Source organism: Wolffia australiana, chromosome 3 (genome assembly GCF_029677425.1).
Source record: "Wolffia australiana isolate 7733 chromosome 3, ASM2967742v1".
Lineage (NCBI taxonomy): Eukaryota > Viridiplantae > Streptophyta > Magnoliopsida > Alismatales > Araceae > Wolffia > Wolffia australiana.
Genome location: NC_135837.1, coordinates 15,427,850 through 15,499,415, shown reverse-complemented (window position 1 = coordinate 15,499,415; position 71,566 = coordinate 15,427,850). Strand labels below are relative to the sequence as shown.

Genomic DNA, 71,566 nt, shown 5'->3' with positions numbered 1-71,566 from the left:
TGCGGCTCCTTTGTGCTCTCCTCCTATGACCTTTACTCATAGCTCCAGCATCATCATCACCCATCGAGTCGACATCTGCTCTCCGGTGCCTCTCCGCCACACCCACTTCAACCGCCGTCGACTGTCGATTAATTCTGCACCACGAGCCCGCCAACGAGGTATGCCGCCCTCTCCCATGGCTCGTTTACTTATCTCTTGTAGTATAATTTCGAGTTGAGTCCACTGCGCTCGGGCTAGGTAGGTGAGAGAGGAATAATTGAGAGAACTACGATGAATCGAGTGTTTTACTGGTATGGCCGAGACCGTCTGTTATGTGCGAGCCCTAAAGATTGATTCCGTTTAGCCGTAGACGCTTACGTTACTCTGACGAGGTTCGAGAGGCCTCCATCGCCTTCATCTAGTGACCCGTCCAAGATCGGAGCTCGGTGCCTACCTCGAGTTGGAGCCTGCATGTATGACACATAGGGCACTCATTCATTGCATCGTAGTCACATCGACCCATTAGGGTTTCATCCGTTGGACGATGACACCGTGGAAGTTCGATACCACTACCTATTATTGGTATCGAACCATCATACTCGCTGTCGACCGGACGACGTCCTAGACAACGTCCGACATTACCCAGTATCTGTCCTTAGTGTTTCCACACTAATAGCCATAAGATCAGCTATACTCATTGTATAAGTAAGATCAGTTAGTATTATTCTATGTGGATAATTTATTGTCTATCTCGACTATCCATAAAATAGGAATATTTAGACTACAAGTTTAAAGACTAGTAATCAATGTATGATGATCTCATCATAATTCACTAGGTCATTGCGCGTATTCATTGACTTCATTATAGTCATCACACTGAAATAATAATGAACATAATATTGTATTAAAAGAACTTAAATAAACATGGTGGTGTGATTGGCTTGATGACCACATAATATTCTTTAGTATCCGCGTAATCCGCCGTACGTCAAATCTCCTCCTTCTTGTTAACAAGCTCCATTCAACCTCTATCGCCATCGTTGCGTTGTTCCAATCGCATTGGGAATAGAAAGGAGCCATGGGGAGAGGGAAAAATAAGGGGAAGGCCCCTAAAAAATTATGTCATGGGTGAATTTTTTTAACGCCTTCCCCTATTTATACTAAGTGGGTATTTTTCATAAAATCCCCCAAATTTAAGTATATCTTCCCACATCCAAAAACCATTTGCGTGTGACCATCTAGGCCCATGTACAATTCAAGTTAACGACTCGAGCAGCTCAATAACCTTTATCGTCTTTCTAAATTAATTAAGTATATCATCATATAGATTAATAAATGTCAGATTGATTTAACCTAATTGATAGGTTGAGTCTTCAACACATGGGGTGCCAAGCTAAACCTCATGATCTGTAAGATACAAAGGAGTGTGTATCAACTCTTTCATGAAATCTGGTCCTCATCAGTTACCATGTACATATAGTCCCTCATCCACTTGATGCTCATAGGATGACTTAGGGTATGTTCAGCTGTCAAACCTTTATTAGTCATCTGAGTTGGTACTAATGCATTTGAAAATCATTGGAGAATTGATGCTGGACGTCATCTCAGGACATCGTCTTGTCGACATCGAGTATGATGGCTCGGTGCCTATAAACGATGATGGTATCGAATGTTGATGGTGTTGTCGTCTGACGGGTAACCCTAATGGGTTGATGTAACTATGATGCACAAAATGAATGCCCTACATGTCGTACGTGCAGGCTCTGACTCAAAGGAGGCACCGAGCTCCAAGCTTGGATGGAGTTGTCGGGTAACGGTGACGGTGGCCTTTCGAATATTGTCGGAGCAAAGAAGGCATCTACAGCCAAACAGAACCAATCCGTAGGGCTCGCACGTAACGCAAAGTCTCGTCCATACTAGTAAGATGCTCACTTGCTTCGTAGTTTTCTCTCAATACCTCTCTCACCTTCCTAGCCCGAGCGTGGTGGAGTCAAGACGAAGGAATACTACAAACAATAATTAAACAAGCAATGGGAGAGGATGACGTACCTCGTTGGCGTGGCTCGTGTGCAGGTTCTTCGTCAATGGCGGCAGCTGGTGCGGGTTGCGGTGGAGAGGAGCCGATAGCGTAGTTTGGGGGGGTGGAGAGAGGACCGTGGGGGGAAGATTGCCGTCTCGCCTGAATACACAGGCTCGTCGGCACCTAACCCGCAGCTGGGCAATGAAGGTTGCCCGGTTATGGGGATGTCGTTGAATGGAAGCCGAATGGAGAATGCAGCAATCTCAATCACGACCGAGTACAAGGGTAGTGAATAGGGGACTCCACCACATCTACACCCTCAACTCTCACTGTTGTCGACACTTGAGCGGACTCCGAATGATGTTACCGAAGCTCAGCTGAGAGATCGCAAGAGAACCATCAGCCCGATCGGGCAATCGGTCGATAGCATTGATCGGGCACCTGCAAATCCTGTTTCACGGTCATTCAAGAATCTGCAACGTGCAGATTAGCATGCGCAATGCTGAGGATCCTCAAGGAATCGCTTGGAGGGGAGCGCTGGAGCTGGTTGGAGACTCCAAGCACCATAAGAGTGGCACCCAAGTCTAGATTCACCGGTGATGGATTTTCGTCACCTAATTCATGCGTGATCGGGCAGCCTAGGGTTGCTTCATCAAGGAGCTTGCACAATTCTCCAAGGGGCGGGCTTTGCCTTTTGCCTGTAGAGCCAATTCACTGGGCGTGGTTGCTGAGCGGCGGCGTCTCGTCCACGTCTACCGAACGTACAAATATCCCGCTCATACAATCGGGAAAATCTTCAAGCGAGGACGGGTGACGTCATCACCTAAGCATCCCCGAGTAGTTCTTCACAATCTTCTTCTCCCTGATTCCCCTTTCCCCTTCTATGATGAGACCAGATATCAACTAAGAAACTCCTCAAAATAACTTACCTGGTCTGAGGAGGCTAGCCCCCCCCCCCCTCTTCCCTCATAACGGGGAAGAGGTCAATGGGCCATTCCCCCCCTCAGTGGGTCAGCTGAAAACATAAAGAGGGTCCATTAGGGGGCCCTTATAAACTGCGCCCCCCATTACACATAGAAGGGGAGGGGGATTTAAAATAAAATAATATAGGAAAAGGGGGAAAAGGAAGGCCCCTTTTCCATGACGATAAAATGCATACACGGGACGCATCGCAATGCGACAAAAACAAGACGACAGCAAAGAAGACACGAGACACGACTAGGAAAAATGAAAAAAAATCAAAACAGGATAATCGAGCATCTCTTCGCCCCGCTTTCGATGATGGTGGTCGGCGGCACGGACGACGTCGTTGGTGATCCTTGATGGCGTGGGCCATCAAGAAATCTTCTCCAATATTTCATTACCTTCGCTAAGGACTTCACCACATCATCGTCCATGAGTTGTCTCCTCTTATACTGAGGGCATATAATCCCATCATGACCACTTAGTAATTTTAGTGAACTTCTTGATGCACTCGAACTAAGACCATTTTGAATCCCATGATTTGGGACTCGTAGGTCATAGTTAAAGTACAACTGTCCGTCCACAAGACGTTTATGATGTCTCAAGTCTATTGACCACTTACACAATCATGACATGAATCAACCTAATTGACAAGTTGGTATAATACCATTCATTGATTTTTCGGATCAATTCAATGAACTCTTTGCACTAAAGAGCACCCAATATATATCCTTAGTGTCTCCACTCTAATGGATACAAGACCGGCCATACTCATCATATGATTCAAGCTAGATAGCACTATTGTCTCTGGATACTTCTATATCATTCTCGAGAATCCTTATAATAGAAATATTTAGAATGCATGCTTAAAGACTAGTGATCTCTATATTACAATCTCATCATAATTCAAAATTTTTGATCATCTATACATGGACTCCATTATAAGCATTACACATGCAATAAAATAAATATGTTCAATTAATGAACATGGAATGAGATATGGATATATTTCCATAAATATATGTATGACTGGCTTGCCCGTCACATATATTTCCATAAATTCTATGTCCTTTAAATTTGTATGGATGTTACAAATAATTATGAACTTTAGACCAAGGTCTCCATTAAGATACATTATAGGGATTATTATTATTCTTGCAACATCTTCAACCATGGATCAAAGGGTAGGATTCTGAAACCTTTGAATTTCTATTGATGTAATAAATAACTTTGTTCAATTAAATTAAAAAAATTAGCCAAAATCTCCAAATGATGACTTTCAAACCAAGGTCACTGATGCATAAATTCTAGGGCACAGTCTTATTCTCCTTGTGAGTTCTTGAATCCTAAATCAAATGGTATGATTCTAGAGCCTATGTTTTATGTGGATGTTAGAAATAGTTATGATAAATTAAACATCAAAAAATAATCTCCATACTATGATCTTCAGACCAACATTGTTGACAGCATTAATAATAGTGCACACTCTTGGTCTCTTTCTAACTTCTTCAAAACTGCACCAAAAATACGATCCTAAAACCTAGGAATTGGAATGATGTTAGCATAAACTTGGTATTCAAAAACTTCTATAGAAATCAAGAAAGTTTCTGCAGAAAGCCAAACCTGGTGTTTCCTCTTTTATGTGTTTTTTCTCCAAGAGAGTGGGGAAAAATCACATAGCAAAGAGAATGAAGTGACTCTATCACACTATTTATCCAGGATACAACTCTATTTATCCAGGATAGGAAGTTGCAAAGTAAACTATTTTAAGGGGAAGCAAACCCCGTTGCTCGCTCGCGGCCATGTCTCTATGAGACGACATTCATTCTTTATTTATTGCAAGAAGGTTCTGCAATAACTTCTACAACTTGTAGTACTGAAGTTTTAATATGAAATTAGGGTTGATAATGCCATTATGGGATTTTAAAGCAAAAGGGACAAGTCGGTAATTTTCTCAAAGCCTGTGATCAAACATATTAATATGAAAGAGAAAATTTAGACAGAAAAACTCCTCCAATTTCAAATTGGCATAATATTAACCTTTTCATTCACTTTGTAAGTTATAAAATGTAATATCAATGATTACATTTCCTTGATGAATTGAACTTCAAAATTTTAAAAAAATATAAGATATCTGAAAAAAATATGATTTAAAATATCATAAAATGTTAAGTTTATTCATCTATATGTAAGCTCTTACAAAATAAACTATTTATTCTGTTATAAATATCTAAGGTAGGTGGAGAAGTCCATCTTGAAGATTATGGGTCATTGGAAAAATGATGTCTAATTAACACAAATAGTTACCAGCAGCACAGGAACTGGTTATCAACATGTATTAAAATGTACAAACCTAACATGACAATATGTCATATTGACCAGATAGTCAAACATAGTGTCTTTATGTACACGAAGGTAGTCATCCAATGCATGTGTGAGTTGAATATCTTGAACCATAGGAAGTAAGTCATCTTCATAGGAATAATTCATGCTATCAATAAACATATCTGAACTAATAGAAACCCATGGACTAAGGGTTGGCTTTTAATTATACACTTCGAATATCCGTCAAAATACATAAGCATTTTACTAAAATGTACTAATACCTAATCTTGAAGGTGATTATGAACACATGAGGTTTATGTGCTTAGTCAAGTAGTGTATAAGGATAACCTTACACCTAGTTCTAGTTTGATAGCGCGACACAGCCCGAGCCCCCAGGTGTCTTCGGAGACATCGCCATCGTCATCGACTTCACCACCAGTTCGCGTTCAGTCCATCCGGCAAGCCAAGGCGATGGCGCGCACGCTCGGATTCAAATATCCCGGGTAATGGGCACGCTATCATCGTTTTCCTTTGTCATTTTCATCCGAATTACTATCCACGTTTCTTGTGTTTTCCACCGCTGGTATTATCTCTCGTTTCTCCTTTTTCTTTTATCTCTTTCCCCTATCAATTATCCGTTGTAGTGAAGGGAAATCCAACCTATAAGGATTTTCCCCTCCACCCCACTAATGGGCCTAGAACCCCCCCTTTTCTCCCCTTTTTGTTTGCTTGTTAGGGGCCCATCCACGTTCCCCCCTATAAATGGGAAAGGGTGGGTGCCCTAAGGGACACCCTTGACTTGCATTTTTTTATCTAAGTAAATGGTTGAAGTTGAAGGGTGGCGATCCAAGAGGGAAGAAGGAAGAAGGAAGAGGAAGGAGAAGAAGGGAGGGAGAAGAGCGAAGGAAGGAGGAAGATTGGAAGGCAAGGGGGAAGAGAGGATCGCCCGTTCCCCCCCCCCCTCGCTGGTTCATCCAACCCCGCCATCGTTGTCCTCCGCCGCTGGCGCCACATCCTGCCGCCGCCGGTGCAACCGGCACCACGCCCTGCTACCGCCAGCTCAACCTGCGCCACGTCCTACCGCCGCCGGTGCCACCGGTGCCGTGACATCCACCGTCAGTGCACGCCGCGCCGCGGCGCCAGGAGCCGGTGCAACCGGCACCACGGCGCCCACCGCTAGTGTCCACGGTGCCGAGGCGCCCGCCGCCAGCATGCAGTGCTGCGCCGCCCGCCGCCGGTGTAGATCGTGCCGCGACGTTAGCCGTCTCTCTCTCTCTCTCTCTCTCTCTCTCTCTCTCTCTCGCCCACGTCACTGGTGTCTTGCCCTGCAGCCGCTGGTGCAAGCCCGCGCTTCGGCATCCTGCCTCTGCCCTACTTCGGTTGTGGAGACCTTGCTCAGAGCTCCTGACCGCCGCGCACCTGACCGAGCCTCCTCCTGCACACTAGATGCCCCGACTCCGCGAGCCGCGTCCACCCTGGCTTTCTGCGCGCGGCTGGTTGAAAGGATTCTCCCACCCCTCCGTGTTCCGGCTGTCCTCGTCCCCGACATTGCTGCACCAGGCCGAAGGCACGAAGTAGAGACATGACAGTCTGTAGACATTGACGAGGTACATCTACTCTGCCACCCGTCTCTTATTTCCTTCAGTGCACTTTCGTATTGCCTCCTCCACACTCGGGTTAGACGTAGGAGAGAGGGACTGGTTGAGCAAACAACACGAGAATACAAGATCGTCTTACCCATTTGGTACGAGTCGGGCTTGCCCATCCCGTGAGACCAAAAACCGGCGGAGTTGCTCCATTCGGCGCCACTGGGCAACTCCGTTGAGAGGCTCGAATGAGGCTCGAGAGGTCTAACCTACCACCACTGGGCAACTCCGTTGATTCCCCGGGAGTCGGAGTTCACCGTTAGTCGGCATTTGCAAGTATCATGGTATGTGCATCTTGCATCTCATTGTAATTTTACACCGCTAAGATTCACTGTCGGACGACGCCGCGCCGTAGTCTGATACCTCCATCTTTCATCAGCACCGAACCATCACATTCAGTGTCGATCGGACGACGTCCCGACGACGACATCATACTTATCTCAAGATGTTCACATGGTATATGTGTAGTGCTTAGGTCATGGACAATTACATCCGCCTGTGCTCAAAACATTGCCTTTTTGAGGCTTGCATGGTCACAAAAACCACCACTTGGAGTCCTAAATCTCTGCATGGACAGTGCATCTAAGGTGAACCTAGAATTAGTGGGAGGTGGTGATGTCTTAAATGACCATACAAGGAGAATCATATTGCTTTATCGTATTTCTATGACAACCAGACTAAGCATGTAACACAGGTGATTGTGATAAACTAAAACTTAGTCCTCTATGAGGACTGCAACCTTTATGATATCTTCCTAAATTTTGACTCATACTTATGGCTTATAAGATCTGTGCAAGTTCATGTTTTTAATAATGCCCAAAAAGTGTGTGGGAAGAAATCACAGCAAAAACTTTGTAAGGGGAACCCAATGGCCCGCTCAATCACTAGTCATATGATTAGTTCTCAAACTTGCGCCATTGGTTCATTGTGTGATTATCTGCTTATGGAAGCTTGTGGTTGTTATCATCTCAAGCAACTCAACATACTGGCCATCCAGGTGCAATGCAAACTAGACACCAGAGGTCTACTCATGTGATGAATCTCATGGGCTTTAAGTGAATGGCTCATGCCAGTGTCATCTAGAGAGAGCAGTGTAGATGATATTCCTCGCTTAACCCCTCACTGTTGGACCTAGGGAACAAGGATCTCTCCATTGACATGTATGAGGCCATCTTCATCATGTTGATTCTCTTTAATGTGTTCCCTTTGTCATAGATATGGATGAGAGGGCCTGAGTCTATTTTGGGTATTTAGGCTCGTACCATACACAATAATATGTCAAACCTGGGTTTCTTCATAAATAAAATATACTTGATGGATATATCAATGTTTGAAGTAGGAGAAATCCGGATCATTTATTTGGTTACATACTCTCTCTTTCTTTATTTCTTCATCAGCGCCACTATGTGCATGCATGCAATATCACCTAATACTTCTGTCGTCATGTATGTATGGGTTTGACCAATTCCCTATACTTGTTTAGTAATATTTTCAGTCATAATACTTGTGTAATATCGTTGATTATTGAATCTCTGTTACATTTATAAATGTAATCACGATTTTTTTAGCAAATAGTAGGGATAATTACTCAATTTAATCTATTGACATTTGAGTTCTCACCCAATACTTCACACATTTAATATTAGCATGAAACATTTGCACTTACTCCATGGTTGGAGCCAGCCTTTCATAGATGTATTGCGATCTGCTAACATGTGAGTTATGCGGTTAATACCATGAAATTTACATGTGTTACACTTTAAAATATTAAATATTGGTGTTATCAAGCCTAAAATGATTAAATATAATTTTAAAGGGATATTTTGATTGTTATTCTTAGAATTTGTTTTAACATATATTCTAGAAGAACTTATTTTTCCGAGTCATAATATAGTTAATGAATTTTTTGATATTATATTTTGGAATATATTAATTTTCCAAAACAAAATCTACATTTAATATATTTTAATAACTTTTAATTTATGAAATCAAAGTTATTCAATATTTTAAGGCTTAAATTCCCCTCCAGACATGTGTTGCCATCCAATTTGATTCAATGGTGACCAATCACAATTTTCAGCTATGATTAACCCCGCCAATCATTGTGAAAAGTGCATTATGTCATCACAAATTGTGATGCAATAACAAGCAATGATTAGGGAAGGACACAATCTGACAGAAGTTTGGTCAGACCGGACTGTACTGGGCGATCAGTCAGCCTTTCTACAGGTGACCAAAAGACTTGGTCCAGTTCTGATTCACATATCAAACCAGACAGAAGACTGAATGTCTATAAAATATATTAAAATAATATTATACATAGTGAGAGAGGAATGGTTTGCATGTGGCACATTACTCCTCTCCCCCCTCATCAATCCATCTTATGCAATACCGATACCACTACCGTTACCCAGTTTAGTAAGGCCTCAGTCTTCCTCTCTTTCTCCCTCTATCTTCCTCTCACTCACTGATGATCTATCTCCCTTTTTGTCTCTTTGTTCTCTCTCTATTTCTCCCTCCTTGCTCTCTCTCCCTGTCTATAATGATCCATCTCCCTTTCCCCCTCCTCTCTCTCTCTCTGTCAATCTATGTCTAATTCTCCATCCATCTTACTACCTTTCTCTCTCTCTGTTGATCTATCTCTCCTTCTCCATCTGTCTTCCTCTCTCTTACTCTGAAGATCTATCTCTCATTCTCCATCCGTGTCTCTCTCTCTCTCTCTCTTTCTCTAACGATCTATCCCTCACTCTTCCTCACTCTTCCTCTTTCTTTATCTCTTTGACTATTATTAAGGTTTCATCACTCTTTTAATTCTTCTCACAGTCACACTTTCTCTCTCTTCCTCTTTCACTCGCTTCCACTGCCACTCTCTACCTCTCTCTCCCTCTCTCCATTTCTCACCCTCTCCCTATGTTATTCATTTCTCTCTCTTATCTCTCTCTCTCTCACACAGTCTCACCCTTGCACTGTCTTTCTCTCCCTCTCTTACTCTCTCACACTCTCTGATGGGAAATGCTTAGCCGCCTTCCCTCTCTCTCCTCTCTCTATTCTTTGACTTTTCTTCTATCTCTCTCTTCTTTTTCTTTTCTCTCCCTCCTCCCTGAGCCCCCTTCTTTCACTTTTCTTCTCCCTCTCTCACGTTCTTTTCTCTCTCTCTCCTCACTCAACTCTTTTCTTTGACTTTTCTTCTCCACTTCTTCTCTTTCTTTCTATCTGTTCTCTCACCCTCTTAACTGCCCACTATTGCTGACTATTCCACCATTCTCTTCCCTCTCTAATTTTCTTTCTCTCTCTCTTTTCTGCAACTTCCGAATAGACTTTTCTCAAACCTCTCTCCCTCACCTTTCCCCACAGCTTCCTCTATGTGAACCACCATTCTCTCTACCACTTTCTCTTAAAAAACTACCATTTCAAAATTGACAGTTTATTTTCTTTGTAACTGCATGTTTATTTTTCTTTAAAAGGGCCATGAGCCAGCTTTTATGAACACTTTTGCTTTAGAATCATTGTGAAGTTTTTTGTGAGAAAAGAGTGATTCCTTGGTGATTTTCTGGCGATAATGGCAACGGAATGACTACAATGTCTTCTCTTCTTCAACATCGTCAACTCCTCTTGGGTTCCTCCTTTCCCTTCCTCCATACTTTGTCATCTCCATCATTTCCCTATCATCTTATCCCCAATCATCCCCATCATTGAACCACCACTTCATCTCACCTCATCATCCCCATCTAGTTCTCATTGCCTCCCTTCTTCTTAACTTCATTAATTCCCACTCCTTGTCCCATCCAATTTGTAAATCATTCTCCACACTTCATCTCCACCCCTTTCACATTACACATCAACATCCTCTCGAGCCAATCAAATCTCATGCTTCCTTTTATCCGCTTTTCCACACATTCCCCTCTCTCTATGCGCACCCGCTCATGGAGCTTCAGATCAACATCAATCAAGGCCATTCAACATCAGAACATCCAAGCTGTTGGCTCCCATCACAAAGATACCTTGTGTCACCTTAACCTTGAGACAATTGTGGTCCGTGATAATGGTTAATTTGCTCTGAGTGATTTTTTACTTTAAAGTTATTGTGTGCTAAACTTTGGTCGTCCATCTCAAATATCCTATTCCCATTAAGTTAGGAATATCATAAGTATACCAAATTGTCTTTGTTAAATCCTTGCTCCATTGACTTAGTCCCCCTTATATAGGATTAAACCGAATTTGGATCACCCTCAAGAAACATATATATAATATATGTATATATATATATATCTGTGTTAATCCATCAATTTCATGAAGTCCATCACTCTCCCTCTCTCCCGCTCTCGCTCTCTCATCTCAACCTCATACTCTCCCTCTCTCACTCTCACCGTCTCACCCTCATACTCTCCCTCTCTCACTCTCTCAGTTTCATCCTCACACTCTCCTTCTCTCCCTATGTAACTCACTCCCTCTCCCTCTGTCAATCACACCACTCTCTCTCACTCTCTCACTTTCCCGTTATCACGCACTCTACTCTCTCCCTCTCTCACTATCGCCCTCTTTCACTCAGTCTTCTCTCTTTCACTTTCACTCTCTCTTTATGTCACTCACTTCCACTCTCCTGCTCTCTTTCTCACTCTCTCATTCATTCTCCCTCTCATATTCCCTCACTTTCACTCTCTCCTTCCCACATCTCTGACTCTTCTCATTTACTTTCTTACACTCTGGTTCTCTGATTTCTTCCCATTCTCTCTCTTTCTCATTATCTCCTTCTATCACTCTCCCTTTCTCACACTGATCCTTCCCCTATCCCACTCTCTCACTCTATTATCAGTTCCCTCTCTCATTCTTTCCAACTCAAACTCTCTCACTCTTTCACCCTCTCCCTCTCTTATTCTCATACTATGTTCCCCTCTCATTCTTTGATTCCTTCTCACACTCACACTTTCTTCCTTTCACTCGCTTATTCTTTCTCATTTTTTACTTTTTTTGAAGTTTGTTTGGATTTTCTGCATTGCTTTTTATGTTTTAAATCAAGAAGAATATGATTTCTTCTTTTAGGTATGCAATATCAAACACTATTTGGTACGAGAGGCAACATTCAGATGAAGTCTAGTTAGATGCAGTGCGAGGACCAAGTGGAGCGATGACAAAGTAGGAGAAATGGAGGCTACTTTCTGTGCAATACCTATAAATGGGAATGATGGCGCGGCACCGCCCGAGACCGTCGAGCCGTCACACGAGGAGCCAGCACCGTCATTGAGCCCGCCACCGACACGTGTCCAGCCGACACGACGAGCCACTGCATCGACGCGTGATCCCGGGTTTCGATACTCGGCATGACGATGCGCCACCTCTATCGCCGGAGCATTCGGCCTATCCGCGTTTTATTTCCTATATTCGTTTTCTTTCATTTCATTTTGCCTTTGTAAGGAGGGGAGGAACCCATATGAGGATTCCTTCCCCTCCCAACACTTTAGCGGGCCTTAACAGGCCTAGCTTATTTCTCTTTTTTTCCTTTTGTTGTTATGGGGGCCCATCTTCATCCATCCTATATAAGGAGGGGTGGGCACCCAAGACACTTTACTCTTGATTTTCATTTTGAAAGTTATATCCCGTGGGAGTCCAAGAGTCACGACCGTGAGTGGAGAGGAAGAAGAAGAAAGAGGAAGAAGAAGAAGAAGAAGAAGAAGAAGAGGGAGAGGAGAAGAGAGAAGAGGAAGAGAAGAGGAAGGGAAAGCTCCACCAGTCGCCTCCGCCCGCCGACCTGCCGGTCTTTCCGCTGTTCACGTCGTCGTCTTGGACGCCGGAACGCCTCGCCGGCGCTCCCACTCGCCGGAGCGCCGCCGCCACCGCCGCTTGGCGCCGGGACGCCATCGCCGCTGTCCCTGCACGTCGGGACGCCGCCGTTGCCACCTCCGACGCCGTATCCCTGCTTCCCGCGCACTTGGACAACGCCCACGCGACCTCAGCTCGCCTGAGCATTCCCGCCGCCGTCTCAGCCGCGGGAACCACCCTGCCGCCGCTCCTGATTGCCTGAGCGCCGCCGACCCATTTCTGGACGTCAGGACGCCTCCACTGCCACTCCTGCCTGCCTGAGCGCCCCCGTCTTTGCCTCTGGGCCAGGACGTCTCCGCCTGTCTACCTGTCGCCGAATCTATTCGCCGCTGCAGATCGTCCTGCCCGAACAGCTTCCCCGCTGCCCGCCGGTTTTCTCGCCCGTCACAGCCCGGCTACGCACGCCGCCGAGGTCGTCGCCTTCGACCGCTGGCAGCAGTTGCTGGTTCTCCGCTCTCGACGGGCACCGAGCTCGCCGCGCGTAGCGCTCACGCGCGCCGCGACACCCGCGCCTAGCGCGCGCCTGGCCGGCTGCGAGCGCGCCTCTCCGCGCTTCGTGCTCGCCTGCACGCAGCGCTCTGCTCGGCCGCGAGTGTGCCCGTTACGCGCCGGGCTCGCCCGCACGTCGCCCTCGTATGCCCACCTCGGATCAACTACTCAGCGCTGTGCACGTGACCGACCCTGCCCACCAGTGATATCCACACTCGCCAACTCCGCTCCCTCACCCGTCCGGCGTCGGCGTCACCGCTCTCCGTATATTTCTGAATATTCTCTCCGACTCGAGATATCTGTCGCCAGCGCGACGAAGGTACTCCTCTGCCCGACCTGTATTCCGTCTCTTACGTCCTTCAGTATACTTTCGATTTGCCTCCTCCGCGCTCGGGTTAGATAGGTGAGAGCGAGACAGGTTGAGAAAACGACGAACTATTATTGAGAGTCTTATCTGCCGGTACGAGTCGGGTTCTCCCGACGCGTGTGAGCATTACAGCGGGGTTTCCCCGTTCGGCGACGTACTCGCCCTCGACCCTCTCGGGCGCGGCTCAGGAGGTCCGTCTAACCCCACTCAAAGCGAACCCGTCAATTCTCTGGAACGGCATCCACCATTCCGTCGACGCACGCATGTACAACACGTAGGATCTCACAACTTCACGTCATCATTCATACCTGTCCACTAGCATCAGTCAGACGACATTGATCGACGTAGTCCGACAAGACCTCGAAACGATACCGGGCCCCTACCCTTGGTGACGACCGCACGACGTCTTGACGACGTCCGGCATCAGGGAACTTCGCATTTTCTAATTTGAACTTCACATATTTTTCAGATTCAATTAAAATATTTCCTAAGATTGACACTGATTTTTTGACATTGACTTTAACATCAACTCGCCAACCTGACACGATAGAGACCAAAACCAAATCAAACTTCAGCTTGAGTTTCAGATTTTTTCTGGAATGGGACATTGATCACATTGTATCCTTCCCAACCTGTGAATAGTGGACACATAGAAAAAAGATGTGATTCAAATTTCAGTGATTGCATGTGTGAAGACCAAAGAAATATTTATTATCTTTTTGCATTTTGCAAAGTTAAAAAAAAGTGGTATGGTAGTGTGGCATCATGTGATTAGCAAAAAAGGAAAAAAAAGGAGCGATGTGGCTTCACGTCACATAATGGTTGCAACCTTTTTTATATATTGGTGAAAAAAACATGCGTTAATGTGATGGAGGAACATGCCATCAAATGTGCCCCGACTCGTCATCAACCTCGTCGCGAAGCCCGAGCCGATGTGAAGAACCCGAGCTTTCACTTCCAGATTTGAAAACCACGTCCATGCCGTGGTGTTTTCTCGTGTTTGTGCTGCTTTATTATCTTATGGAGGCCCCTCACGGTTTTACGGGGTCTGTTTTACGAGGTTATTTTATTTTCTCGTGTTTGTACCGCCTTCCCCCCTTGGAGTTTGTGTCATTTTTTTACAATGTTTTGTCTCACATTTGTGTATTGTGTTCTTCCCCCCCTAAAGGGGGGGGGAAGCCCACTAGCCTGCTTCCCCCCCTAAAGAAGGCCCATTCGGGCACCATTGACCCCCACCCCGCCCCCTCTCTCTCTTCTCACTATAAAGGGGAGGGGGAGACTATCGTTTTGAGACAGAGTTGTTTTATCATTTTGAAAGAAGTATCGTTCTGTTACTTTGACTTTTTTTTTGGGTTCCTGCCTTCGCACTCCTTCCTCCCCTGTTCCCACTTCTCTTCCTGCATCCTCCTCTCTCCACCATTTCATTCGCCTTCCCTCACCCTCGCCCCAGGCCGTCGGGAAAATCTCGTCTGAAGTTCAGCCGGCATCGGTGTTAACCTACACCACTCTTGTCCCTCGCCTACCTCCTATCCGTAAGAATTCGCTGTCGGACTCATTGACCCAGAGTGGACTCACGACGCCAAAGACCAAGTGATAGACTGATCCGGGAAGAATCTGACCCACCATTGGCGTCCTGAGTTCGGCTGGGAATTCTCCCGGCCACGGTGGCTCCTCGGCACAACAGGAGTTAGCTTCATCTTATTTTCTTTCCTATTCATGGTTCTCCTACGATGGTTGCACCGCCCCCTCATCAGAGTTAGGCCTGAACAAGGTCCTAACTCTGCCTCCCGCCCACGCGGAAGCCCTGCCACCTCTCGGGCTTGCAGCCTCGCCTAACCAGGTTTATCTCACCCTCCCCTTTTTGTCAAATGCAGTAGAATTGCTTCGGTCAGTACTTGGGTTTGACTGCTTCTCTGCCGTGAGAGACCCTTGATGATTGATTATATAGGAATAGTCACCGTCTTGTGATAGGATATTCCTTGACGGTAACGGAATAGTTAGCTAACAGCGACGATACGGACGCCACGAAACGGTGACTCGTCTCCCATTCCCATCGGTCTTCGAGCTGGTCCCTCGGATCATTGGGAGTCTGGACACGGCTCGACATTCCCCGGTGTCGTCCCTTGCCCCTCATCCTGGGTCAGTGGTCACTGCGTGTTACATCACAGTGTGTGACGCGACGACCGAGCACGTCGTGTTACATCACAGTGTGTCACCAAACAGAAAGAAACTGGTGTTAATGTGGCAGTGTGGCAAATGAAAGATTTGATTCTACTTTCTCATTCTAGGTTTATTTCCATACTTTCTCTCTGAAGATATGAAATTTTATTTGTGCACAGTTCAACTCCCAATCATTACTATAAGTCCATAAACATTCATAGAATAATAAATCATTCCCTTTCCAATTTACGTTCTATTAATTCCCAATTATTGTGAATCTTTCAAATTTTGGCAAAGTTCAGAAATCCTCTCTCTTTAACAGCCGATTTTCCTAGCTCCACATGCCCAAGACTGCTTCGCGCCCAATGTCATATACAGCTCCACCTAACATTGGTGTGGACATATTATTGAATTAAAATAAAATTTAAATAAAGTGGATTAAAAATGTATTTCTGGTGTTCCCCAAAAGAAATTCTAGACAATCATTTCAAATTCTCTGAGTCCTAAAAATAATTTATCAAAATATCTTCATTGTTCTTCATTTTAGTTGTATTTTTTAATTGAAATTTTATCCAAATTTTTTAGCCACCTCTCTATTGAGATACCTATTCTAACATTTTTTTTTATAAATCAGTAAATTAAAATTTACAAATATTTTAATATATGCCTAAATACACTAAAACCAATTTTTATGTCTATCAAACACATCGAACCTCATCCTTTGCATTTCAAACATCAGTATAAGAAATCCTTGTAGATCTTATCATCATACCATGGGGAGAGAGTGTTCAAAGGAAAGGGACGAATGATGAATCGATAAAATATTTCTTTTGTGGGTGAATTATTTTTGGTTTTCTCCCATTTTTACTTAATTATATTTCTTCAAAAATACCTAAACACTAACTATATATTTTGAAGCACAATAAACCTTTTGTGTGTGATCTTGTTGGTTCATCTAATGGTCTAGTTAATAACTATGCAAGTCCAATAACCTTTTATTGTCTTACATTTAGTAAAGTAATATATTTAAAAATGTGGACAAATTTACCTTGGATTGATTGGACCCAATTGATTAATCAGGGTACCAACATGTTGGTGCTAATATGAACTTCAAACATTAAAAGGTACAAAATATTATGTCAGTTCTTTCATGAAATCAAAAACATCGTTAGTTAGTGTGCATGTATGGTCCCTCATCTGGGCACTACTCCACACAGACTTTAAGGTATCCATAAATATAAAATGATACTTAGTCATTATAGTTAATATTGACGCATAGGGATTTCTTCGAGAAAAATTGTCCACATATGTTCACAACTGCTTCAAGATATTTACGTGCATCATCTCCCTTGAGTCAATCTCTTTGTAAAATCAAGGTGGATTATCCCATATTGACAACAGAACTATCTTCTTCAAACTTGATGACACATATTTTTAGTAGGTTAATTTGACCATTTTCACAAGTTTATTTGCATTAAATTAATTATATATGTGTGTTTTACCAAGCATAAAACTTTTGACTTGTCAAAAGTTGTAGCATCGATGATATGTCATGGACACATGGCGCCATGTGTACACGTAGCACCGATATGTCATTTAACTATTGGAGGAACAGAGAGGATGATGACATGGTGTGTGCTGAGAAACTTCCATGTCACACATCCTATTTAAATATTATTATTATTATTATAAATACTGTTATTCCTCCTTTTTTTCATTCTTCACAATGCAACGGGTGGTGCAATGAGATCTGTTCAATGCAAATTACGAGGATAAATTTGAACCAATTATGACATGGTGGCGCTAATGAGGACAAAGAGAGAAATATTTGGATTAAATCAGGAACTAGGAATTGTCCAACTTCCAGCCTTGATATCTGACGATCCAAAACTCCAATTGAGCTGAAAGTTTAAGGGTAGCATCATATTTATAGTGGGATATAAATTGAGATCTCGACTTTTGGAAAAAATATATTTAAGCTCGCTTCCTCCTAGAGACGCAGATTGAAATAAAGTGAAGTTTTGAAGGTCCATCAAGTGTGTTGTTGGTGTTCTGAGTGCTTGGAGAGGATCAACCAAGAAGAGGGGAGGCTCATCTGCATCAAGAAGATGTCTTGATCTTGGCAGAATATAAGGATCTTAGGTTAGCCTCTTTCCTTACACAGATCATTCTTCAACACATTTAGGTAGAACATCTATTATTCTTTTCCATCATCCATATCCATTAACAATCATCATTCATCCCTATCTTTTGTTATCTACCATCACCTCACACATAACCACTGGCATGATCTCATCACGTGTCCCTGATGAATCAAATAGTACGTGCTTAATGACATATTTGAGTTAACTGTTTAATGACTATAAGTATTTAAATTTATCATTTAAATATCATGTAGCACTTAATTTATGAAATTGGCCTAAATTAGTAATTGAGTATTTATATGTATTTTTGTAGACTAACCCCACTTGACTCATAGAGTCAAGTGAATTGAATCTCACTTCTCTATTAGAGTTTTTGACATTTTCAGACTTAGGTCTCATTTGAGGGTTATTGGGCTAAGGTAAAGAGGTTCAAGAAGGCCCAACCGCGTTCAAAGCTCCAGGAGTGGGCCAAAGTTGCAGCTTGCATGACTTTAATGAGCCCCTAATGAGCCTTTAATCTCATTAAGGCCACATCTTAAAAAAAAAGCAAGCCAAGTGAGCAACCATATGGGGGGCAATCAGAGGACTGAAACCTGATTGAATGACACCTCTTCACCAGGATTGAGGAAGAAGAAAAGATCTGGACCATCCAACACCTTGGGAGATCCAAGGGTCATCATTTCCTTCTCTTCCTTGTGTAAACCCCTCACAATCCAATGTAATCCTCACTCTTGTTTCAGTCTAAATCTAAGATTTAGTAGCGTGTGTGGAATTGTTCTTGAGTCCTCTTATCTTTAGTGAGAGTTGGGTAGAGCGGGGCTGTTCTAGAGCAAGAGCTACTGGAGAAGTGGAAGAGTCTTGATTCCCTTGGGCCTTGGCTGGTGTGACAAAGATGTTCGATCACTGTTTCTTCCCCTCATCCCTATATGTTCTCCTTTGTCTGTAGGTTAGTCTTGGAGAAGCTAGCATTATCTAGGAGGTTCCATTGCCTCCAACATCCAAACAGTTATATTTATTGTATTATAAATTTAAAATAATTCAAAAAATCCTTAAAAAATCCCAAAAATATACTTTATCTAATATTTCCTTTTAGGATTAATTTTAATATGGATAAAATTTATTGATTATAATTTTAGTAAATATAGTGCTCTGTTTATAGGTAATAAATTACAAGTATAAAACAAACCAAAAAATATTTTAAACTGAAAATTTACCAACTATTACTTTGCTCTCTAAGGATCGACCCTTACTCTCCCTAGGCTAGTAAGGTTTATAAATAATGTTGTTTTAATTCAGATTACCTAAAAAACTATAATTAGTGGTTATTTTATCACTAATACACCCCAAAATCTGAGTTATCAGTTCCCTCTCGATTTCTTTATGAAAACATCCTGTCTTTTATCTATAATACTATCCCAACTCCCACAACGTCTCACCCTATCACTTCTACTCTGTCTCGCCAACAGATCCTCCTATATTATAAAAACCCTAATTTAGTATACCCTACTTATTAAACTCAAAATCAGATACTTCTAATTGTTAATTCTCATCTCGTCTCACCGACACCGCTCCACATCTTCATCCTATTCTCTAGTTTCCACTTGCTTGGTCATGATCATTTACTCATATGATACTTGTCCCATCTTCTTAAATTACTGGTATCCCTATATTTGATCGCTATCTCTTACACTCTATGTATTCCTTCTCAACTTCTTGAATGTACCTTATAGAGGGATCTATTTCCCTAAGATCTGTTTTCTGTGGAGATCACCCTTGCTCATCTATAGCTACTCAAATTTTTTTATGAGTAAAGGTTTATAAATATTATAAATTAAAATAAAATTCAGAACAATGTAATTTTACCCCTATTTTTGAGTTTACCAGACTTGCTTCTACATTAAAACTAAGATATTTTGGAATATTGTGATCAGGGAATATTACCTCCTAGTCATAATACAATCATCAATCCATAAGGTAAGGTGTCTTTGGGGCCTCAAGTCCATTTGCAAAATTAGGACATGAATCAACCTGATCCTCCACACTCATTATTTGAGTGGGATTAGATAGTCTATTATTTCCTTATATTTAATTATTATTCTTTATTATTATTATTATTTTATATAGAATATTTAGAACACTCTCTTAGATACTCATTTTATGTGGATATCATCATAATTCATTTCGACATTGGATTAATCCAAATGATTCATTATTTATACCAAATCAAAATAATAGTTAACAATTTTTTTATTCTATGAAAATAAATGTGATACGAATGTGGTTGGCTTGTAGGTCGGAACTCTATCAATCAGTATATAATGCTTGATGAGTGTCGAATACTATTTGAGCCAATCGTGAGACAGAAACTAAGCTACTACTTGTGATCTCTAAAAGACGTTTGTTTCCATCGCCTAGAGAGCAGAATTTTGGGATCACGATCATAGAATGGTGCTTCAAGATTTACAGAAAATTTTGACTCATGTTGTGTCATAGAAATATATGTTGCCCTCAAACCAATCATACATTCCACATCTCATTTATTTTTCAATAATACGATGTATTCATTATAGTGCACATGTGATGCTTATAATGAAGTCTATGAATATGTGGTTTGACTTAATCATAATACATATATCACTAGTCGTTAAGCACATATTATAAATATCTTTATTAAAAGGATACTCAAGAAGGACATCAAAGTATTTGGATAGAATAACACTATCTAAACTCACTCTTATGACGAGTATGACCAGTCCTGAAGCCATTAATGTGAAGTTACTAAGGATAGATACTGGATTCTCTTAAGCATAAATAGTTCACTGAATTGATCCATACGGATACTTGAATAGTATTATAACAAACTGTCAATTAGGTTGATTCTCATCACTATTGTGTAAGTAGTCTATATACTTGAGACACAAAAGAAATTACGGGAAAACGATTGTACTTTGACTATGGCCTACTAGCTCCTAATCATGGTATTCTATAATAGTCTTAGATTGGGTGCAGCAAGAAGTTTATGAAGATGATTGTGTTGTCAAGATAATATTACTGCTAGTGCAGGCATCAACACAGCTTGTGCCATCCCCAGTACCATATGTGTCATTAACACCATCACAAACACTGTATCCACTGCCACTCAAATTCCTATTCTAGCTGCCATTTTATGCGATAAATGGCTTGGGCACTGAAAAAGAAATGACACTCAAGATTAGCGCCAACGAGCAAGACCGAAGGATCAGGAATGTTTTAAAGGAGCAACATAATTAGGGGGTGATTGAAGGAATTAATCATGTCAGGGACAGGTTTTTTGGGGCAAGCACTCTAGACAAACGATTTCAAGAAATGATAAAATATTTGAAAGAGACTACCAGCACCCGGATCATGCCACACCGTCTTCGTCAACCCCAGATCTGGGATTGTAGATTTGTAGCTCAATTTATCCATCCCTAGCTAACTATTTTCCGTTCCATCATTGAAGTTGTATTTTTTTTTCGTTTTTGAATTTCTTGTCTCTCTACGGATTGGTGTGGCTGGTCTCACCCCTTGATTAATCCTAAATAAACTCCTGTATTACGATCCTAGCTGTGTTCTATTTCCTCTCTTCCTTTCTCTTGTCATCCGTCACTTGCTCGCCAGAAAGTCACTCATCTATCCTTCCACGTTTACGCCTCAACAGGGATAGAGAGTTGTACAAATATCCATGGCTTCAGATCAAAGTTGCAGAACTTAAAATGGAAAAATATAGATAAAAAAGTTCTCAATGCACTTTAGCACTGCAGATGACGACGATTTCCCAAGCACATTCCAACTTATTCTCGCAAGCGGCGACGAGCATGGATTCATGCATGAGCTTATAGCTTGGAGGCTTGGCGCTGAACGTCGCCCTCGGTGATGATGTGGTTGCGGGTAATCTCATTGAGAGAAGTGCAGCCGCTCAGCGCCATGGTGAGCTCGAACTCGTCGCGAAGCATCTGTAGCATCTTCTTCACTCCTGCCTCGCCATCGGCCGCCAGCGAAAACACGACCGGCCTCCCCACCTGTTCCATTTCCCCTCCAAAATATTCAATATCCTTGGCGCACACAAACCCTAATTCCACGAACTTCTCTACAGCGATAGTTAATTTTCACTTACGAAAACTCCGGCGGCTCCCAGCGCGAGCGCCTTGAAGACGTCAGTGCCGCGGCGAACGCCACCGTCGAGGAACACTGGAACTCTCCCTTGCGCCGCCTTCACCACCTGAGAGAATAATGGCCATCTTGCGGTCATTGCCGTGACGATAATGCTTGATTTTTTCGTTTATTTTTGTTGGGTTTTGAGAAAAGCTTGGGTTTCATCAATGGCGGACCTCCTCGAGGCAGCTGACGGTCGCAGGAGTGTAGTCGAGCTGCCGAGCTCCGTGGTTGGAGACGATGATTCCGGCGGCTCCGGCTTGGATGGCCAACCTCGCTGCATAGCGAAACCATGGAATTTATGAATAATTGCTCTATCGTTTTAACAAAACATGAGATAGATTGAATGAATTTGAAGTTTGGCAGCTTGAGTGCTTACTGTCTTCAGCGGTGACGACGCCCTTGACGAGGATCGGCATCGTGGTGATGGTCTGAAGCCACTTGACGTCCTTCCAGCTCAGGGATCGGTCAATTTGGCCAGCAACATAGGAGGCCAAACCGGAGTCATTGGTCTGTGAAAAACCCAGGAAAAAGTCAAATTACTTTCAATAAAAAGTCAATTATAGGTCAACAGGAGAGGAAGGTCTCTTGCCTCGTCCATCTTTCCGAGGTCAAGTCCCTCGAAGTTCTTCAGGGTCAGATGAGCAGGCAGAGTGAACCTGAAGATAAGGAAAATAATTATTTTTCACATCATTCTTTAACCCCTATTCCAGGATACTTCAAACTATTGTTTTTCTTTTTTCTCTCTGGCCGAAACAGGAAGAAGAAGAAAACTTGTAAAAGATAAAGAAGAAGGAGAATACCAGTAAAATAAGAAGACGAAGAAGGAGAATACCGGTAAAAGAAGAAGAAGAGGAAGGAGAAGAAGACCAGTGAAATAATAAAAAGAAGGAGAAGACCAGTAAAAGAAGAAGAAGAAGAAGAAGGAGAAGACCAGTAAAAGAAGAAGAAGATAAAGGAGAACAGTAAAATAATAATGAGGAGGAGAAGACCAGTAAAATAATAATAAGAAGGAGAAGACCAGTAAAATACGAAGAAGAAGAAGAAGGAGAAGAACACCAGTAAAATAATAAGAAGAAGAAGGAGAAGACCAGTAAAAGAAGACGAAGAAGAAGGAGAAGAAGACCAGTAAAAGAAGAAGAAGAAGAAGGAGAAGACCAGTAATAGAACAAGAAGAAGAAGGAGAAGACCAGTAATAGAAGAAGAAGAAGAAGGAGAAGACCAGTAATAGAAGAAGAAGAAGAAGAACGAGAAGACCAGTAAAAGACGAAGAAAAAGAAGAAGACCTGTAACAGAAGAAGAAGGAGAAGACCAGTAAAAGAAGAAGAAGATGATGATGAAAACCTGTTCTTGATGTCTGATTCTCTGCGTCCGAGACGAGGAGTGTCCACGGTGAGGGCGATGGCCTTGAAGCCGGCTCTCTCTGCCCTTCTAACCAGCTGAGCTACCACGTTCCTGTCCTTGTAGACCTGAAAATTGAGGAGAAAAAGGGTATCTTGATAATCGATAAAAGAAGATACAATCGCCCATAATCACCGAAAACATTGTAAAGATCGGAATCATACGTAGAGCTGGAAAAAGCGGATCCCGGGCCCCGTTGATGCAACTTCCTCAACGCTCGAAGTAGCCCAGGATGATAGCGTCTGCAATCGAATCCGAAAATTCGAGTAAATCGCACCGTTCAACTACGCAAGAAGTCTAAAATCTCCGCCGCGAACGAGTATTTCCTTCAAATTCGGAAAGAACCGTTCGTGGCCATCCCAAACAAGAAATTTTACATCAAAATTAAAAATAAATAACCGCTAAAAAACCAAGTTATGTATGCAGCCGGACCATGATAGTGTTGGCAGAAGACGCCGCCCTCGCCGTCGCGTACTCGCCTAAAGAAGAATCAAACGACGGTTTAGGAACAGAAATTCGACATCAGCATAGATTTAAAGAGGGGAGAAGGGGACCTTCGGGATGAGCCATCTTCTGCATGGCGGTGGGAGCGAGCATGATGGGCATTGAAATCTTGTACCCCAGAATAGTGGCACTCATGTCTATCTTAGTCACATCAATCAGAATGCGAGGGCGAAACCTACATAAAATTATCACAGTAAACCACGCCGACCCAGTTAATATTTCGTCCTAGCCGTGAAAAAGCTGCCATCTTTCTCCTCAGATCCATGCAGGCCCGAGAAGGGCAAGCTTACATACACAAACAAAGAACAAAAGAGAGAAGAAAAAGACTTACAGAATCCTGGAGAAGGCGTTCCTGTTCTCGCCGAGAGTCCACTGGTCTTCAGCGCCGGACGCGTAGTAGTCGAACACCATCTTGGGCAGCTTCTGCTTGGCGATCGCCTCGAACTCGTTCACATTCGTGATCTCCATCGTTGGCGGCTCCTCTGAAAAACCAAACCAGAAGAGAGATAAACGGCTGATTTCAACTTCTCAACGACGAAATCAACGCTGATTACGCTAAAATAAGGGAAGAGAGATGTAGAGAGAGAGAGAGAAGAGAGAAGAACCTTGATAGGGGGGGAGGGAGAGTGCAGAGGAAGGAAGCCAACAGATGGAGAAACGCGAGGGAGGGTAAGGAGGAGGGGTCCTATGTAAGAAGGATAGAGGTGGTGCAGAGGTTTGTGTGGTGCGAATTGAGGAGTGTGGAGCTAGAGAGAGAACGATTGGGATGGGACCCTACTCAGAGAGAGATAGAGAGAGAGAGTTAGAGTTAGAGATAGAGAGAGAAAGAGAGATATAGAGAGAGATGGGGACAAGAGCGACGCCGAGAAGCAGGAAGAAGAGAAAGAAGAAAATTGAGGGCCGTTTCTGGATCAGCCTTTCGAGGTGGTCGTGAAGGGGGCATCCCCAGCGCTCCCTCATCCACAAACGTCCATCCTCGTCCCCACTGAACCAGCACCTCTCTCTCTCTCTATCTCTATCTTATTCTATCTTTATCTAACTCTATCTCTATCTTTCTCTCTCTAACTCTATCTATCAAGCTAAATTTTTTTTTAAAAGTTTTGGCGAGAAATGAGAGGAAGAGAGAGACACCGCCCAAAACATTTCTCCCACTCGTGAGCGAGAAAATGCAGAGAAAATTGAAGTAATGGGACTAGTTTTTATGAGGTGGAGAGGGATGGCCTTATCCCCCCCCCCCTGCCTCCCACCTGTAAAAACCAACGGATGATGACGGCATAAATATGGATTTGAGGTGAAGGAAATATCTCGGATTTTTCACGGCTCATCTGTTAGATTTCTCCATTATAAAAATCACACGAGAATCCATTGGGAAATCAATAAAATTAACTATCTTACTGATTCGATACTAGTCTTTGTCCGAAGATGAGGCCACAGATCTGTGAATTTTAAGGTATATTAAATGTCCCTGATTTTTAACGGCTCTTAACCGAGAGTTATCCATTATAGAAATCATTAAAGACCATTCAAAAGCTGAGAAAATAACTCACCTATTCGATCTTAGTAAAGCAAGCCCAAAGCCGGCTACATTAATGGCCCAAATGTGAAGTGGATCAAGGCGGCGGGGCTTCTAAGCCCAAGTCTTTTGGGAAAAACCTATACCTAAACTTTGTTATGATTAAAGAGCAGTTTGGGTTTACTAAAACCTATTAGTTCTGTCACTAGTAAAGGGAACAAAATTGAATCCAGAATTGAAAATAAAAAGTAGAAATTGAGGTCAGAAGGATAATTAAAAGAGTTTAACTATCAACATAAACAGTAAATTTATGTGATTTTTAGGTAGTTGATTATCTTTGTATTTTCTATTCAATAAGTGTCACTTACATGAATTTTTAGGAGTCAGCTCCTTGGATCTTGCTGCCATGTTAGGGGTCGCCGTCAACTTGAGACATCCACTCCATTGGGTTCCCTTCAGGTTCGTCATTAATTATTCTCTCTCACATTCTCTCCACAATCTTTCTAGAGGTCCAAGGCCTGCCACTACCTCAGAGTGGAAAGATTGAGGGTACAGGGAGAGGATGAGAATCTTTCCCCCTTAATATTGTTCATCAGGAAGCAAGATTCAACTTAAGTGAATAAAAGGGGTTTTTATAGGTCAAGAGCAAGCTACTTTTGCCTTCTCCACAACTTCCCCTTGGCCCTTAGATATGCTCTTGTGGTTCAGGATCAGAGTTCCACTTTCCCAGTTTCCCATCGCCATAAATTACTTTTTTGGTGAAGAGAACAGCCAGGGGAGTGACTAGACAACCATTTTTCCGAACCGTTCAATCCCTGTTCGGAATGGTTCAAAGGCTATAATTAAATTGCAGCCATAGACCCTTATTAGATGTGATGGACCTTGATCCCTATCAGCCTTGCCCAGGCAGCCTGGCCTTGTCAGACTTGACCTTTCTGATTCATCCATGTCAGCTTCCTTTTTGCCTTGTGATTTGTCCATTTCAGCACTTGCAACTCGATAAAATAAATTTATATGACAAGGGCATGCATCTTGGACTTCTTATATTCTTTAAGCATATTGAATGTAGCATTTTTTAAAAGCGGCCCACACATTCATTCTTCTTCTTTTGTTAACACTACGACCCCTGGAATGTGGTTTGCCTCCTCAAAATCTGATGAGTTCTATAAGAGCTAATCCCATATCAAAATCCCAATGTATGCATCACAATCAAGTTTTTAGTTATGATAAAAACTTTAAAATCATAAAATTGTATGTATGAAATTTGATATGTCACAAGCCCAACATTGGGTCCATTATCTGCCGAATTGTAAATCAAATCAAGACGGTGTGTGTGTGTTGGGGGTAGACATGGTTGTTATGTTCTGTTCGTTTAAAATGAACAAAAAATTTGCACAAAAGAACCGCACAGGGCCTTGTTCTTTGTTCTGTTCTTTTTTTCCAAAAATGAAAACAATTCGCACTTTCGCACAACTTCGCACATTCACACAAAACTAGAACAAAATTCGCATAAAGTGAACAAAAGAACCGCACACGGGTCTATGCGATCTTCTGTTTGAATTTGTTTTCGTTCTGTTCGTAAAACCGAACAGAACGAACAATTCGCACAAATTCTCACAAATTCACACAAAAAGAACAGAATGAATATGTCTAGTTGGGGGGGGAAGTTAAACCAAAGTTTCTAAGGTTTTGATGTTGGTATCAGCTTCTGGGAGAAACCCAAACCTATAGCTAAACTTTGATTCTGTGCTGATTTGTCAGAGACCAGTTTGGGCATTCTAAAACCTGCAAGTCCAGCCACTAGTAAATAGAAAGTGAGGTCAAAAGATTAATTAAAGGAGTTTAGTAGTCAACTTTTGGAGGTAAAGATACTGTTTTTATCATGGATTCACTACAAAACCAAAGAAACTTCTGACATGACCTGTCTAAATCAGAGGTCCATGTAATAATAAAATAGGTTATAGAGCCCTTAAACATAAAAAAAATTCATTTAGACATGGTGGGTGACCTATGGCAGACAACGATGGCGACGACGATCGAAATGACGATGGCGATGACGATGACAACGACGACGATGGCAATGACGATGGCAAGGATGATGGCGATGACGATGACAACGACGACGATGGCGACGACAATGGCAATGACGATGGCAAGGATGATGGTGATGACGATGACAACAATGACGATGGCAATGATGATGGCGACGAGCCGACGACGATGGCCATGACGATGACAACGACGACGATGGCCATGACGATGAAGGCCAACATTGGGTCCAATAACAGCCCAAGTATAAGTGGATAAAGTCGGTGGGGTCTAAGGCTCTTCCTGCAGTCTAAGCAGGACCTGGGGTTGACTTCAGATTTTGGGGAGACAGCAAAAGCAGTAGTAGAGCAACGAGGATTGGAGTGTAAGATCTGTTCAGAGGGATCTCCGCAAGCCAAGATCTAGCCTGATCGGCAGAATCTTCTCTGGGTTCGCGTCAGTTTTGACAATGTCGGAGGGGAAATTTCCGGGGAAGCTTACCTCAGCCTGGATCACATACGCTTACCTCGTACTTTACATCGGACTCTCGGGGGCTCAGATCTTCTTCAACAAGGTCCGTCGAGAAGGATTCCTGCTCGAAACTGCTTTAATTTCGGTTTTGGGTATGTTATCTTCAAAGAGGCAGTAGATTTCGTGCGGATGTGGGATTATCCGTCTTTCGTTGATTCTGGTTCGTGTGGATCTGCTTTAATTAGTGATTTGAAGTACTGTGATTTCAGTGGGTTTTGTCCTCTAAGGAGATCAACTTTCCGTTCCCTGTCGCGCTGACCCTGTTGCATATGATCTTCTCCTCCGTCCTGTGCTTCACACTCGCCAAAGTGTTTAAGGTACACTTTAGATGCCTAATCTTTTGCTCTGAGGAAGGCACGAGGCATCAAAACGCTGAAAGATACAATCCATCTGTTTTAATTCTTTCAAGTTTAAATGCATTTGAATGTATTGGAAACTGTAATTCTTGAGAGCAAAATTTATGGGGACTCTCATTCCTTGCTTATAATTGAATTCAATTATTTTCTTTTGACTGTTAGTCTTTCATCTTTTTTTTCTCAGCTTATCAAGATTGAAGAGGGGATTACTCCGGAAATGTAAGAACCGAGTAAACTCATATACCGGTACTTTATATTGTTGTGCAGCTTCCCTCTGGTTTCATGTTTGGAAGATAGCTAGACGGAAACATTTATTTATGTTGATATCTTTTGTGGAAATTAGAATGTTTTTTGAAAAATATGAAAAAATATTTATTGAATGTGGCTTCTAAAACAAGTCAGGGTAACATACTACCGGCTTTTATGTGGCTTCAAAAAATCCCACATGAAGCAGATTTTTGATGGATTATTAGCTATTTGTGGTTTATAAACTTATTTGGGCAAAAAATTATGATTGAAAAAGCTTCATTGGTTTCTTCCAAAAAAAAGTTTTCATAGTTCACAAGTTTTATCTGCTATAAAAATAAGCTTGGCATATGCCCAAAATATTGTGGCCAGGTGCATCATTTTGAAGGTCAGGTGACGAAGAGAAGAGAAGAGGTCTAGGAAAGCAAATAGAAGAGAGAGGACGACGATATATACGTATGTATATAAGGAGAGAGAAAGGGAGTAAAAGAGTTCAAAAACTCTTTGGAGGGAGGACAGAGGAGGATAAGGAGAGAGATCGATTTGGAGAGGGACAAAAGGGTTCAGAACCCATCTTAAGGTAGAACATAGAGGGTGAGGGGAGACAGAGTTGGGGAGATAGTAGAGGGTTCAAAGCCTGCCCAAAGGGAGAAAAAAGAGGGAGGGCTCACCTGTCTCGCAGATTTAATATTTTCATCTTTCTATCTTAGAGTTTTCAACATTGGATTCTCAAGATTTGGTTTGTAATTCAGTTACAAAATGAGGGAAACATCCATTCGAGATATCAATATAAATACTCTTTCAATTGGGTCGTTTGATAATGCTCCACCTTAGCTAAACAAAAATGCGTTCTGCTCATTCTTTACCTCTCTCACTTGGTATTACTCAATGGAATGATAGACATGTTCGACCGATCATGATCAATCATTTCAGTTGTTCATGATATATCGACTTTATCCATCGGGTTTACTAAAATATTAATAAAGTTATCTGGGCGTGATTGAAGACGGCCATCCACTTTGATTCGATTAGTTGATCATGATCATCCAGATCAAAACAATAATGCTTTAAGATCACACTTTATCTCACACTATCTCCCTCTTTCCCCTCTCTCTCAGAATCTATGACTACATGTGCGACTTACTGTTTTTCTTTGTTAAGAGACAGCTCTTAAACCTTTGTATCGCTTGGCATCTCCGGAACTGCTCTTAAGGAATTTATCTGGAGTGCCAAGTGGCAGTGCCCGATTAGACTCAGTGACCATTTCACTTATTGGGCCAATCAGATAATGCACCACCCCTATCGGTCAGATCACCCAGTGGATCATGAAATGGTCCTCTGGATCACATCAGCCGTCTGATCATGATAAGGATTACTCAATTCCACTGATTGGATTGATTGGTCACAATTAGTGCCAGTCAATCCTATCAGATCTTTAGATCAGATGCGGTCTGGTCTGATCGTCAGCCAGTATCTGATACTTCAAAAATGCGTCCCTTACAAACAAATTAGTTGCTCCTTCTAATAGCATACCATATCCATAAAGATGTAGTTGCCCACGACCTGGGCTCGAAGCTCATTTGTTAGACTTTAAATTCTTCGATAGAATGCAGGGCTCCTGGACGGGAAACAGGAATTTATCCATAAGATGTGGTGTTAGATTGGAATGGTGTATAATTACTGCCGAATGAAAAAGTGTGATTTTTATCTATTTTCCGAAATGTCATGATGCACACAGACTGTTAAGTTGTTTCATACGAAGTGGACTTCTTACATCTGGGAAAAGCAAGAAATGTATTATTTGGATGCAAAATGTATGTTGCCTGACCCGCTTGTACCTCAGTGTCTTAGGTCCCGATGATAATGACTTCGTTTTTCCTTCACCATGCCAGAACCTTCAAGGATCTGGAAATTTTCATTAAATTCTATGGTTCGGTGGCATTATACTTTTCTTATACTTGTGTAAGATATCAAAGGAATCGTGAAACACCTTCTAGAAGCTAAGGCATGATAGCTTGCATGCGGAAACTATTATTTATTGATTATATTAAGCAAATAAATTGGAAGAAAGAACTAGCCATTTGGATGTGTTGGATACCGTCTCATGTTTTCTTCGGTGTTATATTCTGGTCCGGCAGGATCTCATTAATCATTGAGTGGTTTCATGTATATTTTTTGTGCGAATTGCGTTTGCATTATTTTCATCCATCCGATTTCTCCATTTGGTTTTTCAGATACATCACATCTGTCATTCCAATCGGCGCGATGTTTGCCATGACCCTTTGGTTAGGGAACAGCGCATATCTATACATTTCTGTTGCTTTTGCCCAAATGCTGAAGGCCATCAGTAAGCAGTAAATCCACGTTCTAAATTTTACATAAATGATTGTGTGGTTAACTTTTCCTCTACTTTATTGGGGGAATGGCTGTTGACCGACCTTCCAGTGCCTGTGGCGGTCTTCATTCTTGGCGTGGCAGTAGGTCTTGAGGCCATGAGCTGCCAAATGCTCATGATCATGTCAGTGATCAGTTTTGGGGTAGTCGTTGCGTCCTTCGGAGAAGTCAACGTCAGCTGGGTGGGAGTGATCTACCAGATGGGGGGAGTAATCGGGGAAGCTTCCAGGCTAATCTTTGTGGAGATCTTTGTAAAGAAGAAGGGTATCAAATTGAGCTCCATGTCCGTCATGTACTATGTCAGCCCCTGCAGGTAAAATCCAAAAAATAGTCTTAAAAAATAAATTATTTAGCTGATAATTCCTCTGCTGCAGTGCTGCGTGCCTGTTTCTTCCATGGGTTCTGTTGGAAAAGCCAAAGATGGATGGGTTCACAGCCTGGAACTTTCCCTTGCATATCCTGGTCCTTAACTGCCTGTGTACTTTTGCTCTCAACCTCTCGGTCTTCCTTGTCATCAGTCATACCAGCGCGTTGACCATCCGAGTTGCCGGGGTTGTCAGAGACTGGCTGGTTGTCTTGGTGTCGGCTCTTCTGTTTGCCGACACCAAGCTTACCCCGATCAACCTTCTGGGTTATGCTATTGGTACCATCTGCCACCCTTCCCTTTCTCTCTCTCTTTTTCTCTCCCTCTCCCTCCCTCTCTCCCACCTTCTTTCTACCTCTCTCCCCCTGTCTCTCCCTCTCTTTCTCTCTCTCCCTGTCTCTCCCTCTTGAACTCCATTCTTCCCTTTGTCTCTTTCTCTCTCTTCCTGTGTCTCCCTCTCCCTCCCTCTCTCCCCCCCCCTTTCTCTCTCTCTCTCTCCCCCTCCCTCCCTCTCTCCCACCCTCTTTCTCTCTCTCTCTCCCCCCTGTCTCTCACTCTTGCAATCCATTCATCCCTTTCTCTCTCTCTCCCTCTCCCTCCCTTTCTCCCAACCCCATTCGCTCTCTCCTTCTCCCTCCCTCTCTCCCACACCCTTTCTCTCTCTCCTTCTCCCTCCCTCTCTCTCACACCCTTTCTCTCCATCCTTCTCCCTCCCTCTCTCCCACCCTCTCTCTTCCCTGTCTGTCCCTCTCTTCCACTCTCTTTCTCTCTCTTCCATGTCTCTCCCTCTCTCCCTCCCACTTTCTCTCTCTTTCCTTGTTTCTTCCTCTCTCTTTCCCTTTCTCTCTCTCTCTCTCTCTCTCTCTCTCTCTCTCTCTCTCTCTTCCTGTCTCTCCTTTTCTTCCTACCTCACACTCTCTCTCCCTCTTTCCCTTTCTCTCTCTCTCTCTCTCCCTGTCTTTCCTTCTCTCCCTCACTCTCTCTGTCTCTCTCTCTCCCTCTTTCTCTTTCTCTCTCTCTCTCCCTGTCTCTCCTTCTCTCCCTCACTCTCTCTCTCTCTCTCTCGCTTCCTCTTTCCCTTTCTCTCTCTCTCCCTGTCTCTCCTTCTCTCCCTCTCTCTCTCTGTCTCTCTCTCTCGCTTGCTCTTTCCCTTTCTCTCTCTCTCCCTGTCTTTCTCTCTCTCCCTCCCTCCCTCTCTCTCTCTCTCTCTCTCTCTCTCTCCCTGTCTCTCATTCTCTCCCTCCCTCCTTCCCTTTTCCTCACTCTCTCTCTCTATCATTTTCTCCCTTCTTTGCCTCCTCTCTCTCTATCATTTTCTATCCCTCTTTGTCTCTGCCTTTCTCATCTTTCTCTCCCTTTCTCTTGTTTCTCTCTCTCTTTTATTTTCTCCCCTTTTTTGATTTTCTCCTACCTCTTTTCCTTCTCTCTCTCTACCATTTTCTATCCCTCTTTTCCTTCTCTCTCTCTATCATTTTCTACCCCTGTTTTCCTCCTCTCCCTTTCTCATCATTCTCTCCCTTTATCTTGCCTCTCTCTCTCTCTCTCTCTTTCATTTTCTCCCCCTCTTTTCCTTCTCTCGCTCTGATTTTCTCCCTTTCTCTTGGTTCTCTCTCTTTCATTTTCTCCCCCTTTTTCATTTTCTATCCCTCTTTTCCTTCTCTCTCTCTATCATTTTCTACCCCTGTTTTCCTCCTCTCCCTTTCTCATCATTCTCTCCCTTTATCTTGCTTCTTTCTCTCTCTTTCATTTTCTCCCCCTCTTTTCCTTCTCTCTCTCTCTAATTTTCTCCCTTTCTTTTCCTTCCCTCTCTCTTATCATTTTCCATCCCTATTTTCCTCCTCTCCCTTTCTTTTGCTTTTCTCTCTGTGTCATTTTCTCCACCCTCTTTTCCTTCTCTCTCTCTATCATTTTCTATCCCTCGTTTCCTCCGTTCCCTTTCTCTTCCTCGCTCTCTCTATCTTTTTCTGCCCCTCTTTTCCTTTTCTCTCTCTCTCTCTATCATTTTCTCCCTTTCTTTTTCTTCTCTCTCCCTATCATTTTCTCCCCTTCTTTTCCTTCTTTCACTCTCTCCATCATGTTCTCCCTTTTTCTTCCTTCACTTTCTCTATCATTTTTTGCCCCTCTTTTCCTTCTCTGTCTCTCTATCATTATCTCATTTTCTCTTCCTTTTTGCTGTGTATCATTTTCTCCCGTTCTCTTACTTCTCTCTCGATACATCTCTTTCAACCTTTATCTTCCATCTCCCTCTCTGTATATCAGTTTCTCCCATTTCTCTTCCTTCTCTGTGTCTATTTCATTTTCTCCACTCTATTCTCTCTCTCTCCCTCGCTTCCTTTCTCTCTCCATATCACTTTATTCCTCTCTCTTACCCTCCCTGCAAGTTGAGTTTTCATCATAGGAGGCTGTTGTTTACTTTTGTAGCGATTGCTGGAGTGGTGTCCTACAATAATCACAAACTCAAGAGGGAGGTGATCAAGGCAGTTGACCCCATAGAACTGCGGGAGGGGGAGACAGCACTCTCAGTTCCAGAAAATGAAACAGAAAGACTGATCCACAGGTGATATCTCTTCATTTTTTCCCACCATTTTCTCTCTCGAAAAATTCATTCATTTCTACTGTTGATATGGTGAGACTATGCACAATAATTAAATCCTACAATATTTATTGCGTCGACCATGCAAGAGTAGGGAAAGTCACGGTCTGGTCTCAGTCGGGTTTTAACAAAAACCTAAACCTAGACCTGAAGTTCAGTCCAGTCTTGGTCCAGTGGTGCTCTCACTAGTCAATGTTAATAAGAGCTCAAAGGTAATATTAAAAAAGAAACATTCAACTTTTCTCATAGAACCAGTACAAGCAAACAAAATCTTGACATGGATTTCCGTATAAAAGGAGGAATAATGTCTTAAGTATTAAGTTAATCTTGAAAAGCATTATATTCATCTTTGAATAGGATTCCACTAGACTGGGTCTCCCATTCAAGTTTTTTACATTTCTCCAATGGGACTGATTCAAATATATTTTTATTGATTGTGAAGGCATCAAAAATGAGGGTTCTAAACAGACAGGGAGAGGGAGGAAGTAGAATGAAAAACAAAGTTGTGGATAGAGAGAGAGAGTGACAGGGGAAGAGACAAGAGTTAGAGAGAGGGAGAGAGTGAGGGGAAATGAGATAACTAGAGAGAGGTAGAGAGGGAGAGTGAGAGGGAGAACAATATAGTAAAAGAGGGATAGAGAGTTCGAGGGAAAGAATTAGTTAGAGAGGGGGAGAGAGTGAAAGAAAAAAGAAAGAAATGGAAGGGGGGAAGAGAGTAAGAGGGAACTAGAGTTAAATATGGAGAGAGAGTCCACGGATGAAGAGAGTGATTGTGAGAGGAAGAGAGAGAAGTAGGTAGATGGGGAGGGTGAGAGAGAAAAATAGATTTGAGAGAGGGAAAAGTGAAAGAGATAGGTGGGCAGAGCGAGAGAGAGAGAGATAGGTGAGTAGAGGGGGAGAGAGAGTGAGGGGGAAAGTGAAAGAGAGATAGGTGGGTAGAGGGATAGAGAGAGAGAGTGACAGGGAAAGTGAAGAGATATAGATGGGTAGAGGGAGAGAGTGAGGGGGAAGGTGAAAGAGATATAGGAGGGTAGAGGGAGAGAGTGAGAGGAAAAGCGAAAGAGAGAGGTGGGTATTGGGAGGTAAGTGAGAGGGATAGAGAGAGAAGGGAAGCGAGTGAGAGTGAAAGAGAGAGACATAAACAGAGGGAGAACACAGAAAGGGGGGATAGAGAAAGAGAAGATGAAGAACGAGTGAGAGAGAAATGGGGGAGTGAACGAGTGGGAGAGAGGGGAAGGGAGAGAGCGAGTGAGAGGGAGGAAGATCGAGTGAGAAAATGAGCCGGCGAGAGAGAAAGAATGAGTGAAAGAGAGAGAACAAGAGAGGGAGAGAGAGAGCGCGAGAAAATGAGCCAGCGAGAGAAAGAACGAGTGAAAGAGAGAGAACAAGAGAGGGAGAGAGAGAGAGCGAGCGAGAACAGGATTGTGGGGATTGGGGATTCGGACAGATCATTCAAATCCTAACACCGATATGTCCAGTTCAGATCCGATCCTAACACGATCTGTGCGCCTGTTCGAATCAGATTGGTTGAGCAAGATGGCTGTTCGGATGGAATGTCGCTGGCGCCCGCTGGCAATTTGTTTGAACTTGTTCGAACAAATGGCCGATCGAACACGAACGAACCAATTTGTTCGTTAGAAACTTTCGATTGAACACGAACAAAGGGTCTGTTTGATTGAAAGATTCGAACAGATCAGTTCGAATAAAAAAGAAGGGTTAATAGCACAAAATGTCCCAAACTTTTTCAAAAATATGAGATATATCCCAAACTATTTTTTTGGCACGGTATATCCCAAACTCTCCAAGTATACTCCGACATGTCTGGGTTATGACATGGAATCCATTGTGGCTGCCAGGTGGATTTCCAGTCAGATTTTGACCTGGGCGGAATCCACCTGGCAGGCACGATGGATTCCACGTCAGAACCGGGATTAACTCTTTTCTCTCTCTATCGTCGATCAAACCTAGTTGAGAGAGAGAGAGGGCGAGAGAGAGAGGCGTTCTAGAGAGAGAAAGTGAGAGAGAGGCATTCTAGACAGAGAGACGTTCTAGAGAGAGAGGCGTTCAATGTCGATATTTGTTTTTCGATAAGAGAGAGGCGTTCTAGAGAGAGAGGCATTCAAATATCGATATCGAATGCCTCTCTCTAGAACGCCTCTCTCTCTCTCTCTTATTGAAAAACAAATATCAACATTGAACGACTCTCCCTCTCTAGAACGTCTCTCTCTCTAGAATGCCTCTCTCTCTCTCTCTTATTGAAAAACAAATATCAACATTGAACGACTCTCCCTCTCTAGAACGTTTCTCTCTCTAGAATGCCTCTCTCTCTCTCGCTCTCTCGCTCTTTCTCTCTCTCTCAACTAGGTTTGATCCAGGATAGAGAGAGAAAAGGGTTAATCCCTGTTATGACATGGAATCCATCGTGCCTGCCAGGTGGATTCCGCCCAGGATAAAATCTGGTTGGAAATCCACCTGGCAGCCACGATTGCTATTAACCCTAAAAAGAATGAGCTAGAGAGCGAGAAAGAAAGAGCTAGAGAGAGCGAGAAAGAAAGAGCTAGAGAGAGCAAGAAAGAAAGAGCAAGAAAGAAAGAGCTAGAGAGAGCGAGAGAGCGAGAAAGAAAGAGCTAGAGAGAGCAAGAAAGAAAGAGCTAGAGAGAGCGAGAGAGCGAGAAAGAAAGAGCTAGAGGAGGAAGACGGGAGAAAAAGAGAGCGAGAAAGCGAGAGGAGAGAGAAAGAGCTTGAGAGAGAGAGAGCAATCGAGTGAGAGTCTACTGAGAAAGAGCAAGAGAGCGAGAGCGAGAGGTGTAGAACTGTAGATAGAGAGAGAGGTAGAGATATAGAGAGAAGAAGAGATAGAGAGAGAAAAAAGTAGAGTTGGAGGGAGAGGTTGAGGATAGACTCGCACGTGCGAAACATACTGGACGCGTACAGCGTGCCCAAAGAAGAGATCATTCGAAGAGATAGAGATAGAGAGAGATAGAACTAGAGAGAGAATGTTCTTCGCTGTTTCACCTTCTTCCTCATCGCCAGCGAGACCACCAACAGATGCAGAGTTTTCTTCTTCTTCCTCTTCTTCTTCTTCTTCTTCTCTGCCATCAATCTGCGAGTTTAAGTCAAGAATCAGAGCGGGTATTCCCCACAATTCCAGAAGACGGCTTCTTCTCGCTTCTTCCGCTTCCTTCTTACTCAATCCCAGTCTTTTCCCATCTATTCTTCCTGCAAAGGCAGAAGAGATCGACGACGAGCTGCAGCAGGATGAAGATCGGACGGTCCGCATCTTCCGGGTACGCCGTTTGCTCCTCCTCATCCTTCTTAAAAGATTGTTTCTTTACGGCAATTTTTGGGTTTTGCAGGAGACCTCGCCCTCGGTGGTGTTCATCAAGGATTTCCGGATCGCAGCCGACAAGAACAAGGCCAGACCTGTGAATAATCCCAATTCTCTCGCTGCTGAAACCGGCGAAGAGGATGAAGACGACGCCGACGTTCAAGTTTTAGGGGTCGGCTCTGGTTTCGTGTGGGATTCCTCCGGGCACGTTGTGAGTTCATAATTTTGTGCCGTGTTCATGAAAATTTTGAAGAAAGATGTGTTATTTTCTTCGTTTTGGAGGGTAATATTTCATGAATCAGGTCACTAATTATCATGTGATTGAGAAGCTCGCGATGGATCAGTCCGGCCTCCTGCGTTGTAAAGTTAGCCCATTCACAGCTTGAATTTTCTTCATTTAGCTCGGTTCAAGTACCCGCTTCTTTCTGAAGATTTATCTTCATTTCAGATTTTTCTTCAGGATCCAAGCGGAAAAACTTTCTCCAGGGAAGGAAAGCTCATCGGCCTTGACCCTGCTCACGATCTTGCAGTCTTGAAGGCATCTATTTCTGTTATTTTTGGGATCTTTTTAAAATTTTGGGACATGAACTCATCAGATTTCTTATATTTCAGGTCGACGTTAGTGGCGAGAAGCTGAGGCCAGTCAATGTGGGTTCATCCAGGGATTTGCGTGTGGGTCAGAGTTGTTATGCTATAGGGAATCCTTATGGCTATGACCATACTCTTACTACTGGGGTAAGTTTCCTACAAAATATTAGAAACTACTAATTTTATCATAGTTTTCTGATGAATTATTTTCCCATTTTCACACTGATTCCTAATATCTCACCATTAGAGACGATCATGGATTGGGTTCAAACTGCCAGATTTTTTTTGCAAACTGCTAATGTTGTCATAGTTTTTTGACGAACTATGTTCCCATTTTCTTACTGATTCCTATTATCGCACCATTAGAGACGATCAAGGATTGGGTTCAGACTTTCAGATTTTTTAGAAAACTGCTAATGTTATCATAATTTTCTGATGAATTAGGTTCCCATTTCATACTGATTCCTAATATCTCACCATTAGAGAAGATCAAGGATTGGGTTCAAACTTTCAGATTTTTTTTTGAAACCTGCTAATGTTATCATAGTTTTCCGATGAATTATTTTTCCATTTTCATACGGACTCTTAATAGCTCACTATCAGAGAAGATCAGGTATTGGGTTCAAACTTTCAGACTTTTTTTTTTCCTTTTTTTGACTTAATGGTTACTCATTTGCAGATTGTGAGCGGACTTGGTCGGGAAATCCCCTCCCCTAACGGAGGGCCAATCAGAGGGGCCATCCAGACAGACGCCGCCATTAACTCTGGTAATGTTCTCCCTCTTTATCGACACCGAATTAGATAATGAACCTTGGCTAATTGTGAAAATTAAAATTTTAATTAAGGGAATTCGGGGGGGCCCCTGATCGACTCACACGGCCGCGTGATCGGCGTCAACACGGCGACTTTCACCCGCAGAGGTACCTTGTCTTTTTCATCGATCCATGGTATCAACTTCTTTTGCTGTGTGTTAGCATTTGCTTATGGTCAACGTGTTTGGTTCCTGTTGACTTTTCAGGAACGGGGATGTCATCTGGGGTCAACTTTGCCATTCCCATTGACCTTGTGGTGCAGACAGTGCCTTATTTGATAGTCAATGGAACCGCCACGAGCAACAGGTTTTGATAGCCTCGTTGCAATTCCCTCATTTTACAGGAAAAAAAAATTACTCTTCTCCACAGATTGAACCGATCTCTCACATCACTTTCCCTCTCTCTCTCTCTCTCTCTCTCTCTCTCTCCCTCTCTCTACTTATAGACAGACTCTTCTCCCTCTCTATATCAAAATTGTATCATTCAGAATCCTTACACATCAGATTTTATCTATTTCAGAGTAACATATTTCTTGGCCCTTTCATAATATCCTAAGATTCTAACAGTTTGATAGAAATGAAGAAGAAGGGACATGTGCTTATTTTTTTGATGTAATGGCTTTATTCTGGATAAATTACAGGTAGTGGATAAATTCATGAGAGAAATATTAATAGATAGATGGATATAAATACTTCAAATTAACTTCATTTATTTCTTATCCTTATTATTATTCTCCTTTTTTATTCTTATGATTTGATGCTTAGTTAGACTCTATTTATTTTTAACTACTTATCCATAGTCTTAATTCTTCGTTTGTACTAATTACTCTATCTAAGCCCTATCTTATCTTTTTATCTCCCCATTAGTTATAAGATATAAGACTAAGTAATGAAGGAGACACAACTAGTGCCCCTTGTCTCTTCTAATAGTAGTAGAATTCAAATAGCATCAGAGCAAGATGAAATGCTGAACCAAAACTTCTTGAAGGAATGATAAGCCTTCTATTTTGGAAAATATAAGGCTTTTGATGGCTTAAAGTGTTAATATTTCTTCTTTCAAAATTTCTAATTGCGTGAAAACTTTGGAACACAGAGGACATAATCACCATGATGCACCAAAAAATATAATATGGACACAAATGTTATGAAAACATTTCATAAAAATAAATGTTTAAGTAAATATCATTCAATAAAACCGTAACCTAGAATAATAATCTAATATTTAACTAAATAATACATATATAATGAGTATGAAAATATAAAAATATCATTAAACAAAAAAAATTTCACAAGAATAAATCGGTAGTATTGTATGAACTCAGACCTAATTCAGAGTTCAAATGGTTAATACATTTTACGCAAGGTCAAATATGAAGCTAACATTCTAATGTGTATATCATATCAAACTCCGGTTTATGCATCTTCAAAAGACTATATCACTGTCAAATAGAATACTCAATTATATTATGGGGGATTATTCTATATTAAGACTATTTATAGACAATTTGAATAATCTGTAGTGAAACCTTATAGTATTTCGAATATGTAAAGGCAGTCGAGTATTCAATGAATTAACTGACTTAATTCATGTTCCGTATTCGAGAAGTTTAAAATCTTAGTAACATTAGTAACATTAATTAAAACCTTAAATGGAATTTGACACACTACCATATTTTATGAACAAATACTTTGATAATTTAGAAAAAAAGAGCACCATTTTTAATCACTATAACACTTCAATGTAATATATAGGGATGAAAAGCACTAAAAGGAAATACAAACAAAACATAATAAAAATGTCCCTTAAGTTAAAACATTATTTATGCTATCCCTTAATCTTTTTCGTGACGCAAACATTAGAGTTGAAATAAAAAATAAAAGAGTGATATATTATATCAATTATAATGTAATCATGAAAATAATAAAACAATACAAGAAATAATAATTTATATTGTTTCTTAATCTCCCTATAAAATAATTTTTTAGACCTCGAGTGAGCATTTTAATACTCAAAATTTTATCAATTAACATGGTTTGGTAAGTAATGTTTAAAACCACGTTAATATATCACCACCATAAAATATAATATATCACTACAATAAAATATCATATATGACAACCATAAAATATTATTCATTTATAAAATTATTAAATAAAATTTCATAATTAAAAAGTTAATAATAAAATTTAAAATTATAATTTACTCAACATAATGCAAACTTCTTAAACCAGGGAAATATACATAATTATTTTTAAATAAGACAGGAAAAATCTCTAAAACTATAATTTGTAATCAATCCATAAATTACCTGATGGGTTTTAATTCATTAGATACAAGCACATGTATCAGATGATATATTTGGTGTGCCTAATCATTTTTTCTCCCTTGTATTTTTTTTAGATAAGTATAATCAACTTGTTGATTTATTAAATTCACTTAACATAATAATGTACAAATCATTTGAATCCCTAAAGTTAATTCAGCATTTTATTATTTATAAATCAACAAAATATGGTATACCTATCTAGGAAATAAGATATATGATAAGGTGGACTCAATTCCTTTGTACAGCTTAAGCTAGTCATAAGTGCTATTTGGGGGTATCTAGTCCTAGGTGATGATGGACCCTAGCCAAATTTGTATGATACCCCAATGTCCAAACTCATAAATGGACTGAAGATGCTTGACCTTCTTTGAATTGACTCCCAAAAACTCCTCTTATCTAGCCCCCATGGCCTTTAGCCATGTGTAACACCACTCATGCAACATGCATAGGAAACTATGAAAGTGTGTGAGCTCCTGCTCTGTTGTGCTTTTTCACATAGCCAGGACATGTAATACATGTTGAGGGTCTACGAGAGCACACTAGCCCACACTTGTGCCTGCAATTGTAGCCATGTGCAACACTCCAACTGATAGGTTGAGTCTCCAACACGTGGGGTGCCAAGCTACACCTCCTGCTCTAGAAGATACAAAGGAGTGTGTATTGACTCACTCATGGAACCTGTTCATCATCAGCCACCATGTATGTATAGTTCCTCATATACTTGATGCTCCTAGGATGACTTAGGGTATGGTCAACTGTCAAAACCTAATCGGTCGTTCGAGTTAGTATTGATGCATACGAAAATTATCAGAGAACTCTTCTCTGATGTTTCACTGCCTTGGCCAAGGACTTTATCATATCCTCTTCCTTGAGTTGTCACCTCTTATATCGAGGGTGGGCGATCCCAATTTGACCACTCAATCATCTTCATAAACTTCTTGATGCACCCTAACTAAGACTATTTAGAGTCTCATAATTAGAGACTCGTATGTCATATATTTAGAGTCAAAGTACAACTGTCCATCCACAAGATGTCTTTTGTGTCTCTTGTCCAGGGACCACTTACATAGCCCTGATGTGAATCAACCTAACTGACAATTTAGTATAATACCATTAAGGTATTCGTAGGAATCAATTTAGTGAACTCTTTCCAGTAAAGATCATCCATGATCTATCCTTAGTCTCTCCACACTAATGGCTACCTGACCGCCAATACTCACCATATGAGTGAGGCTAGATAGTGTTATTCTATTAGGATACTTAATTATTCCTCTCGAGTATCCTTCAACTACGAATATTTACAACACATGCTTAAAGATGAGTGGTCTCTATATTATGATCTCATCATAATTCACTAAGTTCGATCATGTATTCATGGACTTCATTATAAGTATATCACATGTACTATAATGAATATGTTCTATTAATGAACATGGAACAAGATATAGAATATGTGATGGGCTTGTGATGTTGAACGTGGTCGGGGACGTCGTCCGACAGTACCGAGACGATGCTCTAATACCTATATGATGGCGGATGTCATCGGGAGCATCATCCAGCCGGGTATCGAGATGGTGTTCGACGTCGTCAGTGACGTCGTCCAATGGATAAACCCCTAAGGATATACAACTATGGGATGTGATGAACCCTAGGCGGAGGTACGTGCAGGTTCTGACTCATGGGGATTCGCCGAGCTCCGAGCTCCGGGGTGGGCGACCGGTGACGGTGACCTTTTGACCCTCGTCGGAGCGAGGATGGCGAATAAGGCGTCGAACAAAATAAATCCATTGGCGCTCATACGTAACATACAAGCTTGACCCGTACTTAAGAATTCACTCATGATGTAGTCTTCTCGATATGATCTCTCATCTATTCTAACCCGAGCATGGTGGAGTGCAGCTGAAAATATACTGTAGGACGTAATATAACTGACGAGCAAGGGGAATGATATACCGCATTGATGGCGGCATTCGTCGTTGATGTCTTCATCGATGCATGGGCCGGTGTGGCAGGGGAAGTGGTGGCGTGCCAAGAAGTAGCATGGTATAGCTTGACAGCAGGCAAAGGCGCAGCGTTGGAGTGAGATGTCTAAGAGCAGAGGTGAGGAGAACGAGGTGCGGCGACTGCAACTTGCGTGATGGCTCGAAGGGGCGCACAACTGAACAGGTGGGGTGTGAGCGGTAGGATGGGCATGAGAGCAGCGTGGGCGCGAATGCATGCAGTGTCGAGGGCACTCGGCGGCACGTGGAGGCGTGCGATCAGCAGCCTACTATGGCGTGCGTGGTCAAGAGGTACCGGTACCTCAGCCAGTAGGCAACCCAACCGGCATCGTATGGCAGGCATCCAACGAGTGCACACTAGCCATTCACCAGGTCGCTCAGGCCAGCGAGAACACCATCCAAGAAGGTCGGTGGTCAGCCTCGACCATGGTGGACCAATGCTTGGGCGAGCACAGACCGGTAGCAGGTCTCGAAGGTGGCACAACGTCTCATCCTCGTGGTGTGAGGTCATTGACCGCGTCGAGAATTTGCTTGCCGTGAGAGTTGCTTCGTTGAAGCAGGAGGATCGTGGGCGGACCATGGCGCATTCCAAAAGGTCACTAAGACTCTCTCCGTAAGCAGGCCACAAGCTGGTGGGGTCGACGTGGTGTACGGCAATGGGGAGAACCCGATGTGAGAGTCATCGATGAACAGCCCAGGCGGGGTGGAGTCTGACGGGGTGGATATCCCGGTAGGTCGCTCGGTCCACCACTCGTTCAAGCGGAGTGAATGAACTCCAGATTACCGTCGGTCAGAATACGCATGCGTCGGCGAGCGTAGGCTAGGAGGAGGGGCACTGTCTCGCGAGCAGGGGTGGGTTCGCATGCGCGACGTTCCGGTGTCACATTCCACTTCACCGCGAGCAGGGGTGGGTCCGCGTGCGTGGCATTCAGGCATCGCGTTGCGCTTGGCCACGGCTGACGCATCCGCAATGTTGTTGACTAGGGGGGGACCTTGGTCACACACGAAACACGACACTTTCCATGATGAGCAGTGGCGACGGGGTGTGAGCAGCGAAGGGCCAACGGTGACGACTTCCTGCCCTTCCCTTCCTCCCTCTTCTTCCTCTTCTTCCTTCTCCTTCTTCCTTTTCTTCTTCCTCTCGTGAGACCAAGTTTTGAAAAAACTTCTGAAATGATAACAAGGTCTAACCAACCTAGGGCGCCCTCTTCTCCCTTATATAGGGGGTCAAGATGGCCCCCCCTAGGGAGGGTCCATTAAATGGGTCCATATCCATAGGACCCCCTTTAAATACCAAAAAATATAAAAATCTAAAGAAGCAAAAGATACGATGACATACGATAATGTGACAAAAACAAAACGACGCAAGACGCAACGAACACAACTCGATGATCATGAATAAAAAAAAATGAACGCACATGCATGGTAAAATGGCAAATAGAAAGGGCACGTGTCGACGAAGATCGAAGTGTCGAATGCATGGATGTACTTTTACCCAGATACTTAAACCCGGGTGTCTTCATTGGCGCTTTGGCTTGCCGGTCCGGCTGGACGCATACTGGCAGGGTTGTCGATGACGACGATTATGGCTCTGAAGACGTCTCCGATGGATCAGGCTGGCACGCTCCATCAGCTTGTTGTCTGATAAACTAAAAGTTTAGGTAAAAAATACGTCGTTAGGAAATTGAGTTTAATCAATAATATTTATAACTTTTACTCGCAAAATAATTTAATTATTTAGTAATGAGTAAGGGCCGTCTCCAAATGAGGTATGAGGTATGTATAACGTGAATTCAAGAAGGTGAGAAGAGTTATGTATAGCATATGAGGTAGTGAATAAATAGGTGAAGATAATGATCAGGATAGAGGTAGTAGTGATTTAAGAAGATGGATGGGTATCATGTTAGTACTTGTAGTGGATCATTGATTAGGGTGAGATGATAAAGATAGACGGGAATGGTGGTAGGAGAGGAGATGGGAATGAATGAATGATGAGAGGTAACTAATTAGGGTTTTATAGCCTAGGGTTTATAATATTTGGAGATGGAGAGACAAGAAGGAATGAAAATGATGGTCCAAGGTGTAGAGATAGGGGTAGTGAGAATGAGGCATGAAATGGGAAGATAGTGAGTTAGATTCTCTTGAAGAAGTAGGGAGTAAGCACATTATGGGATCCCTATGGCTTGGGTGGCACAAGAAATGATAGAAAGGATGGATAGGGATGATAATGGATAAAAGTGGCAGATATTGATGATAGTTGAACTACTTAAGTGTGCTGAATAAGAAGCAATGTAAGGCAAGAGTCTAACCTTGGATCCCTATATTTTGCCAAGATCAAGACATCTTCCTGATCTACATCAACCTCGTCACTTCTCTGTTGACCCTCTCCAAGAACTAGAGACACCAAAACATCCTTGATGGACCTTCAAAACTTCACTTTCTTTCAATCTGCCTCTCTAAGAGGAAGTAAACTTATAAATATTTTTTTACAAAGATTGGAAGCTCAATTTATAGATCCAACTATATGGATGGAAAGAGGATATAAATATAAAGCTACCCTTAAAGTTTCATCTCAATCAGATTTTGGATCGTTAGATGTCAAACCTGGAAGTTGGATGATTCCTAGTAGTTGATTTAATTAAAATATTTCTCTATCCTTGTCCTCATCAGTGCGGGCACATCATTTGGTTAGGTTTTTCCTCTTATTGGCATTTAATGCAATGATTAACTCAGATTCTTCTTCGTCATCCATGATCGACGGCTCCTATTGCGTCATATGTCACCCTAGGGAAAAAGACAAAATAGTAGATAATGGTATGTACTATTTAAATATACTATATATTATTTAAATGGCTAGGTCACAGTTGATGTGTCAGCGTGTGCCACATTTACACGTGGGGCCATGTGTCACGTGACACATCTATGCGGATGCTATCTTTAACTGGTCAAAGAGAAAAGAAAAGTTAAAATTTTTAATCCTTTCTCCTCAGTCTTCGTGTAGTATTTATTACAAAAAAGCATCCTTCTTTATTAGGCCACATCACCGTATGTTAGAAAAAGAAAATAAGTAAAACAGTTAGGCTTTAAATGGCATTATGGCATCACTAGTCATGATGTCATAACAGTTTAGGTTAATGATTGGCTGACGCCAATCATTTACAGAGTTTAATGATCGGCTGTCGCCAATCATTATTCCTAATTGTGGTGGTCACCATTTGACAAATCAAATGGCAACACGTGGCGTCACAAAAAAAGGGTTGAAAATTTCTAAAATTCATATTACATTGAATAAATGCCCAAAAATTATTAATAAATGTGCATTTTGACTTACAAAATCATATATTTATGAATTTAATGTCAAAAAATTCCAGAAAAAATTATTCTGACTGAAAAATTTATATTCTATCAGAATTTGATGCCAGAAAAATCTTTAAAAATACGTAAAAACTCATAAATTCAGAATATCATTATAAGAATAAAAATTAAATCATTTTAAGCTTGATAGCATGTATACATAATCAATTTAATGCAAATAAACCTGTAATATGGTCCGATTATTTGCATTAACACTTTAAGCCATTTTGAAAGAAGAAATTTTGAAAGAAGAAATATTAATACTTTAAGCCGTTTAAAGCCTTCTATTTTGCAAAATAGAAGGCTTATCATTCCTTCAAGAAGTTTTGGTTCAGCATTTCATCTTGCGCTGATGCTATTTGAAGTCTACTATTATTAGAAGAGACAAGGGGCACTAGTTGTGTGTCCTTCATTACTTAGTCTTATATCTTATAACTAATGGGGAGATAAAAAGATAAGATAGGGCTTAGATAGAGTAATTAGTACAAACAAAGAATAAAGACTATGGATAAGTAGTTAAAAATAAATAGAGTCTAACTAAGCATCAAATCATAAGAATAAAAAGGAGAATAATAATAAGGATAAGAAATAAATGAAGTTAATTTGAAGTATTTATATCCATCTATATATTAATATTTGCATTAAATAAATGAATAAACCATGCACATGGGCAAGGCTTCCATGGGCCAACCACAATTTGGGGAAAAAAAAAAAGAATAAACTTTGTGCCATTCGAGAGTAAAACCCATGACCTTCTGGTCGTAGGTAAGGACTCCTACTATTTGGGGAGACCCATTTTTCATTAAAATAAATAAACATACTATGTAATTTCATGGAAGTAAAATTTATAATTTACGTAACTTAGAAATAAATAATTTTAATCTCAAATCAGTTACACCAAATCTTAAAAACTCACAAAACTATTTGGTATTTATTTATTAATAACACTAAATCTAAATCATTTAATGTGCATCAAATACATAATAATTCATGTATTATAAATTTGTGGTGTATTCAGATAAATATTTTGAAAATTAAATTATTTAACTTCTATGAAATTAGGAAAATTCAGGAAAAAATGTATTCAAACTCATTGACCTTAATGTAAAAAACAGGTGGATAGAGCAAGAGAGTAATATGAGAACAGAGATATAATGATAGATGTCAAGAAAGGAAAAGAGAGAGAGGTGGATAGACAGAGAGAGTGAGATGTAAAGAGAGACATTGAGAAGGGGAGAGAGCACGAAGACAGTAGATAGAGCTAGATAGGGGTAGAGATTGAGAGAGGAGAGAGGGAGATGTATATAGATAGACTAAGAGAGGGGCAGAGAGTGAGAGGGAAATAACTATAGTTAGCGTAGATGGAGAGAGGGAGGGAGGGAGGGAGAGAGAGATGGAGAGAGAGAGGGAGGGAGGGAGAGAGAGATGGAGAGAGAGAGAGAGGGAGGGAGGGAGAGAGAGATGGAGAGAGAGAGAGAGGGAGGGAGGGAGAGAGAGAGAGAGGTTAGCGATAAAGAGAGAGCAAGAGGGAAAGAGATATAGTCGAATTGGGCGTAATGGTCAAAATGAACTTTGTTTTTTTGTGCTGCCACAAAGTCACAAATTCCCGCTTCAGGAACCAAACTATGACAGGGTAATGAAAGGTGTTGTAAGTCCCTTGAGAGGGGTGTTGAAAAATTGTATTATGATTTATTGTTCTACCACAAAGTTGATAGTATCAGTATCTGCATATCTATAAATTTGAGGCTTATACAGGTTCCCAAATTTTATGGGAGCCGACAATTAATGATGAAACATCTTCTAGAATACCCTACGTCTTAAAAGACCAAATATGCTATGTGTCATTAAGTAATACTCTAAACGTCTTGTGAGATGGAAAATATTTTGAAGTGCCAAACCTTTTACTCTAGCCAAAGGACCAACTCAGAATTTTCATGTGAGAAGTTAGTCGCAATCCTTGAGATGAAACTGATGTAGACCCGAAAAAATATGCCAATGATGGGATGTGATAAAGTCTTAGCAATGAAAGAATAACTCATACAGTTCAATGTTACACATCACCAATGAGCAGTGTTATATTTAGAAAGTCTGAATACATGGAACATATCGCTAGCAGACACTATAAAGTTCACATAGTGTCTTATATTGAACCATATGAGTCAATGTCAAAATTTTTATATAATATCATTTGACAAATAAAGTAAGATTTCGAGATATACAACGTCAAAAATTCTAGTTAAAGTTCACATGGTTGAGGAATCTTGAAAATAATGTATTATGATGAGATTAAATAGAGTAGGGACAGCTGCATGTTTTTGGAAACTAGTTAGTAACAGAAACACTAATCTCATCATTTCGTATGATAATTAGGTTTCCCTGTTAATCATAGTGTTAATGAGATTCTATTCACTTATAATGAGCTACTTTTCATGCCCTTTTTTATTTAATGGAATATCTAATATTTTCTAGTGATTTAAGAAAAGTAAGAGGATAAAATACATTCAGATAGCTCCATGGCAAGGTAATAATTTTAATTTGTTCAAAAAGTTCAGTAGGAGAGGAACTAAAATTTATACCATAGTGAGATAGCTTGGAGCATGGATAGTTTGTTTTTCCAACATGTGGATACAAAATTAACTAAATGCTAGAAAATATTACAAGGTTTGCAGTGGTTGCTGTGGGAGCCAGAGAACCTCTACCTTCAGATGCGAGACAATTTATCTTGAGAAGATTAATATTATCTCCTACACATAATAAATAATTTCATTTGTGTTTTTAATAGTTATTGGTATTTCTTAACTATTCCGAACAGTTGTTTTACTTAGTAAAGAAATAAAATGATTTATTTGTCGCCTTATGTCAAAGAGATAAAATGGATGATTGTTACTATTATCTCCATGTAGATTTTTATCCTAATAAGAGAAAGATCTATGTGAATAAGTCGTTCCTAAGGTGCATAAGGGTCCACATTTAGTGTCTCATATTTTGCAATTATTGAATAAGTATATGCAATTATTGAATCAGGCATTATGCATAAAGATCAATGTCTCATATTTTTAATTTGAGAATGTGTAAAGGAGATATTAAAACTGATGCATTTCACCATATATAACCATAAGGAACCTAAGCACATGTTGGCGTTAGAAGTTCATTAATTTGAAGAATGCATTTTGTAGATTAATATGAATTGAATTTAAGAACTAAAGATCTGAAGTCTTTAAGGAGTTCAAATATTTTCATAATGAATTACAGAAGCTAACCAGAAATCGTGTTAAAATCCTTTTATCAGATGAAGAATAGGAATAAGTGAGTAAAGAGTTAACACAGTTGATGTATGATAATGTTTGTCCTAACCCAGACAAAACCCTCTGTAAACCTCTAAGTAGACTATTAAAGTGGAGTCAGCTCCATATCTAGTGTTTCACTAAGGAAAGTGTGTTTAAATTATCTCTACATCTATTGAACAATTCACCAATATGACGTGTGGGTTGCATTCCATTAGAGTCATGTAAAGGAAGGGAACCCAGCTTTAAGCATGTTATACTGTGGCGAGTCGAGACAATAAGAAGATATATTACTCAAATGAGCTATAATCTAAAACTACGAGGTGTGGGTTCAGTGGATATCCAAAATATAAGTTTGGATTCTAATTATAGCTTCCTGAGGAACAACTATATTTTGGTTTCCAAAATGAAGTCCTCTTGGAAAACATTTACCTTCATTAAAATATAGTGAGAGTAAAGTAGTGTAGGAAGAAGTTCAAGATTCAGATACCAACTCAACCTCATTAGATGAAGACTTCAGTTCCTGAACCTGTTCAAATATACACATAAGAGCTTTTTACGTATGGTAGAGTAACTAGAAATGTGATCAATAGGTTACATACATTGACTGAGGTTTATTCAAAAAATTATTGATTGACTGAAAGTCAACATACTTGATCTCAAAGATGGAAAACATTGGACCTATAAAGAGTTCATCCATGATTCTAGCGTCGTGAAATGGCAAGAAGTGACACATTCTGAAATTCAGTCTATTTATCAAACAGAGTTTGGAATTTTTTAGATCCTGGCAAGGGTACGGAACCAATAAGTTATACATGGTTCTTTAAAGAAAGATTGATGTTGGTGGACAAGTTGACACTTTCAAGGAAATATTGGTGGAAAAAAGATTATTTTGAAAGAAAAAATGTTTAAATATGAAAACATTCTCCCCTATTTCAATGCTAAAATCAATTAAAAATGTTCATTATATTGAATCACATTATCCTTATAAAAATGAATATAACGATTATATTTTAGAATGGAAACCTTAAGGAAGAGGTGAATATGATACAACTAAAGGCTATACACACAAGGTGTGCAATTTAGAATATGATAATTGACAAAATAATAAGATTTCATGACTTCATTAAGCAAGAAGATGAGCCATGTGGATACATAAATACCAATGGGAGCATCATCATTTTCATAATCCTTGTTTTAAATGACATTCTATTCATTGGGAATAATTTTGGAATGACATTCTTTATTAAGGAATGGCTTATAAATAACTTCTCCATGAAGAATTTCGGAGAACCATGTGCTAGGAATACATATGCTAGAGATATATCAAGGATGTTGTTAGAGTTTTCTGAATCCATGTACATAAAAACATCCCAAAATGAGTTTAGGATGTAGCAGTTCAAGATCATCAAGTAGAAGAACACTGTAAGGATGAGAGGTATTTTCTTAGGTTCTTAAGAAATGCTGAATATATATATTTAGTTCATGGAGAAATTTGATACGTATGATTGCAAGTTTACATTTGGACTCATGTTCACACTAAATGGAGGTATGTTCTATTGGAAACGTTCCAACTAGATTAAGTAAAGAATTGGTGTTGAAAGCTGGGTACACAACTTCAGCTTATGTCTCAAATGAGAAATTTTCATTGACTAAGTTCATCATTGACCTTTATGGCATATCTTTTGTTTTAATCCCTATTCCATTTATGTATTGCATGATGGTTGTAGTGTACAAGCAATAGAGCTCTCGTCTTATGAGAAGTTAATGAACATTATAACCTGCTTTCACTTGACTAATAAAATCATTTCTCAAAGATATGCCAACATAAAATGTTTCATTGGCCACTAGCTCAACATTTTTTCTGCATCACTAAAAAATCAAATGTTTGTTGTGAAAGAGCCCTTAGTTTCTGCCTAAATAAAAGATTTAATAATAATTCCCCTGTGATGCTTTAGTTTTCCCCTGCGAGGCTTACAATTAAGTCTAATAATGTACATAATGATTTGTGAATTATGATGAGATCACAACAAGGAGATAAATTATCTTTAATTATATACTATAAAAATCATGTTCATATGATATTCAAGATGGAAATTGAAATATCTAGACATAATAAGAATAGATAATCTTGCTCTGATGTATATTGATGATCATTAAACCATTAGTTTTGGGACTAGGGAAGGTGTCTGACTGAATTTGGTTAGACCAGACCGAACCGGACAAACGATCAACCTTTTTAGGGCTGAACGAGTGTCCAGTCCGGTTTCAGTTTTCATGCTAAACCAGACCAAAGACCAAACATAATAATGACTAAAATTATTAACTATTCTGATTATCAGAATATTATAGAGAGAGAGTCTGAAACTCTTTGTTCCTCTATAATGTTATAAAGATTATAAACCCCTCATTAATAAGGGTCTCCTGCTTTCTATCTCTCTCAATTTTCATCCTTTATCACTCTCCTTATCTATCTCTCTCAATTTTCATCCTTTATCAATCTCCTTATCTATCTCTCACAATATCTTATCCTGATTCTGTCCTCGTTCTATCTCTCTCAATCTCCCATTCTACATCACACACACTCTCTTTCTCTTTCTTTCATTTTCACTGTCTCACCCATTCTAGATATGTTGTTGATGAGGTAGAGAGAGGGGTAGGAAGAGGCAGGGAGACAGATACAGAGAGAAATATATATGGAGAGAGAGAGAGAGAGAGAGAGAAAGAGAGATGGAGACAAGGTGAGGGACAAGGTGTTGCTTTAGCACTCGCAATCTACATCTATCTCATTCTCTCACTTTCCCTCTCTTGCTCTCACTCTTCTCTCTACCTTTCTTGCTGTTTTGCTCTTAAACTCCTCAGGCTCACACTCTCTTCTCTCATTTCCTCCCTCTCCCTCTCAGTCTCACCCTGTCCCTCTCACTCTTCTCTCTATCTTTCTTGCTCTTTCACGCTCAAGCTCATTAGTCTCATACTCTCTCCTCTCATCCTCTCTCTCTCTCTCCCAATCTCTCACTCGCTTTCTCATTCTCTCCCTCTCATTCTCTCACTCTTCTCTCTATATTTATTGATCTTTCATTCTCTTACTTATCACTCTCACACTCTCTCCTCTCATCCTCTCCCTCTCTCACTCTCACTCTCCTCACTTTCTTTCTCACTCTCACATTCTCTCACTCTCTGATTTCTTCTTAATCTCTCACTCTCACACTCTCTCCTCTCATCCTCTCTCTCTCAATCTCACTCTTCTCACTTTCTTTCTCACTCTCTCATTTCTTCTCACTCTCACATTCTCTCACTCTCTGATTCTTTCTTAATCTCTCCTCTCAGACTCTTTTTCTTGGACTCTCACACAATTTTTCTCCATCACTCTATTATTTTTTCTCATTCTCTCACTCTCATATTGTTTGTCACCCTCACCCGTTCTCCCTCTGGAATTCTCTCCCGCTCTCATTATCTCATTTTATTTCTCACTCGCTCACTCTCATTTCTTATCACTCCCTCACTCTCTTACTCACACACACTCTCCCTATCTCACTCCATCGTTCATGAGTCTAATACTATTTCATTCCTTCTCACTCTCACACTCTCTCTCAGTATCACATTTTCTCCGTCTCACTCTTTCAGTTCATCACATTCTCAAAGTTCCTCATTAATTTTCACTGTCACACTCTATTCCTCTCACCCTCCCAATATTTCTATTTTTCTCTTTCAATATCTCATTTTTTTCAGATTAAGAAGCACAACCTGCTTCAAAGCAAGGGAAGTGAGTACATACGAGGTATTATTGGGTTTTATTTAAATTTTTATCTTTAATTTTATGTATGATTTACACTTAGTCATTAATAAATCAGTTTGCATTAAATGGATGATTTTACTATGAAGGACATAGAGGTTTGAGAAGGTATAAAACCATCTTCCATAGTCCAGTACTTTACAAAAGAAATGGTAATTATCAATGCAAGCTTTTCAAAAACAAGTGAGGTGATTGTGAAATGAGAAAATACTGTTAACCCAATGAAGCTGTGGAACTACTTATGGAATCCCATGTCTAAATTCATAGAGAGATAAAGGGTTCTACTAATTTGAAGCTTGCTTCGGATTATTTTCTGAGGCTCACAAATTTACAGGTAAAACTGCAAAAAAAATCAAAGAATAATTGTTCAACCTTGTTCTAAGCACAGATATGTTGTTCTTAATTATATATCACCCAAAATTTTATAAATTTTTTGAATTCATGGTGTAAGATAATGTAACTAGTCCAAGTGCGAAGATAATACGATGCACCAGTTTGGAAAATTTTGAAGAGGACAAATACAAGATGAAAGAACTACTCATTCCTGTTGAAAATGTGTCACTTACCGTGATCACTTAGAAAATCTCTAGCTGTATTTTTTTACTTGGGATTACCATGCACTAGATTGCTAGTACCTAGCAGCTTTGTGAAAGAGTTTTCACAACTCAAAAATGAATTGGATCTCACCAAGGAGTATCCTACATGGAGGTATTACACTAAGTGATGAAGGATTATAACCTTAATTAGAAGGTACATAATTATTTATGAATTACTCTTATCTAATTTAAATTGTCTCTATTTTTAAAGGTGTTTAATATCTCAAATGATAATGCTAACAAAAAAAGAGAATGGTTTATGCTTTGGATGATCTAATTAGTTAAATTAAATGGCTGATGCTAAATAAAGGTCTTTCATGGATAATAGATGATTCAGCCATGAAAATTTATCTCCGTACTTGTGGTTGTTCCATAAGTATCAGAACCCATTCCTTTGTTGTCTGAAAATAGCATAAGAAAAAGAGTGATGCAGGACAACGTCCGTGACGTCGTCCGGCCGTCACCGAGGGTTCGTACTCGGTGACGAAGTGGCGTCGGTGCGTGACGAGTCCGGGTTCGTCGGGCACGGGAATCCTATAGAGACGAGCTAGAATGAAGAAATCCGGGTAGGGGTGTAGTACTCGCAGCTGTCGACGAACAAAGTGAGGTCGACGACCGGGGACCTTCCGACCCTCGTCAGGAGGGACGAGGTTGCTAGATCGCCGGACGGGAATTTCCCGCCGGAGGTCGCCCGCACGCGTCGGGCGAGCCAGCTCGTACCAAAACCGGGAGGGACGCTCAGTAATTCGTTTGTTTTCACTTGTCCTATCTCGCTCACCTACGTCTAACCCGAGCGCGGTGGAGGCAATCGAATGCGCACTGAAAGAGATAAAAGACGGGACGAAGGAGATCGGCATACCTGGAGACCGTTCGGCGGGTCGTGACGTCGTCTCGGCGGACCGCGGGTAGGCACCGGAGACGGTGGTGCGACGCAGCGGAGTCCAGCGGGGCAAGGAGATAGTACGCTCCGAGTGGCGACAGCGGACGGCTTGGGGTGGCAGCTGTTCGTCACCCGGCGACTGAGGAGGGCTTGGCGCCGGCGAGTATCCCAGCAACGACGGACCACTCAACGGCACGCGCGCGGCGCTGACTAGGCGATGTCTGGGAGCGCAACCCGCGTCAGCATCGTTGGCGGGCAAGAGGGGCCTGCAGGGGGGTCGTTCGCGCATCTAGGAGGGACCGTTGTTCGGCGGCTGGGCCGGCAGCTGCTGACTGTAGCGAACCACGAGCGCGCAACTCGGTCAATGGCCCCGACTCGAGGTGTCGCCGCAGGTGTGGAGGGCGCGCTATAGAAGCAGATGCACCCCGTCACCGAGTCTGGGCAGGGCCCGTCCAGCGACGAGAGGTGGCGGTAGAGGTTTTTTTTTTTGAGGCACGGACAGGCGGGTCGAGAGCGAGGCTGCGGTTCTGCACCGGATTCGCACCGGCGCGCGGGATGTTCGCGCGGTGCAACTCCACGGAGTCGCGGCACAACTCCGCAAGTGCGATGCAGTATGACCAGGCGACTCAGGAAGAGCCTACGGACAAGTGGCGGGACCAGGGGGGGTGGCGCCGGGTCCCGCTACGGGAGAACGGGCGTCTGGTGAGGACTTTGACCAGGGCGGGAACGATCAAGCGCGCGCGCGGGAAAGCCGCGTAGGCGCGCTCGGCGTCGGTCGACGCGCACGCGGCGCGGGCGCGCGCCCGGCGAGAGCCGGGGCTCCGAGGAGAGGGCGACCTCCTTCTGCAGTTCCTGTCAACCCCAGTCCTCCTCCAGTCGATCTTCTTCCTCCGGTTGTAACCCTAGAACTCCCAGAGCAGGCGCACAGAGAACTTCTGACAACCAACGAGGGGAATGATTTTCATTTCAAAAAAACAACGACTAATGTTTTATGGCAACTCTCTTGCCCTTATATAGCGGGGGAAAGAGAGTGGCCCATTAAGCACAAAACAAAAGGCAAATTGAGGAAATTGAAAATAAAGAAGCATAGGACTTCTAGAGACGAAAACGCGACTAAGACTCAAGAGGCGATATCAGGGGGGGAGGGGAGTTCCTTATAGGATGAACCTCCCTCCTTACACGGGCATTTACGGTTAAGCAAAACAACGAACGACGATGACTCGAAGCAAAACGGCGAATAAAACAAATACGTAAAGAAAACGATACGATGTCCATTACCCGGAATACTTGAATCTGGGTGTGCGTACCGCTGCCTTGGCTTGCCGGGCGGGCTGAACGCGGATGGCCGGCGCCGTCAAGGGTGGCGGTGACGTCTCCGAAGACGAGCTCGGTGCCGGGGCAGGTGCTGTTGGGGGCGACGGTGACGATCCTGATGGCGTGTCCGGGGCCGCGCCATCAAAGAGCCACAATCTCATTAGAAGTTCAAGCACATAATGAGAAAATTTCACTTGATTGGGGATATCATTCATCAAGGAAATATTTTGATTGGCAGGGTTCCATAAATTCTCTAATGAAGCTCCTGGGTCATAATGTTTTTAGTACCATTGTAAAATAATGGGATAGTTACGTAATATTGATTCATTTTAATCGAAGTGGGAGATTCATGGATATTATGTGACTGTCAAGCTAATCACACTTTCATGTTACTTTATGTTGATTGAAATAAATGTTTATTCATTATTATTTTCATGTGATATTTATAAAAAATCCCTGAATATGTGCAGTAACTTCCTGAATTATGACGAGATTATAAGATATTGATCAATAGTTTCTAAAGACGTATTATAAAATATTCATATTTGTTGGATACTCAAGACATACACTGAACTATCCAGAAATAATACCCCTATCCAGTCCTACTAATATCATAATTATGGATGTTTATGGAAAGTGTTCACCTAATTAATCCATATGAATCCCTGAACGATATTATATATAAACATCAATCAGGTTGGTTCATGTCACATGCATATAAGCGGTACGTTGACCTAAGACATCAAGGATATCTTGTGCATGGATGAAAATATTTTGACTACGATGTGCAAGTCTCTACTAATGACATTCAAATATGTTTTAGTACCAATATAAGTAGAAGTAGACTGATTTGTGGAGGAAGATGCATTATATCCATGGCTATGGTAATGAAGACATTGGAGAAGGTATTCTCTAATGATCCCCATCACATATCACTACTAACTGAATAACAGATTATGGTTTGATATTAACCATACCCAAAGTCATCCAGGATTCTTGTGAAGATAAATGATTGTACATTTACAATGACTGATTATAGTAAAATTTCTGTAGGAGAGTTCAATCACTACTTTGCATCTTTTGACCAAGAGGTGAAGCTTAGCCCCCGAAGAGCTATTAACGTAAGCCTATCGATTGGGTTAAATTGATCATTACTTTATTAATATGTACGTTGATAAACTTAATTAATAAGGTTGACCAACAAATATTATTGAGCCACTAAATTTGTTAACTAGACTATTGATGAACCTAGAGGATCATATGCATAAGATATATAGATGTTGGTGCATATAGATAAGTTATAAGGACTTTTATGAAAATTCCTTAAATAGGTATAAATAAATACGGGAGGGGCACCCATTTGAGGTGTCCATGCAAACCATACCTGGGTTCCCCCTCCCCTTCTTCTTATTCTTCTTTTTCTTGTTCCAATCACTTCAATTTGAGAGACTTCATAATGAGAAGATCCACTAGATTGTCAATAATATTTGGAGAAAAAGAAGAAAATATCCATCGTCGCATTGATCGTATTGATATGTATAGAGACTAGATACTTTAACAGCATGAAGAGACTCTCCCAATGAGCAATTCACAAGTGGAACAAGTTCCACACAAGTTGATCAGATAACCATTGAGGGTATTTGAATTTATATTTGAAAATTATGCCCTATCAAAACTCAATGCAAATATAAATGTGCAAAATCAAATAGGAAAGAACAACAAGAGAACAGAAGTGAGATGATAAAGAATTTCCTGATCCTTGAAAAAATATTAAAATATTAGAAAGGATATTGTGGGAAAATGATAATGAAAAATTAAAATTTCATGATGAAAAGAAGATCCTAGATTCTTGACCTTTTGATATTATCAAAACTGTCTCTGTGATGTTATTCCTGAAATAGTTTATTCTGGAGTGTGTATATTTCTCCAGAAATATTTCTGGAAATAAGAACAAAAGCACAGGAACTAAAGTTTATAACAAAGTTGCTGACATGTTGATGCATTCTGTCCTGCTGGCCAGCCAATGTAGAGGCAAGCATCAAACAGTATATTACCACTTTCTTGGTCTCCCCTAATAATCCTCAGGCCATGGATGTCTACAGGACATAATGACCAGACATCCTTCAAACTTGCAGCTCAAAAACCTTTCTGGAATTTCATATATTGGGTTTGGAATTTGGAACAATTTGAGTTGTCAATTTCCTAGTCTTTCTCATGTTGCATCCATTTGGAGTTACTCATCCCTGGTAGATCCAAAATTATGCCATGGTTAGATGTGGAAAATACACATATTCTCATTATTTTTTTCTGCATTAACTAGACACAAACACCTGTCCATGAACATGAATAAAGTGATATCATGGTTGTTAAGCATTTAATGTAGGATGCAGCACTATAACTTGCAAAACACCACACTAATAGCTTTTCTCCTTCAAGCAAGCAGAACTCTACGGTTATGAAATTAGTATTCTCCTATAAGCAATTATAACTATAGGGTTTTCACTTCTCTCAATGAAATTGTTGGCCTGTAATCCTTTTCAGTCAAGATAACGATCTCTCTTTGATGATACTTAGTTTGTGGACTCTCCACTAACCTTCCTCCCACCTGAAAGTAGAAAATATTCATTTTTGCCATCTCTTTTTGGAAAACAACGAATATGATCCTAGAAAAAAGATTTAAGGAATGGTAGAATCAATGATTGCTAACTCAAGGTAGATTGTTGGAAAAGGAAATGGTGGTTGAGGAAGGAAGATGGAGGGTATAAGAACTAGTACTTATTACTTGAGAGAGACATACTTCCAAAATAGTTAAGTTGATGAGAATGAAACCAAAACACATGAAAGTTCTCAATGATTGAAGAAGGTTGGTGGAAAATTTAGATGTGAGTAATCTAAAAAGTAATGTCACTAAGAAGTAAAAACAACAGAAAACAGGGTAGTTTTCCAAAACAAATGCCCCTATTATAATATTTTTTGGGTTCTTGTGTGTCCTCATATTTTCATGGGTTGAGGAATTCAATCATTATTGTTATTTTAAATAGGGATGCAAAAAATTAGAATACATGGAGCCTAAAAACCGGTTATGAAATCATAAAAAATCATCATAATGACAAGACCACATTAGTTTACAATGCCAAAAGTAATTTTTTTTTATCAATATATTCATGGAACCATTTTTTTTCGGAAACATACTTCATTATGATTTTGATCTATGTATCAAATCACTCTACTTGAAAATTTCCTCGGGCCCGAAAATAGGTTATGATGATAGGATAGACTTTATTTTTATTCAAAAGTGAACACAATTGTTAGTTATTAGGAGTCCCCGTTTAGTTTCATGTTGGAGGAATCTTAGTCTGTACTTAGCCATCCCTATGATAAAATGACAATAACGCGAGAAGTGTGATACCACGATTAATAGACAGAATTAATAAACCCCCATATCATAGTACACATATAGAGATAAATACATCTCCTTATTCATTTACATTAGATATTTTCAAACCAGGAAGGGATGGAGATTTTCCTACTTACGATGCTATTGATAAAACTTCATGGAAATGTGTTATTTTCCAATAATGAAGGGGCAACCTAAAGAGTAAGTATCAGACATTTAGAAGTAATTAGGAATATTGAATATAAGGGGCTATATAATAAAATGGAAATTCATGCCTTAATATCAAGTAATGTGTATATCTTTATTGGCTAATTAACCATATATATGTGTAATTTAATGTTTGGAGTTATTTTTTATTATATTATATTTTTGGTACTTTTTATGATTAAAGAATTTATAAATTTATGTTTATTGAAATATTTAAAATTTTTTATGGTTTAACAGATTTTTATGATTTATAATTGAGCTTTCATGATTCAATCTGATTTTGGGACTTGTTCACAATCACATTTGTTTAAAGAAAAAAATGTACATGCTTAAAATATGGGCCTATCTTTCAACTCCAGTGTAATGTAATTTTAAGGAGGTGCAGAGATGGAAGAATGATGTGCCCCTATGAAACAATAGGGCAGGTTTAAATCGTAACGAATGCAATTCCAGATACTTACATGCAAACCAATTAAAAATTTTGGGAATTTTTACGTTATAAGTGCGATCTAACTGGCACTTAAAACAGTCTATACTCTTGCTTGCTAGGATATTTTCTCTTTGTTAAAAGGGAAAGTCGTCCACAGTGCCACACCATATAATATCGACAGGTTGATTTTTTTAAAACAAATAATATTGATTTTTATGAGTTTTGATTAAAGTGAATGAGAACATTGATCCCAATCTCATTTTCTTCCTGAAATAGATTTATCTAGGAAGTGAAATTATGTTGGCTTGAGTCAATGTGTATTGAGGCCGCAGCATTCCAATATTTGTATTGAGGGGTTTCCCTAAAGGGCTTGATAGGATGAGAAGAGAATATCAATTTCTAAGAAATGGATGCCTAGATGGCCAAACAGATTTTCAAAATATGAGGAAACTTAGTCAATGTGTTTGTATTGGTTTTTAAATCGTTCATAGATTGATAAGGATGTGTCCTTGTAGCCTAAGATAAAAAAAAATGGTTAGCTGTAATGGAGGCTCTTGGGAAAAGATATTGAAACAAATGTTAACTCAAACAAAGCAAACGAATATGTCTAAAATAATATTTATTCCAGTGACACAACAATGTCTCTATACTCGTCTTCTATTTATAATAAATAAAATTTATGTACACGGTGGATAAATTATTAAGAAACTAAGTACAGAGAAAAGAGGGCAGGAATAAATTACTCTTTAGTCTTATTCACCCTTACTGTTATATTTTCCTTAGCCAACTATACAATCAGTGAATCACTTAAATTATAGAACCAAATTCAACAACCATAACTCAATTAAGAACAAAATGGATGGTTGCAATAACAGGGTAACCTCCGGAAAAAAAATTGACTTGGTCTCCAATTTGCCTTGTTCATTATTCGTCGTCACCTAATATATGTATATGACAAAAATAATTAAAAAAAAAAGTTAATAATATTGTAAAGTCCCAGCATGATCAGTCAAATAAGGCTTGTCTAATCACATACTAGGATGTGGAGAAAAAACATTCCTCAAACGCATGATATGAATTGATGTTCTATCATTTTAATGGTACTAATATTGAGTCCATCTTTGCTGACCAGAGGGCCTCTTTGATAATGGTACTAAATGTCGATGATAGCCATCATATTAGGTCAAATCTAACAAATCAAAATAGATGATAGCCATCTATTTTGATGATTTTTAGCATTAATGATAATTTTAAAATTTTAGACATTTCAATTATACGAGGTCCAACAGAAACAACATTGGATTTCTCATAATTGATGCTTTAAGGTAGATTCCGACTTGTTATTGATGGCTATCCCCGAAAATGCATTTTCTCAGTTGACTTATTGAGATATCGCGGGGTACACCACCGAGTAATGAAAAGGAGAAGCGCATATGATTAAGTTCTGAAATATTTTGTTTGCACAACGTTGTTCGGGCCATGGATAAAAATTGTATCAAGTAATTAAGGGAAACGAAAATAAGCCCGACTCACAAACTAACAGTCTTTGACGTCGTGCATCAGTTGAAGCATCAGATGGAACAAAAAAATAAATACCCTTAGGACAAGATTACGACATGTTGTAAAATCAATATAAAAACTTTAGTATCTTCCACTTTTGAGGTTCACTCATGGAGGAGCAGTTTGCCTTTCTCATAAAAGTGATTGAAGGAGGATAAACCACTGATGAAAATTACAGAATTCCACAAGTTAGGGAAATGGAAACGAACATAGGCTTCAAGTGAAGTTCATCATTTCAACAAAACTTATCAAGATATACTCAATAGCCGATTACATATCAAGCTTGATTGTCTTATCTTATCAGTCCCTCAAAGATGGGTGTAACACACTTGTGAGCTGGGTCAATGGAAATCGGAAACTTGGACAAGTTGCAATCAAAAGGCCAGACTGGATGAACTAGAATATCATATCGTGTGGCTTTAGATGGAGAGTCCTGCCGGTCTCTTATCCACTTTCCAGCGATTTCGGTTCAATGACGTTTCCAATCTAGAACCCAGATCAAGGTTTGCAGAGCTCATGCAGAAGATTATGCCGTCACTGAACCCGGATTAAGGTTCTCTTAACTTGCACGCGACTGCCGTGAAGAACGTGCATGGCGGGCAGAAGTCGCGTCTGGAGAAGAAACTTGCACTTCCTTCGATATATTTGTGAAACTGCCGGTCTCTTCTGTCTTCTCCTCCCGCGTATTTTCCTCTTTCTTTTACATAAATCAATTTTTGAGTGTTCAAAACAACATGCCTAGTTTTTGTTGTGCGAAAGCGCTGAGGAATGAAGTTGCCATCCTTTAAAATTTTACTGAGTATAGTTGTAAAATTGCCTAATAAAATTTTAAAAAATATTCTTAAAATTCAAATTTTATATTTCTCAAATTTTAGATTCAATGCTTCCGTGCATCTAAGATAATTTTACATTAAAATACAACTCAAAAGATAATTTTATATAAATTGCAATAAATCCAAAAACGATTTAAAATATAATTGTTGCTCGTTGTTTAAAACTCATTTCTCTCATTTCCAAGCTCGAAGAATTTTTGGAAATTGAGGGTGTCCATTCCGGTGGGCTGACTACTTATTTCCCATATATTTATTATAGAGTATTTAAGTAGAAGATTTTCATAAATACTTTAGGCTCCGTATAAATTACTACAATGAAATAAAACCAAAACATTTGGACGGATTGATTATATGATAATTTTTTTCCCTGAGAGGGGAAAATAAGTCTCAATTCCAGTACTTGAAGCTATAGGACACAATTTTGAAATCTGCTTCAAACTAATGAGTTATGTCCTGATAATAGTATAGTATAAACGGTTGGTTTACCTTATTGAAGATTTTGGGTATCAGTAGAATAGAGATACGACCAATTAGTATCTTGATCAGCGTTCTTCATGATCTAAAACTATGTGTTATTTTTGGAATCGTTGAAAATATTAGAAATGATATTTAATGAAAAATGAATCTTTGAGGAAGTGGGTGCTTCTTGTGTAAGAACATGGGAGGTCCTAAAATTATCAATCCAGGATCAAGGGAAAACTCTACTCAATTTCATAAATTTAGGAAGTGGGGGATGAAACACAAGATTCAGTAAAACAAATAGCACCATTAGCTCAAGGAAATCATTAGTGGATCATTCAAAAGTACATGCCAAAGTATGAATGTTGATAAATTAGTTTTTCTAGTTTGTCAACTGGTAAAACAAATCACAAAGTGTGTTATATATTTCTTTGAGGCATAGGGGGACATCCAAATTTATAGATACACAGGTGTTTTGGTTATTATACTATTATGATAAAGTGCATGTCAGTTTAGCTTATACATTCAATGAAGCACAAATCTGACATCCCAAAAACGTTACTGAAATTAAAAAAATGATAAATATACAATTTGGATTGACGTTAAATTTGTTAGAAATGGTAATGACCGAGAGTTTGAAGCCCTCAAATATAGTTGTTTTTCAAGCCCAATATACTACACATCAATTATCATGTTCACATACGCCCAATAATATAGCACATCACAATGGAAATTGAGACACATTTTGATGACAATTAGATAAATGCTAATTCTTTGATGGTAGCCAAATATAACATAAATTTATTGACAAATAAAAATTTTCAAGAGTATACCCCTTTACATGTCCTAACTACCTTTTATGAAAAGTTCAAGTATGGAACCCTTTCAGACAATTTTTTTTTCTTTGAATGATCTTTTCCCCTATATCTCCATTAATCTTACAGGAAAGAATTTTTTAATCAAATAAATAGAAATTTTAGAATTTCAATCATCTCATATCCAGGAGGAAGATAATTCAGAATGATGTGACAGTCAATGAAGGAACTTGTTCAAATAAAACAATAATAATACTCAATGATCAAGTAATCTGAGGGAGAGTGAACTAAAGACTCAAGGATATATACTTAGAGAAAATATAATTTGGTGAATACATATTCTGAACTAAGTTACAATCCTAACATAATATTAAACACCAAAAATTGAACAAATAAACATGACTTGACCATTAATCATGATCGCAATGAGAAAGAGCGTATAGTATAATTATGTCATAAAAAGATAGGTAACGTATTGAGGATTATTTTCCACTCTATATGGACAGTGATTTATATTTACACATGGCCATAAAAGAAGTATTGAGGAAATGAGTTAACAGAACCACATGGAGTATTCATGAAAAAAATGTATTTGAAAGGTAAAGTTATTCTGTTCTCAACGTAGAAAATACATGTTCAATCTTAGTCAAAGATATCAAAGAATGACAAAATGAAACATATGTATCCCAGTACTACCTTTAAGAAAATGATCAATTGGATATATCGGTCTATGTGATGCATTAAAGAAATTATGGAAGACTATAATGGAAAAAATGAGAGTTGGTGGAAAAGGGTATGGTAGGAGTTATGCTACTGACTATTCGGGTAAAAAACTGAAATATAAGAAAATGAAAAGCATTAATATCCTGATTTCACTTTCATCTATTCAACTGGATGAATGTTTGCATACATGAATAACTGAGAAGGTTAAGATGAAACTACCTCTTGGATACTTTCCTTCCATACATTTTTTATAGAGCATTAAGATTGAATAAATATCATGTGGAGAAAAACAATCTCCATATGTGTGGTTCAGAAAACTTATGAAAACTCTGTCAAAAATTATTTCCTTAATTATACTAATTGTTTAATTTACATAATTATATTAATACCATAAATTGGATCATTTCTTCCAAAACATATGTATATCGCAGGATTATTACATGTAGTGGTACTGAGAAAAAAGTAGACCTTGGGGCAAAACACGGTGAACAATTCGAAATGAAAATTTATAGTTATGAACTTTTTTGTTAATAACTGAAGTACCTTAAATTAAAATTATTTTTAAGTATAAATATATTTTTATGTGAAAAGGTCGTCTAGAATGTTTTGCATTAACTATTTCCTCAGTATCAAAACTTTTAAAATAAACCTTAAAATTTCCACTTTCTTATTAGTTTACTATGGGAAGAATCATTAATTTAGCCAACTATAAACCATATAAAATATGAGATAAATATAGTTAGTTTTTCCATGCAAACATCTCAATTTTATCATTCACACGTTGCGTACAATTTTTCTGGTATCTTGACGTAATTATATGAATAAGATTTTCTTACAAGAAAGATGAGAAAAATTGAATATTGTTCTATTATAAGAATATGTTCCTAATAAAATTAGTATCCTTCTATTTTTAGAAAATTTCTTCATTATTTATCATGCATGAGGATGGCAGTGAAGTGGCAGCGAAAAAATAAAATATTATAGTATTCCAGAAAAATATTCACTTTACCTTAATATGGTTCTGGAATGCTAGTCCATAAACGTCTTCCTACAATGTTTTCCTCGTGATCAAAATAGTTCCCAATTTTCACGGATGCGAGAAAATATACCAATAATTCCCTTTTTTTTCACTGAAACTGATTGAGTGGGATTTAGTGTATGAAAAATGATATTAATATATCGATAAACCTGAAATAATCGACGATAGCCATTTAAAGTCGTTCTGCATTTGTGATCATCATAAGCATAACCCTTTCATTTATAGAAATAGCATGGTTCATGGAGCTATTTGACCTCTTTCTATTCGGTTTTTCTTGATGGATTGCTCCATGATTCTTAATCCTGAAAATGGCAGGGAATATGCAAATAGAAATCATTTTTGATTTTTTTTTGAGGTCATGCACTCTACCTTAACAAGTTCCTTTTTATATTTTGGGGATCTAATCTTTTCCTACTTGCTATTTTTAATGATCACAATGATTTAAATGTACAATGTTTAAATTTACAATATATCTTCGTCCACCTTTTTCCTGATAACCATTGTGCTTTGGAGTTCCAGATTTTGCTTATGAATTTTTTAAAAAAAAACATGGTATCAATATTTCCATGAAGAGGATTATGATGAAAATAATAAACCTTCTGAATTCTCAATGTTTAAATTTAGAATCTTTTTATAATTGTAGAAATTAGACCACTTGCTAGCATAGAAACCTGGTTTCTAGAAACAACTTATATCTTTTAAATTGATTTTTATTGATGTATATATCCCGTTTCTCTAACTTGGGAATAAATAAAATAGAAAATATGAAAAACATGATATTTCTCATGTTTTATGAACATGAGAAATATCATGGAAATATGATTTTGGAGTCTATATTAACATAATTTTGGAGTCTCGTATGTTGAAAATCTTCCTCAATCTTATTGCTTATGAACTTATGATCAAAGTATTTTTAGCTTTGCAGTTTTTGCTTATTAGAAATCTTAGTTTCTATTTCGTTGAACCTAATTGGGTGGAATATATGTATTGTGTGATAAGCATAATATTAATATTTCCATTAACATTTCCCTGAGGAAAACTATCAACCATATGAGTTCAAAATCTTGAATCGTTGTCGTCATCATCATCATAAAACAATTTTATGCTATTATCAGAACATGGTTCATAGAAATAATTGATCTCTTTACATTTGATTTATTCATTCTTTTCTAACTCAAACATGGCTGACAAGTGGGTATTGACAATATATTTTTTGTGACACTAAAAATGCACACAATCTTTTTGTCAAAGAAAAATGCACAACATATTTGTTACAAGGAACAGAAGTAATTTTTTGTTCCAGGATGAAATTTTTTCAGGTTATCTATAATATTGAAATGAAATAAGCAATAAGATAAATTTGTTTGAGTGCATGAAATATGTCAGGAAACCTAGCAAAGGGAGCAAGCATTCGGAGTATTTTTTAAGATACCGTGAGGCATTTTTGATAAAAAAAACCAGAGTTATAAGGGAGTATGGACAACTACTGAAGAAATAATCTACATCAGTGGAAACTGAAATTTATAGTGTATTTTTGAAAAAAGAATTTATGAGGTAACGTCAGTTGTATATCATACTCATCATGCTCATTTCAACTTACTAGGTGACTGATAACAATATTTTACTGAATTATTTCTACTTGATGGTTCAAAATAGTAAATCATGACTTATGACTCAGACTTGGACGTGGAGTATGACCTTGTCTTCTACTTTGTCTTCAACCAGTAGAACTGAAATTATAGATCAGATCAGAGTGACATAGTCTGACTGGACCACATTGAAAAATACTGACACTTTCTACTATTCCATACAAAACAAAAGATGTTGTGCCTTTCTACTATTCCATCAAAACAAAAGATGTTGTGCCTTCTCCACCCAGTAACCCAAGAACTCGAAGTAATAGAGAACATTTATAATCTCAGGATACTTTGCCATATTTGTTCCTGGTCACAATTTCTTTCCATTAAAGGAACGGGAATCTGGGGAAAAGAAAGAGATTCCAAACATTCAGAGCTGGCCCCTTTCCTCCCATTAATTCCTGAGGACCATAAGCGACAGAGTACACATAGAAGCTAGCGAGGAACAGGCCTGTGAGAAGGACAAAAACAGATCCCCATATACAATCGCTCACCGAGTATCAGCGAAAAAAAAGGGGAGTAGGTACTTTTTTCTCTTTTTTCTGCAGCTTAACATTGGAGTTAATCAAAGATTTACGTAACATTTACCTCAGACTAGAACCCAGGAGGGGGGGTGGAGAGCGGGACTCGACGGGGGAGTTGGACCTGCTCTACCACCACTGCCGATGGTGGCGGCGGGGCCGGAGGCTTAACAGAGAGGCGGCGCTTGTAGCGCTTGAGAACCGAGGCAAGATTTTCCTTGCCCTTTGGAAAGGCAATATCGCCAGCCGCAGTCCCCGTCCGGCCTCTGCGGCCAGAAATGGCCAGCTCCACGTCCTTGACAATCTCAAGAATCCGGGCACCCGATGTGCAGCCAACCCGGGCCACTCTACTCCGTTGATATGACCCCGGCATGTTAAGGCACATACACACCGCTGGAGCAGGCCTCCCCCTGCTAAACGCCAACTCTAAAATACCCTGAAAATATACAAAATAAATAAATAAAAAACCAAGAGCTACCCAGAAAGTAAGACCAGTCAGAAGATGAAGATGAATGCAATGTTATTTTTAAACAAAAGAAGTCAATGAATCGTTGCGTGACTTTAGGCAAAGAGAGGGAGACCTGGAGACGATTGAGGACGTAGGTGTACTTGCCCCAGAGCTCTGGGCGGCTCTCCAGCTGGGACAGCTCCAGAATCCGAATGATGCACCAGACCCCGAAGCTGACCACCAGGCTCATCCGCCAGACACACCCCTCGCCGCAGCCAGCGAGAGAGGCCGCCGCCATGGCAGTCTCTCCCAGCTCAACAGCCAAAAACTGCTCCTTGGCTACGATCTGCTCGATGAGCCACTCGTCCGCGCCGCCGCAGCCGTCCTGCCGGAAAAGCCACTCCGACCCTTCTAGCTTCAATAGCTTGCGGAGGCAAGACTTCAGGGACTGGACCATTGCCGCCTCTGATTCTGCGTAGGAGAATGGTTTGACCCGGTCCACGCTCTTTTGGGGAACAAAGAGCCGGTCAAACGGCTGCGCCGACCAGGGTGACGAGAAGTCCACGTCAGCAAAAGATGCCCCACCGCCTTGGGGAATCGGCGAATTCCTACGGGGGTTTCTTCCAATAGGTCCCCACTGAGAGTTCTGATCCCCGGGAGAGAAGCCAGAGATGTCTGGCAAGCTGTGGTACTTCTTTCCGTAGACAGGAGCAGCAGAGCCATTCTCCAACGTCGAGGACTGTCGCAGAGGCGATTTCAACTCCATGTATGAAGCCTGCCTGGCAGTGGAAGCAAGGGGGTAGAATCCATCTTCCTCTTGAGACTGGTTCTTGTACCCGAGCGCGTCTCTGTAATTCGGGCTGAAGAAATCGGCGCGCTTCTGATCAGGGACGTCTTGGGAGAGGTGGGACAAATTTGACAGTCTGCTGCCGCTGATCCCTCTGATGGCTGAGGAGATCTGGTGGCCGTGGATGGTCGCAGGCTGATAGTCCCAGGAACTGTTGTTCTGTGGAAGACGAAGACTGGAGTAGCGCCTCTCTCCTGCATCAGGGGAATTCAAGTGGCTACTCCAGGAGCTCTGGCCGAGAGAGTTGAGCAGCTGTAGGGTGGACGACGGCGGCGGCAAGGATGTCGGTGACATCCGGCTCAAATAAGACGATGGGCCGATGTAATCTCCTCCTGGAGGAATGAAGGGTCTAATGGCAGCCACTGCGGCAGCAGACTCGAGAGGACTCTTGGTGGCCATGGCAACACCAGGAAATACATCAGCGTTTGTGGGGGTTTCGGTGGGTTTCTGTTCCAAACCGAGCAAGATGTCAAGCCTCCTTGCCACAGCTTCCAGGGTCACCTTCCCATGCAAGTCAAACAGAGCCCCCCAAAACTCGTCCAAGACAGCCGCAAAAGTCCGCCTCCCTGACCTGCCCAGCCCAGATGGCTTGGCCGTCTCTGTCCCACCAGGTTTCTCTCTCAAAGGAGGAACCTTTGATGCAGCCACAGGCATCGGGGGGATGCTCTCTGTGTTACACTCGGCCAGGTCCTTCATATTTGTTGGCAGCAAAGATGGGGATTCGACTTCGTTGATGCTAAGAGCCGACACCTCGTCTGGGATCTCTTCCCCTGATATTTGCTCAGAATCTGATCTTGACCTGTCTTGAGCAGATTCCGGTGAAGGAAGTGGAGAGAGATCAGCAACTGGAGGCAGCAACAGAGAATCGCCGTCTTCCACATCAAGCTGAGGCTGAATATCCAATGAGTTCATGAAAAGCGGCTCCTCTAATCCCACAACAGACGACACCACATCGTGTTCTCTGTCACTGATCAATGCTTCTTTCTGCTCCTGCTCTGTCTCCAGAGCTTCAGCCAGCTGGGGATGAAGATCCTGGTGAGATTCTAATGCCCACATTTGGAAATCTTGAACTTGGCTTGCAGACTTCAGTGGAGTCACCGTCAGATACAGGGTCAGTGCCAGCGAAAAACAGGATATGAGAAGAACTACCAGAAACTGGACAGGGAGCCCACCGTTGCCTCCAGTCAGAGCAAGGACCCAGTCACTGTACCCAAATAATAGCTCCATGATGAAGATGATATTGGAGGCCAGAATTCCAAAAAAGGTGACCAGCGCCAGGATTTCGAGATGCCAAGAGATCTTGGATGAGCCCATCAATGTTCTTGATGACGCTACGCGGAAGAGTGGGATGACAGATGATGGTATCAGCATCGCTGAGACCACTTGGCAGAGGATGAGCAACTGATATGTCCCCTCGCTGCTTGAGCACTGGGTGGAGAGGAAGACGAAACTGGCAGCCAGAGATCTCACCAGCACTTGGTGAGTCACAGGAGAGAAGCTGACGTGGAGCAGATCCTGGAGAATCACTTGCCCGCCAATTTTCCATGACAATCCAGTCACTGCACTCGAGAACAACAAAACCACAACAAGCGCGATGGGATGTATGGGGATCCTGAAAACCTGAATTTATGCATAAATAATGAGAAAATATTGTAAAAGAGTAATTTCCTTTTGAAAAGGATAATTCCAAAATAAAGCAGCTAAAGAAAAACACCTGATCGAGCAGCAGGAAAACGTCATGGAATGTCGACACAGTCAGGCCAGAGTTGTGGAACACGGATGCAGATGAATTTACCAGGACATAGTTGACCAGAAAGATCCCTGAGAAGACAAACAGATTGGCCAAGAAGTGATCGTGACGTATGGCATCCACAGTCACATTAGTCGCCCTCTTTTGATTCTGCTTGAAAATATTATGAGTAAAGCTTTTAAATAAACATAATATCACAAGTAAATAACATCACAAACGTAAAAGAAAACAGAAATATTACCTGGACAGCAGATGAATGGGCGTAAAAATGGTGAACCATAATATTAGAACCCAAGAGGGCCATGACAGAGTACGCCGTTTCCCCTGTGAGCTTTGGAAAAATGCCGTTGAATGCGAGAGGGACCTCAGGTTGGCAGATGAGTACACCGAGAACATAAAATAACAGTGCAAACCCAGAGACAGCGAGGCAGAGTACCTCTGCCTTCATATCATCCTGTAATTTATTCATTTAGTCATGACACGATTGAATCAAGATCAGACAGCACAGTCAACGCATCAAATGACCTCACCAAGCAGCCAATGAGAAACGGTAACCCAACAACGAGGACTATCGACAGGAAAATGCAGGGCACCAATTCCAGGCCGGACAAA

General features: G+C 40.5%; 4 protein-coding genes across 7 annotated transcripts in view; 2 read left to right on the top strand and 2 right to left on the bottom strand.

The window, feature by feature from the left end:
* Positions 1 to 21,599: 21,599 nt before the first annotated feature.
* LOC144701032 (glycolate oxidase 1) lies at positions 21,600 to 24,753 on the bottom strand. Its single transcript, XM_078572700.1, has 11 exons — positions 24,594 to 24,753; positions 24,320 to 24,470; positions 24,039 to 24,163; positions 23,917 to 23,963; positions 23,649 to 23,726; positions 23,428 to 23,552; positions 22,676 to 22,742; positions 22,463 to 22,595; positions 22,260 to 22,360; positions 22,046 to 22,150; positions 21,600 to 21,950 (listed from the first exon to the last, which is right to left on the bottom strand). The coding sequence occupies exons 2-11, from the start codon at positions 24,454 to 24,456 to the stop codon at positions 21,765 to 21,767; spliced, it is 1,104 nt and encodes a 367-aa protein (XP_078428826.1). The 5' UTR covers positions 24,457 to 24,470; positions 24,594 to 24,753; the 3' UTR covers positions 21,600 to 21,764.
* A 3,074-nt stretch (positions 24,754 to 27,827) lies between these two features.
* On the top strand, positions 27,828 to 34,091 carry LOC144701030 (Nucleotide/sugar transporter family protein). 3 transcript variants are annotated; one of them, XM_078572695.1, is made up of 7 exons: positions 27,828 to 28,103; positions 28,270 to 28,377; positions 28,601 to 28,635; positions 30,897 to 31,009; positions 31,108 to 31,369; positions 31,431 to 31,699; positions 33,842 to 34,091. In XM_078572695.1, the coding sequence occupies exons 1-7, from the start codon at positions 27,999 to 28,001 to the stop codon at positions 33,979 to 33,981; spliced, it is 1,032 nt and encodes a 343-aa protein (XP_078428821.1). In that variant the 5' UTR covers positions 27,828 to 27,998; the 3' UTR covers positions 33,982 to 34,091. The 3 variants fall into 3 exon arrangements, with proteins under 3 accessions (XP_078428821.1, XP_078428822.1, XP_078428823.1); XM_078572696.1 differs by having other exon boundaries at positions 27,829 to 28,152; XM_078572697.1 differs by having other exon boundaries at positions 27,829 to 28,152; positions 28,256 to 28,377.
* A 2,461-nt stretch (positions 34,092 to 36,552) lies between these two features.
* DEG5 (DEGP protease 5) lies at positions 36,553 to 39,279 on the top strand. Of its 2 annotated transcripts, none has more exons than XM_078572699.1 (8): positions 36,553 to 37,300; positions 37,370 to 37,552; positions 37,644 to 37,706; positions 37,802 to 37,879; positions 37,954 to 38,076; positions 38,609 to 38,696; positions 38,775 to 38,849; positions 38,948 to 39,279. In XM_078572699.1, exons 1-8 carry the CDS (start codon positions 37,010 to 37,012, stop codon positions 39,052 to 39,054), a joined length of 1,008 nt encoding a protein of 335 aa, XP_078428825.1. In that variant the 5' UTR covers positions 36,553 to 37,009; the 3' UTR covers positions 39,055 to 39,279. The 2 variants fall into 2 exon arrangements, with proteins under 2 accessions (XP_078428825.1, XP_078428824.1); XM_078572698.1 differs by having other exon boundaries at positions 36,557 to 37,300; positions 37,790 to 37,879.
* A 28,360-nt stretch (positions 39,280 to 67,639) lies between these two features.
* Positions 67,640 to 71,566, bottom strand: part of EIN2 (NRAMP metal ion transporter family protein) — a 4,896-nt gene continuing 969 nt past the window's right edge. Inside the window, exons 4-8 of the mRNA XM_078572690.1 lie at positions 71,485 to 71,566; positions 71,196 to 71,408; positions 70,919 to 71,104; positions 68,491 to 70,824; positions 67,640 to 68,345 (exon numbers count right to left, since the gene is read on the bottom strand). The exon at positions 71,485 to 71,566 is cut by the window's right edge and continues 29 nt beyond it. Of these exons, the coding sequence (XP_078428816.1) occupies positions 67,983 to 68,345; positions 68,491 to 70,824; positions 70,919 to 71,104; positions 71,196 to 71,408; positions 71,485 to 71,566 (3,178 nt within the window). The 3' untranslated portion in view covers positions 67,640 to 67,982. The remainder of the gene's footprint in view (positions 68,346 to 68,490; positions 70,825 to 70,918; positions 71,105 to 71,195; positions 71,409 to 71,484) is intronic.

Bases quoted from the DNA above. Each gene is read 5' to 3' on its own strand.
- LOC144701030 (XM_078572695.1), top strand. From the start codon at position 27,999: ATGTCGGAGGGGAAATTTCCGGGGAAGCTTACCTCAGCCTGGATCACA. The intron at 31,010-31,107 runs GTAAGCAGTAAA...CCGACCTTCCAG, and splicing joins CCAAATGCTGAAGGCCATCA to TGCCTGTGGCGGTCTTCATT. The intron at 31,370-31,430 runs GTAAAATCCAAA...CCTCTGCTGCAG, and splicing joins TACTATGTCAGCCCCTGCAG to TGCTGCGTGCCTGTTTCTTC.
- DEG5 (XM_078572698.1), top strand. From the start codon at position 37,010: ATGTTCTTCGCTGTTTCACCTTCTTCCTCATCGCCAGCGAGACCACCA. The intron at 37,301-37,369 runs GTACGCCGTTTG...TGGGTTTTGCAG, and splicing joins GGACGGTCCGCATCTTCCGG to GAGACCTCGCCCTCGGTGGT. The intron at 37,553-37,643 runs GTGAGTTCATAA...TTCATGAATCAG, and splicing joins GGGATTCCTCCGGGCACGTT to GTCACTAATTATCATGTGAT.
- LOC144701032 (XM_078572700.1), bottom strand. From the start codon at position 24,456: ATGGAGATCACGAATGTGAACGAGTTCGAGGCGATCGCCAAGCAGAAG. The intron at 23,727-23,916 runs GTCCGGCTGCAT...ATTCGATTGCAG, and splicing joins CTTCTGCCAACACTATCATG to ACGCTATCATCCTGGGCTAC. The intron at 23,553-23,648 runs GTATGATTCCGA...CTCAATTTTCAG, and splicing joins TCCGCTTTTTCCAGCTCTAC to GTCTACAAGGACAGGAACGT.